The sequence below is a fragment of the Medicago sativa genome, chromosome 6, assembly GCF_051527215.1.
Source record: "Medicago sativa cultivar Bolivia chromosome 6, Bolivia_mono, whole genome shotgun sequence".
NCBI lineage: Eukaryota > Viridiplantae > Streptophyta > Magnoliopsida > Fabales > Fabaceae > Medicago > Medicago sativa.
The window spans coordinates 74,165,958-74,238,046 of record NC_140754.1 but is presented as its reverse complement, the minus strand read 5'-3'; the positions used below and the strand labels follow the sequence as shown (position 1 = coordinate 74,238,046).

At 32.9% G+C, this 72,089-nt stretch overlaps 3 long non-coding RNA genes across 4 annotated transcripts; 2 read left to right on the top strand and 1 right to left on the bottom strand.

Annotated features, from left to right (window-relative positions):
* Nucleotides 1-22,326: 22,326 nt before the first annotated feature.
* Nucleotides 22,327-26,023, bottom strand: LOC146916794 (uncharacterized). Its single transcript, XR_015014040.1, has 2 exons — nt 25,850-26,023; nt 22,327-22,680 (listed from the first exon to the last, which is right to left on the bottom strand). It is a non-coding gene; the product is annotated as an uncharacterized LOC146916794 (long non-coding RNA).
* A 988-nt stretch (nt 26,024-27,011) lies between these two features.
* Nucleotides 27,012-35,688, top strand: LOC146916793 (uncharacterized). 2 transcript variants are annotated; one of them, XR_015015280.1, is made up of 7 exons: nt 27,012-27,333; nt 27,743-27,826; nt 27,912-28,114; nt 29,256-33,565; nt 33,975-34,058; nt 34,144-34,346; nt 35,488-35,688. It is a non-coding gene; the product is annotated as an uncharacterized LOC146916793 (long non-coding RNA). The 2 variants fall into 2 exon arrangements; XR_015015279.1 differs by lacking the exon at nt 27,012-27,333 and having other exon boundaries at nt 27,342-27,826.
* A 772-nt stretch (nt 35,689-36,460) lies between these two features.
* Nucleotides 36,461-37,961, top strand: LOC146916792 (uncharacterized). The gene is made up of 2 exons (XR_015015281.1): nt 36,461-36,557; nt 37,761-37,961. It is a non-coding gene; the product is annotated as an uncharacterized LOC146916792 (long non-coding RNA).
* Nucleotides 37,962-72,089: the final 34,128 nt, after the last annotated feature.

The following is a 72,089-nucleotide window of genomic DNA, read 5'->3' as shown; positions in this document are numbered from 1 at the left end:
TTGACACGTTTGGATAGTCCAGGATCCATGATCCATTGGACCTGGGCCTGTTTTCTGCGCAGAGTGTCCTCCAGTTCTTCTTTTTGCTATTTCATGCGTGATTCTTGCTACTTGCACCTCTTTCAACTCATTTTTTTTTAAAAAGGACATCAAAAATTTCTTGAGTGCTTTAATGAGTTTCTTGATACTTTTAGGAGTGTTTTACATGTTAAGATGGGTGAAATTTTATATGTGATGTGTCTTGTAGATAGTTTGTCCTCTTATTCAATTCTTGCAAGTTTTTGCCATGTTTTGGTGTGATTTCTTCATCCAATTGATGCATATGGTTATTGTGTGATCTTGTGATGTGTTGGTAACTAATTTGCATCTTTGCATCTACTGTGTGTGAATAGAAATGGCCAATTTCTTGTCTTGCAAGTAATGTGGGGGGTTTTCTTATGAAAATAAGGTATATAATGTGCTTAAAGTGTGCTATAAGGCTTGGCATGGCATTGCTTCATAACTTTTGTGTTAGGACTGAATTGAAATACTTGGTGGAGTGTCAAAATGAGAGGATTTTAGGTCACGTGTTTGCCTAGTTATTGTGATGAACTTTTAGGTATATGTAGATACTTGATTTGTTAGGTTTTGTGTCATTGTGGTAAGTGTTATTTTGCTTGCTTATGGTTACTATCCTATTATGCCTCATCTTCACTAACACTTTCATTTCATGTTTCATTCATCCACAAGCATTCCCATTTCATTCCACTTCCCATCTCTTTCTTCACTTTAATTTCTTGCACTTTAAATTTCAATTTCATGCAAAGATTTAGAATGTAAAACTTAGGAAATTTTGTAATATTTTTTTCTTATGCAATTTTAATTTCTTGGCAAAGAGGCCATAGAATGTATCTAGGGTATGATGTAAAGGACAATGGACTCTAATAATGTACACCGACACAAGCACCGACACACGCACACACATCACTATATAGCTAGAATATGCATGTTTAGATGTATGTTTAGGATTGTATGTTTAGATGAATGCCTAGGACTTATACTTAGAAAAAACCCAATTTTCCAAACAAATGTGAACAACTTCACTCAAACCCTTTCCAAATAAACCTTGGGATCCAATATCCCATTGTATTTTCTTTTCCATTTTCTTAATCAAATTTCAATGAAAATAATCAAACTTTGACCTCTTTTGCAATTCACTAATCCAACCTCACTATTTCCTAATCTCATGCCCTTGAGGCCTCTTTCTATTCTTCCAAAATCCATTTTCAAACTTAAAATCAATCAACAAAAACAAAAAACATTTTTTGAGAGAGAACTACGGTGGATTTGATCCCTTAAACGGGTACGTAGGCAAGGAATCAAAATTCCTTCAATTCAAATAAAATAAAAATCCAAAAACATCCTTCTCCCTCCAATTCTTCACTTAGAATCCCTTTAGGTCTAACAACATCTTTCAAAATAGCATATAAAAATAGAGCGCGCGCGTAGAAATTAAAGACGGTTCCTATAGGTTACTATAGTCGTTATGGGTGCCTAACACCTTCCCGTAGCGAAAACAACTCCCGGACCTCGATTCTCAAGGGTTTTGCTTACTTTTTCCCTTCCCAAGAAAAAATAAGATATCACCGGTTTAAAAGGTTCAAACGTAATCAATGTTTGACACCCGAAAACCAAGATAAAACAGGGTGTTACACTTGGAAAGGACGGTTGTTATCTATTATGGGTAGAGTCCAACTGGTAAATGTTGTCATTAGTAGTATGCTTATATACTCTTTTCATGTTTACCAGTGGCCCTCTAGCCTTCTATAAGAGCTTGCTAAATGCATGAGAAATTTCATTTGGAGTGTTGACCTCGCTTAGCAGAAAATTTTCACAGTAGCTTGGAAGTTGGTTTGCAAACCTAGGGAGGAAGGAGGACTGGCGGTGAAGGATCCTTCCATGGTCAACAAAGCCGCTCTACTTCATCTTTCTTGGAAGTTACTAACTTCAAATGAACAATGGGCAATTCTTTGCAGGGAAAGATTTTTATGCAAAGGAAAACCTAAGGCCAACTATATCTCTTCATTTGTTTGGCATGGAATGAAGCATCACATAAACAACATTTATGAACAATCCACTTGGTCCGTTGGCAATGGTGAACAAATATACTTCTGGACGGACCGTTGGCTTGATAGGCCCATTGCTGAGCATTGGCAACTTCCTTCCCAAATTTTCTTGTTACTAGAGACCCTGACTTGGCTACTAAAATTCTTAAAATCACTCACATTTCTTAATTGGAATAGAGTGGTTGATGGTGAGCTGACCAACAAACTTGCTTACTCTCACATTGCTGGTAGTAGTCAGAAAGTTCCCTAGTTTAAGTTGATTTGGAATACTTTCATCTCTTGGAGACTTATTCATAATAAGCTGCCAACAGATGACAACTTGCGTAAGAGGGGCTGCATTGTTGTGTCTATTTGTTGTTTTTGCAGAAGCCAGGATGAGACATCTCAACACATTTTCTTTGAATGTCAAGTTACTGCTCAACTTTGGGATTGGTTACGGAAAGGCACGGACCAAAATATTGATGTGTCTAACGTCCTTAATCTCATTATGGGCAGAGTTGGTATAGGAAGCAAAATGGTTCAACAAGTGATGAATTCTGTTGTTCTACATACTATATGTAGTATCTGGCTTGAAAGAAATCAAAGATACTTTAACGATAAGCAGATTATAAAGGAGCTTTAACTTGGCTATTGTTAGGATTATAAAGTCTCTAAACTTTTTAAAGGAGCTTAAACTTGGCTATTGTTAAAGGAGCTTCGGCCATTGTTAAAGGAGCTTCGACCATGTCAGATCATAAAGTCTCTAAACTTTTTAATATTCCTCTTAAAGTCCAGAATATTGCTCCGGCTCGCGAGGTTATTTGGGTCCCTCAATCTTCCGGCGTAGTCAAGGTTAATTGTGATGGCTCCTCCATTGGAATTAATCCCTGTGGTGCTATTGGCTTTGTTATCAGGGACTATTCCTCCAACTTTCTGGGAGCTATGGCTAGTAATATTGGTCATGCAACTTCTCTCAAAGCTGAATTTTGTGCTTTTATGCTGGCCTTGGAGAAGGCCCAAGAGATGAATCTCTCCCAGCTCTGGATGGAAACTGACTCCGTGGCAGTGGTTACAGCCTTCCATAAGGACATTGGCATACCTTGGCATATGCTTGCTAGATGGTCCAATTGTATGCATTTCAGTAGATTGATCAATTGCTCTTGCACTCACACCCTTAGGGAAGGTAACATGGTGGCAGATGCTCTTGCCTAAAATGGGCAGAGCCTAGCATTGTTCTCCTCTCAGTGGTGGACCTCCCCTCCCACTTTTTTATCTCAATATCTTTTGAGAGATAGTCTAGGTTTATCCTTTTCTCGTATTAATATGAACTAATTGTATGTGGTTCCGGCAGCTCCGGGTTTTTTATATTTCAGAAGTCTTTATTCAAAAAACCAGGTCGAAATGTATGACTATATAGATTGATATTGAATGTAATGGAAAAAACAAAAGTTTTACGTAGAATTTGTATTGCAGAAACACATAATTTAATATTAGAATAAATATAGGTTTACCACCAAAGTGTTTAAAATGAGTTTATACAAAGTAACATTCATCACCCTACAAGTCGGTTTTTAATTACCAACTACGCCAAATTTAAAAACCTAATAAAATGAGGGAAAAATGGAAACCAACCAAGTTCCTCTACACGTTGCAATGAGCATGACTAGCTACAATTGCTCATTTTCTAGGATTCAATGATTCTGTTGTTGTTTTTCTATATCTTATTACAAAGAGCTTATTTGTTTTTCTAATTATCGATTTGCTATCTTCTATTTGATGTAATTGAGAGAAAATAGATTTGTTCTCTATTTCATGCGTTCTTTGTTTGTAAAAACAGATATCAGCTGGTCATAGCAGCTCCAAACGCAGAAAATGCCATTTAGTATCCTGACTATTATCTGGTAATAACTCTCCGTCAAGAGATGACTTCCAATTCGAATAAGTGGACATGACCACCAATCTGAATATACTAAATGCATTTGAATGGACTGAATAAATTCTGAGCATGATATCAGCCGTCCAACACCAAACCAAACCATCTAAACACATCATACCAAGCTCGCATTGCTAAATCACATGTACAAATAAATGGAAAGCCGTTTCCGATTTATTTACAAACAGAACACAAACTCCGGTCATATCCTGCAAAATGACTCCACGATGAGCTATATGACTTCTATCAATAGGATATGTTTGTTTTGCAGTTTCAATAACACGCTCTGATCCAAATTAATTAGTTGGGCCCTTCAAAACTGCTGCTAGTTAAATATATATTGTTGCATTTTGAAATTTAATTTTTAAATAAATTTGAAAAATAAAGATATATGTTTTTAGCATAGGGAAGGGATTCCAGTTTTTAAAAAGGCGTAGATGGAACTAGGCGAAGATTGTAGTGATGCATTCAAAATGGATGAGGTGAATTTAATCTAAATGAGTATTACTATTTGTTTATATATAATAATTTACAATTGCAACATAACTAGTGTATTATTTCATATATTTGATGAATGAAAATTTGTATTGTACTCTGCTTAAGAGCTTAGAAAACAACGTTAAATAAGATCAGATAGAATGACAGAGCAAACGTTAGTCCTAGCAGATGTTAAGATACTAAGATTAATATCCTCAACTAGAAAAGAAGGTGAATGTCTAAAATTTTAATTCTTAGAAAAGAAAACGAGGGCTAGAAGAAGCAAATGAACTACTATAATCTGATTGATTTTCATACGCCTTCAAGTATTAAAGATAAATGCTTGCTTAAGAAAAGGGCATTCAAGAAGTTCCACATTGATACACATGGATGGTATGACGAGGTTTATAAACTTCATATCACAATGTTATTGATAGGACGTTTAACGGTTATCAATTGCATTTGCTTATATATGCAAAAGTTATGGGTAACAAGTTATGGGTAACTATTGAACAACCTTTTTTTAGTCGAAATGTGTTTATTGTCGACTCAACCATACAGTCACAAGGAGGATGAACAATGTTAAGTATCGTCGTCAATCGACCGACTCAGATGGAAGCGTTCAATAATTCACCCAAATGAAGCTCAGGAACGGCGACGACTTGAGAACCATGTTCTTAATATTTGGTGAGTATAGTTTTAAAGACCGATCGATTTGGATGCTTAATAGTCAGATCTTTCAAAGATCTTCGAGAAAGTTTGATTTGGCCCAGGATCTATTGAAAAATCATGGCTTACATGGATAGACCAGATGAAGATATAAGTTTGGCCGGTCCGTAATCTTTTGTGTGTTTTATTATGTTTTTTTTGAAGGATGTGTGTTTTATTATGTTATTTTAAGTTGTTGAATTTATGTTTAACATATCTTCTTGTTGTTGTCTTGCATGGATATTGAGTGATCTTGTCCAATTTTCATCAGAAGCATTGTGTCATCTTTGAATACTCATTGCATGTGCTACGTACAAATGCATTAAATACCCATTTGCTTGTGCGTTCCACCATAAGATGCGTTTTTTCTCTAGAATTGATAGTTAGCTACAGTTCCAGCAACGACAATTAACTATTGTAAAGCGAATGAACAATAGTTAATTGTCGTTTGAGGTATTTTTATCGGTTTATTATGTTGAGAGCAAACCTGTGATGCCAAAAGAGCAATTTTATATTTCAATGGCCAACTTTTTTTAAACAAATCAAATATTTGCCTTTCCTTTCCATACTTTATATTACGAAAATTATTTGTAAAACATTCATCGATAAACAACTTGGAAAATTATCTTACTTCAAATCATCACACCATGTTTAACTTGGAAAATGATACTTGTCACGACTCACAAATCTACAATTTCTTTTCCATCAAAAGATATAAGCATGATTAATCACTATGGACACACATAAATATAAAAATGTTTATATTAACCCTGTCCAATTGTATGAACATATGGATGTTATCTCACAAAATTTGATTAGAATAGACACTTTATTTATAGATACAATATTTAAAGATATGAATTTGAAAACGTTGAAGGACTAACAGAAGAGAAGTTGTCTCCGCTATGTAGTACGCATAGTAGTAAAGTGAATTTGTAGAAAAATTACCACCTTCCAAAATGGATGTTACATAATAAACAACAGTTCCGTATAGTTGATTCCGATGCATGATCAACATCAAACCTTACTATCTAAACACATCATACCAAACTCGCATTTCAAAATCACAATGTACAAATAAATGGAAGGCAATTTCCGATTGATTCACACTGAACACAATCTCCGGTCATATCCTGCAAAATGACTACGTGATGAGCTAGATTACTTCTAATTGGAATCCTGTTATGCAACTGTTTCCACGAGAAACCTATCTCCTTAGAAGATAAAACCTATATTCGCAAGTTTACTAACTTCAAATCTTGAATGAAATTGACTTTAGAAATTTGGAGACTTGGAATTGAAAAGATATTTATAAAGTATACAACGTTTTCTATATATGAAGCTCATTATGAATTAACCAGTTAGTTAACGAACTATTAACAAACTCTAACTGCCTAACTGAACTATCACTCTTAATACAAGGTGAGGTTGCCACGTCCCCAAGAATAATGTTGAATGTAGTCTAACTACCTAACTGCAATATAGTTGTGTTAATTGTTTAAATAATGGATTTTAGATAGAAGGATGAGATAAATAATAAGGATTTGAATATGATCGATAATAAGTTGATTATAGCTTTTACTATTATCACACTACAAAATTCTTATACGTAATATCGTTTTTTCAAGGTTAGTTCACCTTTACTAACTTTTCATTCCCTAATCAAATAGAGGCAACACAATGCTTTCAAACATGGTCCATGGCTCAATATTTTTCTGCTCAAGAACATTACGGTGAGGTTTTGCAAACCTCGGTATTTGTTATGACTTGTCTTTATTTGTTATAATCTCTATTTACAGAACGAACCGTTTTCAAACAGATGATAATTTGTGTTACCTATGCATCTTGATTTTTAATGGCTGATCATATTGAGATACACCTTTGATGAACATTATTTGTCAATCATGGAACCAATCTCTATCTGGTTTTAGTTATTGTGATGTTGCATCTTGTGTGTTGAGAACTTTGATATTTAATTGATTAGTGATAACTATTTTGTGCTCTAAACTGTATTTTTTTATATCCATTGTTAAAAGGTTAGCATAACAAAATAAGACACTCAGGGGCGAATCCCTTCATATGAATGGGGTAGCATTGGCTACCCCGAAAGAAAAATAAACCTTGCATAATTAGTATAGTTTTGTATGTAGCTACCCCATTAATATATTACTTGGCCACTCCAAACAATTTTGTTGGTTTAATGGGAGATGATTTTTAAAAAATACTTTTAATCTATTTAGTTTAGTGTCAATTATATATAAATTTGACTTGTTTTTTTTTTTTTTGAGAGAATAAATTTGACTTGTTAAAATTTCATAGAGTACAACTTTTATAAATAATTAGTGTTAGATTTTATTTTCTTCGTTGTCGTTTCATTTAATATAAGTAAAAATTATTGTAAATTTATTTTACTTATTAATTAAGTTTAATATATTAAATTTTTTTAAAAAAATTATTTCTTCTTTATATTTGGCCCCCTCGTAAAAATTGTGCTAGCTTCGCCGCTGAAGACACTACTCTTTTTATTTTTATTCTAGAAAGAAATAGCTTATTGTGTGAAAATACTTCAGTTGCATATATGGAATTTCGATATGGAATACTCCTTTTCTTCTTTTATTGGTTCATTTGTTTTGATGTTAAGTATGCATGAAGACTTGTATTGTAGATGTCTGAACTCTCTTAAGATTGGATTCAACTGATTTTTAGGCAAGAAAAAAAACGTCTTATTATAAATTAAAAGAAAACCAATAGCACTAAAGAAAGTCCCACATTGATTAAAGCATATGGTTTCGTAGTGTTTATAAATTTTGAAATGCACACATCTGATCAAGTGAATGATTTATAAACATTCTTGAGAAAGATGTGAAGACTCTTTATAATCATATTAATCATATTATTATTTTTTTAATTATTAATAATATGATTAATAAAATTATAATTTTATTTTTTAATTATACTTTTATTTTTTAAAAGAATTTATATATTAATCATATTATTATTTTTTTAATTATTAATAATATGATTAATAAAATTATAATTTTATTTTTTAATTATACTTTTATTTTTTAAAAGAATTTATACATTTATAATTATAATTTTTATAATTATAATTTTATTTTTTAATTATACTTTTATTTTTTAAAAGAATTTATACATTTTAGTTTTGTATTAATCATATTATTATTATCATATTATTATTTTTTTAATTATTAATAATATGATTAATAAAATTATAATTTTATTTTTTAATTATACTTTTATTTTTTAAAAGAATTTATACATTTATAATTATAATTTTTATAATTATAATTTTATTTTTTAATTATACTTTTATTTTTTAAAAGAATTTATACATTTTAGTTTTGTATTTAATTAGTTTGTTTTAACCAATCCCATAAAAGACCTAATATTTCCTCTAAATATTTTTGGTTTTGGTGTAAAAAATTATAATATTTGTAATTGGCGTGTGATGGTGCGTTGGCACAAATGTTTGATTTTTTGCACTCATATCCGTAGCACTTGCACGCATATCCTCAGAGAAGGAAACCTTGTAGCAGATGCTTTGGCCAAAAATGGCCAAAGCCTTGCCATGTATTCCTCACAGTGGTGGGATGCCACACCTGATTTTGTTTCTGCTCTTATGTATAGAGATTCTTTAAGATTACCTGTCACAAGGTTAAACATGAACTAATTGATGTAAAAGGTTCAGGCTGCTCCTGACTATTCTTTCATTACATTTCATAGCTTTATCAAAAAAAATTATAATATTTGTAATCACATAAAAGTTTTACAAAATTGATTTTGTTATTTAATAACGATTTATATTAATTGAAAATTATTTCATTGTCACTTCTTCATTTGTTTTTTCTTTAATTAGTTTTTATAAAATTGAAATTTTATTTGAAATTTTCACGGTAATGAACATGGGCAAACCTAACAAGTAAGGTGTCATGTACTAAGCCTTAAGTGTTTAGTATTTTGGGGTAAAGAGTGAGTGAATTGGGGTTAGTTAGAACCTCTATATACCAGAGAGGATTAGGGTTTCTCCATGTGAGAGTTTGATGCACGAATTGACAAGTGCATTAAATCGTAACGAGTAATAAAATAATAAGTTATCGTCTCTACAAATATTCTCTTTCAACTTATAAATCGACGAAATTTATTTAACTAAAAGTAGTAAAAAACATTAATGGGTTGCATGTTTTGAATTGTCTTGCACAATGCGATATTATGTTTGTTTGAATTAGAGAAGATTAATAGCGATTAGAGTTTCCTAGAATCCCCTCGACCTTCTTTGTTAGAATTAGCTTGGTATAATTATTATTTATGACATAGCCTTGATAAACAAAAGTTCTGATATGACCCCGTGTTAAATATTATAGTATGTGGGGCAGGAAAAGGGCTATACTATTGACTTCAGCTAAATATGGGCTATACTCATATTCAATAAAAGAATTGAATTAGAAAATAAGCAATTTACTACCGTTTTTGTTTAGGCGAAGGCGAGATAGTCAAGAGAGTCAGTCGTATACCTTAACCTATGGATCATTTTAACTGCTAGTTGAAAAGCATTAGAAGTGTTCGGAATATATACAAATTAAATCGAGAAAATTGAATCATATTGTTATTAGTTTAAATGTATTGGGTCTCCGGATTGATTTCAAACCAGTAGCAATAGCTTCTTTGAAGTTGTGGTGTCGTCTATATCTTCCTTCATATTGTTATTAGTTTAAATGTTTGAGAAAGTAACACAAATCAACGACGCTAACTGCATTATACTTGTTTATGCATGCATGGAGCCATTTTGTCATGTGTACCTTGCTTTGTATTATTGATAGCTATTTTTTTTGGTTTGAGTTGATTGTATGAAATTAAATTGGGAAGATTGTTGTAAGTAGTACGAAATTTATAGTTTGTTAATTGTTAAATTAATGGATTTTAGATAGAAGGAAAAGAGAATTAACAAAATTTTTGAATATGATTGAAAATAACTTGATACTAATTGCCTGACTTATGCAAAAACTTTTGTTGTTATTACGGTTCAAAATTCTTGTCCGTAATAACTTATTCTGTCCGGAGATTTTTTTATTGATAGCTTTTACGTAGTTGTTGCAATTCCCTGACTTATGCAAAGAAATTGTTGAGTGGTTGGTTTGTTTGATGTTTCAGCTGGTTGTGTGAAAGTTCTTCAGCTGGTTTATTTGATATACTCTTTCTTCTTTGCTTTGCTCATTTGTTTTGATGTCAAATTATGTATGAAAAGGTGTATTGCACTCTGCTTGAGAGATTGAGAAACAAAATTAAATAATTATTACGCACTGTCCTTGCAGATGATGTTTTATAGAATTTATCATCAAAAAAGTGTGACATTGTTTATTTAATTGAAAGGGCTTTATTTTTTTCATACTATCATGAGGAATTGAAAATAAATTCTTAAAGCATATAATGTTTGTAGAATTTATCTCAGCTCTTCATAGTAGTTTTTGAGAATTTATCTCGTTAATTAATGTTACTCGTATGTTTTTTTATCGTATCTTTAATTAGTTTTTTTTTTCATACCTCATAATATAAAGAATTTATGCCATCTCATCATGGTAGTAAAATAATATATAAACTTACATATATGAGAAAAAATCATTTAAATCAAACACATGAAGGAAAAATACACAAGGTTAAAATCACACAAAAAGTATTTACGTTAAATAATATTAGAATAAGAAATTGAATATTATTGAAAACTATAATATTACTAAGATGTATAGATGCATTGTATTGTAGGGTAAAATTTAAGATGAAGTAATCATTCATATCTAGAAATATTTATATCATATTTGTAAATTTAAAAAAACATGTTAATATTGTTTTCTCCTTCCAAAATCAATTCTGCATCATTCACCGATCGAAATCATTCGTCGATTTTGAAGCCGAGCTTCTTTACTAGAGCATCTTACAAAAGAAGAAACGTACTTTTGGAGGGTACTCAATGTTTTCAAACCTTCGTCAGAAGTTGGACCTCCTCCTCATGACACCTTCCCTACATTTCGAAATCAATTGATAAGACTGTGTACTTCAAACTAACTAAGTAGACTCCATTACTTCCAAGAACAAAAACCCCTCATGGGAGAGACTATAACCATCCTACACCAACCTTGTATTATCCAATATCTCATGCTTATATGTACTATCCATCTCTATCTCATGCTTATGGTTTAGTTTGTTCTTGTTCTTGCTATCGCGATTCGGATTTCATCGCATTTGATTTACATTTCACGATTCAATTTTGGTTCTGCTATCCGATTTCGTTTTTCGTCTCGATCGTCTTTGATTTTCTATCGATCTGGTTATGCCTATGTCTGTATGTTTTTGAACGGTTGCTTCGCTTCGTTCTTGTTGTGATGATTTGATTTGGTTCTTGACACTTTGGATTACAACGCGGAGAGTCATCATCAATTTTTTGAAGCGTTCCTGACCAAAGATGCATTTGCAGAGTTCTGCTTGTTGGAGTCTTTGTAATGGAATGGATATGAAGGCATTTCAGATTTATCTTCTACATATTGTGTTGATATTGGTTAACTCTATGATTGGTGAGTCCAAACTTTGTGTTCTGAAGGTATGAATCCAACACATGTGTGAATTCTTTCGCTTTGGATATTGGTTTTGTGATGGCTCATTTACTTCTTGCTGCATTATTTGAAGTTCTGGTGTTACAGTGAGGTAGTAGTGTTCTGTTTGAGTAACCAAAAGTGATATTATTGCTGCCATATCAAGTAATGAATTTGGATGTGATTGAGAAAACTTGTTAGTGCTTGTTGTTGGGTAACTTGTTTGCTGCTTGGTGACCAAGTTTCATGCATTAGTTGCTTGTTGGCGGTTTGTATTACATTGCTTTCTGTTTGTTGGTCCTGGATCGTTATTGTTGTCCATAACATTGGTCTCTATTTGGGTTCTGGAAATTGCAGAAGGTCTATTATGGTTTTTCCAATTTCTTTTTGTGTTGGACAGTCCCTTTGCATACTGGTTCGACCAAGTTGCATTTCCTTGGTTGCTACTGACTGGAGCATATAGGTTGCAGCCTTGCAGCTCATAAGCTTCCTCTACGATAGTGGTGAAGATTTTCATTGTTTTTAGCTCATTGAATTTATTTTGGAGCTAGTTCTTTTTTTGTAATTGTTGGAGCTGTTATTGGTTTGTCTCCAAACAATATTCTCATATGAAGATAGAAGGCATTTTTGTGTTGGAATTTTCTGATGGTTGTGTATGCTACTGCTCCAACATGACTCAAGATGAGATATAGGTTGCAGACTTTGCTTATGTTTGGTATTTGGTGAGACCTATGGTATAGATCAGTATGGTGGTATAGTGAATAGTAGCTGTTGTGAAGTGCACTTCTGTCTCTGTTAGCTTCAGCAGGTGCAATCATAGATTACATGACAATAAGCATGTGATTTATGAGTGGTGGCTTATTTGGTTTCTGCACCAAAGTCTCTTGATTGATTTGATTTCTTGATGTTGGTTAGCCTTTATTGGCTTGTTTTTGGGCTTCTGTCCATGATGGTTAAGCCTTGTTGTGCTTCTGTCATGGATGGTTAAGCGTTGTTGTGCTTCTGTCCAAGGATGGTTAAGCGTTGTTGTTGTGCTTCTGTCATGGATGGTTAAGCGTCGTTGTGCTTCTGTCCAAGGATGGTTAAGCGTCGTTGCTATTCTCTTGGCCGATGTATTCCCGGCATCTTTCTTTGTACTTTCATTTGCTTGATGTCTTTCATTGTATTTTCTCATTTCAAGTTGGAAGTGTTTTGAACACCTTCCAACTTGAGGGGGAGTATTAGAGATATATGTTAGTCATATAGTTACTAGTTAGTTAGTGCCTATAAATAGGCTTAAGGTGTCACATTGTAACCAACTTTATCATTTGTAATATTCATTTTTATCATCAATAGAAATAATCTTGAGTTTTCTCTCATTCCTTCCTTGGATATCATGTTTACTAACAATTACTACAAAATGCAAACAATCAAAGAGAAAAGGTATAATTTTCTTTAATCATTCTAACGTTTTTGGATATAAAGTATTCGCCGATTTTGAACAGTCACATAATTCATCATCTCAGCGCTAGAGTGCGTCAATCTAGCATAAATAGACAACTTTAGTTGCCTTTGGGAATGGTAATAGAGATTATATAATTTAGCAAAGAAAAGTGCTATGCCCAATACCAAAACCTTTATATCTAAAACACTCATAACTGTCGGCAACTAATATAAATAAAAGGTGGAGATGCTTAGCTCCTTATAAATAGAGAATTGTGACTTAACTTGAAGATTCGTTTCTATGGAAATCCTTGCAGATGCAATTTTATATAAAAGAAGAGCAAAGAAAGTCTCATATCGATCAAAACAACTAGTATGAGAAAATAGCAACTTGTTTGTTTTATGAATGGTGTTGGAATCCACGCTTTTGTCTTGGTATGTGATTTGGATGTCTGAGTTTTGATGTTCGGTACAGGTCTTTGCTGCTGGTTTTTTCTGTTTTTTTTCTCGGTTGCCCAGCAGTGTTTTCTGCCTTAATTTTGTGCTGCTGCTGGGGCTGTGTTGGGGCGGTTTGGTGGGTTTGCTGGTGGTGTGGATTGCTTCTGCTGTTGCAGGTCTGTTTGGTGTTGGTTGGCAGGTGGGTGCTGTGTTTTCTGCTGTGTTCGCTGTGTTGGTTTCAGCAGGTGCGGCCTTCTGGCAGCTGGTCTGCGTGCTTGCTGCAGTCCTTAGCTGCGGTTTTGATTCTTAGCAGTTTTTGTTTTGGCGCAGCTGTAGTCATGTTGGTTTTTGGTTGGTTTATCTTGGTTGTTAGGGTGGTTTTTTGGAAGTTGACGCAGGGGTGTGCTTGGTTTTCGTCTATGTACATCTTTGCGTCATTTTCCTTTGGGCTGGTCTTTTAGTTTTGGGTGGTTTTTAAAGGGGTTTTTGTTCGAGCCTGGTGATTGAATGGCAACCAATTTCCCCTTATTGTATTTTTTTCTCCACCTGAGCTTGTTAGTGCTTCTCGCACGGGCTCGTTGGTTAATAAATTTTGGCCGTTTCAAAAAAAACTAGTATGAGAAAATGGATATATCCATTTAATGGATGCTTATGTATAACTTTATTGAAATTACACATCTCTATATTGCTTTGTGGTTGTCTATGTTTTGGATGATGGTTTAAATAGGTATTTGTACTATAAAAAAAAGGCTATTACAAAACTATGAGTGGGCTATGAAGTACTAAAATAAACATCGGACATAATGCTAACATAACTACAAGAAATGTTGCATTTTGCCAGGGGCAGAAGCCCTGGCAAAATGCTAAAAGCCTTGGCAACTGGACGTTTGCCAGGAGTTTTGCCAGGAGCAGAATCACCAGCAAATCTGCTCATCGCAAATGAACCTGTCAGGGCTTTAGCTCCTTGCAAATGCGCTCCTGGCACAGGCCCTGGCTCAACCCCTGGCAAATTGTGTCTGCAGGATTACCGGCTTTTCTGACGCATTCTGGTCAATGCAAGCTTTTTACAGACAGTGTCAGCATCACATCAGTCATTTTTAATCCATGCCAGGAACTTTGCCAGGGGTTAACCCCTGGCAAAACGTTGTACGAATTTTATTAAAAAAAACGTTTTTAAATTGTTTAAAAAATCAAAATATTAAAATTTAATAATTAAAATAATTTTAAAAAATGTTTTAAAATTGTTTTTTAATTAGATAGATATTTCTTTTAGGGAATGATTATTAGACAGATAGTAGGCATTTTTATGGCCCAAGATTAATACAATACATTGATAAAAATTGATAAGAAACATATACATTCTCAACAATGAGATAATCTAGCCGTTCTCTTACACAACAATGAACTAGTTGCTAGCTTTATGACAATATGAAACTGAATTTACATTGTATACATGCAGTATAATTGTTCTAGAAAAATAACATGCATATATACCGAGTCAATTTACGCAACATCTCTGCAACAAATCTTAATGTATGTGCAAACAAAGAATTGAAGGAGTCTAAAGCATACATGTCCAACTTCACGTTTTATGATTTAAGCTCTCAAATGGGGAAAGTGACATTTGTATAAGAAAATGATAACTTAACAATGACAAATGATACTGATCATATATTAGTTAGAACCAAATCAAATTTACTATTTCTCAATATTACACTAGAACATGACTATTAGCTTCAGGACCATATCCCAGCTTGGCTACTGAAAAACAATCATAATCGATGGCAAGAGAACAATCATAATCTTTATTTTGCAGATATTACAAACATCAACCTAATGAGTAATGGCATGAGCACATATAGCCATGCATCTGATAAATAACAACAAGTAGTTGTTATCTTTTACTCAGGGTTGACTATCTTGTGGAGAAGTTTCATCCCAACAGCCTTTGAAATTAACAAAGTCAAGAAAAACATTTAGTCACTTGTGTGTGCTTGCATCTAAGCAAGCTGAAGGAACTACCATAATAATTACATTAAATATATACACTCACTTTTTCATATAAGGCTATGACATGATCAAGGTCACCTGCTTGAAGCATCACTTCACATAAGGGTTCACGAGTAGGTCTTCTCCCCAAAAGCTCAAACCTATAACCACTAGGATCTTCAATAAAAGCTGTTACTGTAGAACCATCTTTGACAGGCTCCGGTTCTCTCATAACCTTTCCCCCTTTTCCTTTACAAGATTTACCATCTTGGCAACCTGAAAAATCACAGTATAAGAGCACAATAAACTTAATTGGACAGTCTTTCCTTTTTCAATCACAGTCATATGGAACAATTATGACAAATATGAAAATGGCTTAGTATTTGTGGGCTTTCCTTCATGTACTACTAATGAATTTCAAGTTCATTATATTATAATGAATTTTAGAAGAAACACTAGTAAGTCTCAAAATAATCAACAAATTATACAAAATAATCTTGAGTATTAGATGTCCGTATCAGTCCAAGCTTGAGAAGTTAAAGATGTGAAGATACCTAAATCATTCCATTAAAGACAAAATGAATATCAAAGTATTCTAAGAATTCTACTACAAACTCTCTTAGAAATTAACAAATTTAAAATACAAGTTGCAAGTAATCAAGTATCCAACACAAGCATCCTAACCTGAACAAAAAATCTAGCTTCATAAAGAAGTGTCGTGTATTTTCTGTCAATTGCATCAATGCCATATATTAAAGAGAGTTAGAGATATGAAAAACACTAAGCTCTTACTCTTGAATATTACCCCTATGCCTTCTGACATTAAACCTCAATATGCTATATAATTCAAAAATGTTACTAGTGAAAAAATAACTACATCTTTTACAACTATTCTAGAAGAACCAGAGTGCAGTAAACCATAAACACTGCAGATAGATAAAGAAATAGCAGATAGATAAACAATGCAGTGAAAAAATAACTACATCTTTTACAACTATTCTTCTACAATAGATCCACAACAAAGTGATTTCAAGATAGAAAATGATTCATTTTCAGCCCCCAAAAACACACACACAAGAAAAATATAGCTCCATTATGAAATGTCAAGGGCAAGATAAATGAAGGAAAATTAAAAAGAAAGAAACCAAGGAAAACAATTATGTATGTCGTTGAGTCTTACTTGTATAGTAGCAAGTCTTCTCTTAAATCCTTTCCTCGGCGCTTTTTCAATTCATTTTTCCTTATGTAGTTTCCCATCTGAAGATAAACATATCACGTTTAAGAGTTTGAAAATTTAAGAGTTACAACTTTGCAGTTCTTCTAACAATACGATGATACTTGAATTTTCGTGACTCTGTTACTAACTACACCAAAGTTCCTCTCAACTCTGATGGTTCACGGATCCTTAGCTAAGTTCACAAATGACTAGACTAGCATCTAAATGTTCCAAGTGTTTGAAGAAAAGATATGAAACACAATTACCTATAACAAGTTTTGTTCTAAATTCACATTTCTCTACAATAGATGTATTTCTTCTGGAAGTGATAACACCAATAATGCATCAACCTGGAAAACAATTAATTTTGTTCTTCATAAACAATTGAGAGATAAAGAAGCAATATGCAATAGCCAATCCAGAACTTAATTTGAAACTACTATTTATTTCCTTTCTTTTGATCAATATTGTGTCCAAAGTAAAATTAAGTCAGAGACTATTTTCAAAGAAAAACATGACATGTCCTGTTTCAAAACAACAGCTATCAGATTACACTGATCTAACACTAAACCACACTCTTAGAAGACTCATTCAAGCTTGGTGTACATTCGAGAGACTATAGTTTCAACATTACATCACTATAAACCTTGATTTCTAACATAAAATGAGACCAAATAAGATTCTAACAACAACTAAGTCTAATATATCCATTGGGACTTTATTAAAAAGATCAAAACCATCATTTCAACAAAAATAACATGTCTAGTTTAGTGCCTTTCACCAAAATCCGAAAATGAATATTAAAAACTTCTAAAAATTAATTTGGATACAAAGTAGAAAGTGGAACTCACCAAGAGGAAGGAACAGAAATGAAATGGTTGCAGGTTTCATTTTCCAGCGCGGTGGACACGATTTCCGACACGGTTGCAGCGGTTTCCGGCACAGTGGTTGCCGTCGAAAGTTCTCTGATCCCAAAATAAATATAGGGGTTTAGTTGTAGACGTCATGGGGAAGAAGAAAATCATATTAGTTTTTCAAATGGAGATTTGTGGTGGTCGGAAAGTAAGAAACAAGGTGAAAATTGAGATTTTTAAATTTTATCAATCTAGAAAACAAATGGGTGCTTTTTGAAGAGTAAGAAGAGAGGGTCGTACTGGTGGTAATTTCGTCACCAATGGAGGTCGGAGCATAACGGCGGGTGGCCGTGAAGAAGAGTGACGGTGGGTGTTTTGGGAGAGGAGTTGGCTGGAGTTTGAACATACAGAGAGAAAGAGAGTTCCAAGGTCTGTTAAGTTACTAGAGAAAAATAAAAGGGAAAAGGGTAAAAAGTAAGTGGGCCCTTTCAATTTGCCAGGGGTTATGGTAGGTTGCTCCCGTCAAATGTAAACCAGGAGTAGTGTGGGCCCGATTTGCAATTTTCCAGGGGTCTCCCTGGCAAGACTCCTGGTAAATTTGCCAGGGGTTCATGCTCCTGGCATAATTCCCTGGCTAATCGCAACATTTCTTGTAGTGATAGATATATTCATAATAAGGTATTTTTTTTTAAGATGAATTAGTTTGACACAATAATAAGCGTCATCGTCCTGTCTGTGAAGGACACTGACAAGTGTCGGTGAGTAGGTCGTTGGAAACATCTGTTTCTATTTCAGTTGATGTTTGAAAAAGTCGTAGGACAGATGGAATTAAAGTAGCTAACTCGTATTACAGTGATAACTTATGTCTTATAAGTTATAATGTCTAACAGTAATAAACTTATTTGGTATGAAGGTTATTTGTCACAACAAAAGCAACGTATTATAAGAAAAAACATTTCAGTTTGAACATGTTTATACTCAAGATGTTGGACAAATGCTTGCAGAAATTTTCTTTTATGTTGATTCTTCTAGACCTTTTAAAGCGAAGAAAAGGGGAACTTAATAAAAGTCCAACATCGACAAAAATTATTGTATACCACAATTTTGGCTTTTAATAGCACAAGTTTAATAGCGCTTCTGGATGAATGCTATTGAAATTGCCACCCAGAGACCTGTTATAGCACTTTTTAGAAAGCGCTAAGAAAAACATGTTAAAAACTAGGTTAGATAGCGCTTTTCGGTAAACGCTATTATTTCGTTTCTCAAAGATAGCGTTTTTTATAAAATGCTATTGTTGGAGGGGTGTATAGATAGCACTTTTAGGAAACGCTATTGTTAGATGGGGGTACAGATAGCGTTTTTGAAAAACGCTATGGTTGGACTTAATAAAAAAAGGTAGATTTCTTTCAAAAAATAAAATAAAAGGTGGATGTTAATTTTTTTTATTTTCTCCCACGAAACAACCCACGACCTCCATTCTTCCTTCTCCCAAAACGGAAAACCTTCGCATCTTCCATCTCCCTCACGATCTTCTTCGGTGAAAACCTTCTCCCTCACGATCTGGTCTAGATCTCTCTTCATTTCGGTACTGTACGTGGTGGTGAAAACTCTTTGGTGGTGGTTTCGAACACTCTCTCTCGCTTCATTTCGGTACTGTGACTCAGGGGAAAAACCTTCGCCTCCTATTCTTTCTGGTTAGATCTCATCTTCATTATCTTCTTTTCGTTTTTTTTAATCGTTGTTTCGATGCTTTGTTGCATGTGTCTGCTGGTGTTGTTGTTGTTGTTGATTTTGTCATTGATGCTTTGTTGTTTTAGTTTTTGTTTTAAACACTATAAGCTGATTTTGAATGTGTGACTCAGGGGAAGTTATGTCCCAAATTTGAGTTGATTTTGGTGAATTTTTTTTATGATAAGCAACCTATTTGCAGCTTATAGCATAAGCAATAAGCTATTTTCAGAACACAAGCCAAAACGAATTCAAATTATCTTTGTATAATCTATAAGCTATTATGTAGAACTTGTGGAAATAAGCTGAAAACAACTTATGTACATGTCATTTGTTTATGTTTCTGTTGTTTTTATTGTTGATTTTGTCATCTATAATGAATGATTTATAAGCTGATTTTGAGTAAGTGCCTCAGGAAGTTATGTCCCACATTTGAGTTGATTTTGGTGAATTTTTTTTTATAATAAGCAACCTATTTTACAGCTTATTATAGCATAGTAAGCTATTTTCATAAAAATAACAAAGGAATTAATCAATGATAATTGATAAGCTATTTTCATAAAAATAACAAAGCCGTTAACTATTCTCACAAGGACAGTAAGTGAGGAGTAATATTTTCAATAGAATATTATGTAAATTGTCCGAGTGCGATTAGGCTAGTTGTTTCCCTGTGCAAACGAATCTGCATAACAGACATGTAAATTGTCCTCTTCATCGTCCTTTTTGTGAGCACGCCTGTCAGTGACATTTGTTTTTTGGTTGTAATCATGATCAACAAATCTGAACTGAAGGAAAATTATGGTTTGTTTTGCAGCATGTAGTCATGGCTAATTTAGTGTAAAGATAACCTTATATAAAAGTCACACCTTTTTAATAGATGAAATCAAACCATGAATAAATGTAGAAGCAAGAAAGTTAAACCTATATATTTGATTGTAAAGAAAATTAATAAGCATGCTCAAAATCAATGTGAAATTTGTACAAATTTGCAATGGTAAGTTAAACCTCATTTGATTTTCAGCTTTGGATTCAAACTGTGCTTGCAAAACAAGGTTGTTTTTTGGATTCAAACTCTGCTCAATTTAGGTATGTGTTCATCTGATTTGTGAGTTAGTTTGAATCGTATTAGGTGCGATTTTGCTGAGTTGAGAATATATTAAGTGATTTGTGAGTTAGTTTGAATCTATTATGTTCTTGCATTATGTTTTTAGATTCATGGTTTGATAAGTTCACTGTGTTGTCAATAAAGATATGAAATCCTTAGTTACCTAGCCTTTAGATGCTAATGAATCATGGTTTGATAGATTCACTATGTTTAAATGAGCTGAAACGCGGGGACACTCAGATATATGTTATTACTCGTTTACGCGTAATATAATCAGGTTATTTCACGAAGTCATGAATTTCAATTTGACTTGATATGATTTGTTTTAATGGAAATTAGTTTAGTGTTTTGTCCACTATGTTTGACTTCACGGTAAGTTTGACGAAACCATGGTAACATCATTATTTTATTGAAATTTCAAAGTTTATCTTTTGTAAAAATCATCACTACAATATTAAATTAGTTGTCAAAATCATCACTTCAAAGGTTTAATTATATATATATATATATATATATATATATATATATATATATATGTGTGTGTGTGTGTGGCATAAAGATTGTTTTGATAGTGCTTCACAGTTTCATATTTGTAAAACCTTTTTTTACTGCAAATCATTTTTATTTTGTAGTTTCCATATTTATGCTGTACTATCCAAGTCTGTGCTCAAATAACACGTGATTATAAATTTATAGTTTAAACTAAACTTTAGTCATTGGTAATTGAGATAAAATTTAAGTGCAATGTCTAGCACTCGTGAATCTACCAAAAAGCCAGTCACTTTTTGCTGATCATTAGATCACATTTTTTGATATTATTGGATCTATAATAAGCCTTCTTTTATTGAGAGATCAAAGGATTTACAAAATGGGTTGCTTAAGGTAAGGAACATTGGCATTGTTTTATTGGATCTATAATAAGCCTTCTTTTATTGTAGGTAGGTCATACTTGCTCGTTTGGTTGTCTTGTTATCACATATTTTTATATGGTATCTTATTTATGATTTGCTTATGGCTATAAAATATTGGTGAAATTAAATACAACTGGGTATGAATAAATAATAAAGAATCATTAATCCAATTAGAAGGCTTATATAGGTCTTTTATTTAGTCTTGTACATTTCCTAGTTTTACACATTAAGATATTCCTAACTATATATCTAGTGCGTGTGTCTTGGTCTCACTCATGATATTGAGTTTGGACTTTTTACTATTTGTGGTCCTTTATTTTCTTACTTATGTCAGCACATTTTGTATATCAATCAAATATATCCTTTTTAATTTTTTTTCCTTTACAATCTAAGGATATAAAAAGCAATAAAATGTAGTTCTTGTTTTAGCCATAATGAGAGCTGCATTTTGGAGGGTATAATGTTGAATCATAGCATTTGATTAAGACAATCACTACTACAGAAATTATTTTTTACATCAGTTGGAAACGACTTTTTACATCAGTTTGTAAGCGATGTAAACCGATATGATGTGGTAAGTCCACATCCTTTCACATCAGGTTGCGACTGATGTGAAATCTTGAATTTCTACATCAGGTCCGCTTGCACTGATGTAATAGACGCACTTTGAAATTTAACCCTGCAGTTTTCACATCAGTTATACGATGGGGACTGATGTTAAATATGTATATTTCACATCAGTTTTCAAAATCACTGAAGTGAAATAATTTTTTTTTCTAATTTTTTTTTAAATGGCTTATCAAATAAGCTTGACCCCTGATTTCTTTTTAATAGTAATAAAATGAAAACAAATTATGGATAATTTTAATGCAAAAAAAAAAGTTATATTATCTAATTGGATATTACATAATCAATCCTCAATATTCCAATCTATAAAAGAGGCATAAGCATACAATATAGCTAGAAATAATCCAATAAAACAATTTTAGGCAGAAATTTCAAACAAAAAAAAAATCCACAGCAGAATCATTATTGGATTTCCCCAACTATGTCCAGTTTTAGATTTGGAAACCCCAATACCTAAAGGAAGCATATAAATCATCACCCCAGGATATGTTCCTCTTTGTATACTGAGTACACCATTTGTTAAGGCACGTTCATAATAATCTGCGTATGAGACTTCTTTTGTCCATCTAAACAGGTGCCGCGAAACCTGAAATCATTATCTTGCAACATAAATACTTCAACAGAATAAACTAAGAATCATCTCTGAATATCAAGTAATGTATCACACTGACATAGGAACACATATTCAACAATAAATCATAAACATAATACCAATAAACTACCTTTTTTTCAAGTCCAATGAACTACCATATGATAATAAATTTAGCAGATGCGCATTTTTATAAACTTTGAATAATCTATCTTTATATGCTATTTTGGGGGGCTTATGATAATAAGCTGAAAACAACATATGTGCATATCATTATCATAAGATATTTCCATAAGTCTTACAAATACATACACAAGTGTTTAGTCATACAATGAGCCCAAAAAAGTTCTTCCATACAACCTATGTTAATGAAAAAACTTAGACATATCATTACCACACTTGAAATTTATTTCTACAACCCTCACTTGCATCTTTTCTATTTCCATTTCCTAACATCTTCCCCTTAAAATTCTTCACACACGCTATCACTAGCATTTTTTAATTAATTAGTATCATTATGTCCAAACCACAACTTGATTTGAATGTTCGATGTGCACCTTGTTTCCTCTTTGAGATCTCTCTTTAACTAGTCCCTTATCACATGTTCATGATAGGTCAGAGTTATGTTACAATTTAAGTTAATTACATAAATAATTACTCAAAAGAGTAGAGTTAAAATAGAAGTCTAGACACAGAGTAGTGTACAATTACTATGTTGATGTTAGTTATGATGTATATAAACAGATCAATTGTGATTTCAAGACAAACACTTGCAAAACCCTAATTGCATCTTTTACAATACGAAATGAAAGATAGAGGAAGAGTACCTCGATGCCATCATTCCTCTGTTTTCTCCGCTTCAAAGAAGCTTGACTTTGTAACTGGAGCTCGCGGACATAATTTAGTATTTCTGCAAAAAACCTTCTTTTTGTAGTCTCTATATGATTTTTCTCCACCTCTTCTAATCTTGACAGTCTTTCAGGATCTATATGAGATAGGCGGTACAGACTAATTCCATTCCATGCTCAGATATTGGAAAATCATGCATGTATCAGGAAAAAATAAACTAAATCACTGCACACCAAGTCGTGTATACTTAACTAGTATAAAATTATATTTCCTTGTTCCTACATAATTGTATGCATGTATGAATGGGTTTGCATGTGTCTATCTGCCTGTGTTTTTCAACCAGACATTTTTTTTTGTTTATTTGTAGAAAGAATTGATAAATAACACTCACATTGTGACAATGTTTATGATCCTAGATTTACAGTAAGATAATATCGAATTTTTCAAGCCAAAGTGTATAAAAAAAATATGTAGAAGTCTAAGATCAATTAAAGGAGTTGACCAATAAAGGGATACAAACTGATTGCAACAACGAAGCCTGAACATCTATAGATGTGAACCATAATCTATGATATATGTGCTATGAAAAGTAAGTTCAAACCCAAAAGTGGGGGGGGGGGGGGGAGGCAATTCTGGTTTAAAAATAGAAAATCACCTCAGAATCCCGTCTCTTCCTCAATTGATTATCAACATCCATGGCAAATGGATCTCCAACTCCATACAATGGACGGCGTAATCTCATCATGCCCCAATCAAATAATTTCCAATCAGGATATGCACATTCAACATTGAGCCAGTATTCAGAACTCACATCAGACCAAACCTTTGACTGCAACTCTGCTAACTGCCAGAAGAGAAGTCCTTGCCAACAAGGACATGTTTCTTGTCATTTCTCGGTTATAGTTTTAATAGAAATATAATAAGTGAAGGACAATTAAGTGACATGCTGTAAGGAATTTCAGCTATCAATTTGTGGAAAATAGATGACAACAATCACTGTCAAGCCTCTTCCCGCTACGTGGGATGGACTACAACAGGAAGTTACACGAGATTTAGAGTAGAAAAACATCAAGGTTAGATATGACTCACAGTACGCTAAACATTGAAGGTTCTAGAATAATATTTACCTTCAGTCCATAAAGTTCAAGCAGGCACTTTGTCTGCAGGTCCTCTCCCCTGCTTGAAGGCAATTCTGGTTTGAAACAGTAGCACAATTCTTCAGTAAAATTGTAAAGATTCTTATTAAAATATCACTTTCATTTAGTGGATACAGAAACAAGCAAATATACGTGAAATAAAGGTAAGTCCTTTTTACTAAAATTGTTGACCTTCAAGCTCATTTAACCGATGCCGAATCTGATTTTGATGACGGCTTTCCATTGCTTCCTCCAACTTGAAGTATTGTTTCATATGCTTAATATGTTCACCATGATTCCATTTATCCATTTAAGAAGCCGTATTGAGAAAAGGCATGACTGATTTCGTTACCACATCAAACCATTCCAAGCAAAAAGCAAACATGAAACAGTGTAATCCTCATCTACAGTCCTATAAAAATATTATTGACACACTCTAGAACTCAAAAGAATAAAAAATTAAAATCAACAAAACAAATTGCAATTCCATTCAATTCTATTAAAACCTTCTCAAATTTAATCCTACAACATTCAGCTTCTGAAGGAAATTCGTTAATGATGCACAATCCTCACACCCAAAATATTAAAAATTTTAATGCGAATTGTGAAGAAATAAAAAAGACCCATTAATTAAAAAGGAAAGGTACCTTGAATTTGGATTGTTTGAGAATAGGAGCATCACCGGTGGCTCTGAGATGAACAACCACTGTCACAAAAAGATGAAAACAAAATCAAATTGAGAAAGAGAAAAGAAAAGATTGAGTGATTGATTGATGAAGAAGAAGAAGAAGTAACCTTTACGAACAGAAGTGAGTAGGGCACAAATATATCAAGCTACGAAGTTCTACTACTAAGATGTAAAATTCAATACAATTATTGGTTAAGCTATGTACGAGTTTCTAAACCACCATGATCCATAACTAAATTGACATAATATATTCCAAAAACATAAGGCATGAATAAAAACTAAAAATGTAGCTCCAATATTTAAAGACACTCCTAAAATGAAGGCATTTCAAACCAACGGATTGTGAAGAACACCGTGTTAATTCTTGTTCCATTTCTACCTTGCAAGAATCTTTAAGTTCAACAAAAATATTGTACTTTGATTGTATGCAATTGAAGTCTGAGTTTGTGCTAAAGCGTGTGGCAACAACTAAAGAAAAACAATATATATTCACATTTTGGAATTAGCAGGTTACATCGACCAGCAACTGTCATTTTAGTGTTAGCCCCATGCCATAGAACAAGCGTAGTTGACAACCAGTTTTCCATCAAAGCCAAAATTCTGAAAAATCAAAGTGGCCCATAAGAGAAAATGAAAACATAAGGATATAATCAAAGATACTCTAGTATGATAAATTGATTATGTGAGATAAACTAAGATACACAATATAAAAAGGGACAATAATATGGACATCAGGCTTGTCACATATGGGATGGCTTAACGAGCATGACACATGCCTTACAAAACCAGCAAGTTTTCATGCTTGATGAGGGAAATTGGATAGACAAAAAGCAACCGTGGTTCAGTTCTACTACTGTTTCTGAAATTTAGGTTTCTTTCAAACTTACGAGACTATAACTATGAGCTCATACTAAAAGTAATCTGAAAATTGTAGAGTAAAATTGCTTAACATGTTGCGATTAAATGCACTTTAAGTAATAGTCAGATTTTACCATTTACATGAAATAAATCTGCTGGAGCATTGTGATAGGGACCTTGGTGTTATGGGTTGTCCAATTCCCCCATTAAGCAGTATGAAATGATTGGTGGAGTATTTAAGTGCCTTAGTTATTCCCCCCTGATATCTAGCTTTTAATGGAGGGTTCCTCAAGTGTTTGGATAATTATCAATTGGTATTATTGCTGGTTGCCGATAGCTCAAATAGGTAAAGCGCTGTAGTGTGCAACCACCGGGATGTCAGCTCTCAAGAGCGGTGCTATGATAGGAATTTGAGTATTATGGAGTGCCCAAGTCTCACATTGAGTAGTATGAGATGCTTTTAAGGGAGGGTTCATATGAGCTAATGGTTCCAGTAGTACTTCTATCTAGACACCTACTAACTACACATATTAATTGTCGCAGAGAAGCTCAACAACTACCATACGACTCTACCAATCCCCGCCTCAAAAAATAAAATGTCATAAACAATACTACAACATTGAAACAATAATTAACAAGAAGCAAAAGGCATCATAATATTCACTAACAAAGAAAGAAAAGCCAAGCAATTTTATGTTTTTACCAAACAAAGAGATAGCCACAAAAAGGCCAAAACCTACAATTTTTCCTCTATAGTTTTTACACAAGAAAGATAACAAGAAGGCCAAAACCTACAATCTTTCTTCTCCCAGCCGCCCCTCACCTCTCTTCATGCTTATCTCCCCTTTTCTTCAATTTCTTCATGTAATCAACACACAAATTACAAGCATGGGATCCTTAGACCACTTTGGTTAGCTTATAAGCACCAAAAATTTCTCTTCTCCATCTTAATCAAAACCTTCCCTCCATCTCTCTTTTGAGAAGTGTTCCAAAATCAAGCTTTTGGGAATTTGATTCTAATTTTGGACTTGGTGTGTACTCATGGTGGGTTATGAAGATGGTTAGGAGCAAGATACAAGAATAAAGGAGTTAGGGGTTTGATGCAAAAGTTGATACAAGGTGAGAATCATAAATTAAAACTTGAATTTGAATTGTTATAGATTGAATTGTTGATTAAGTTTAATGGGTATGTGAATTGTGTGAGAAAGTTTGAATTTCTATGATAAATTTTCATGGTATAGTAGCTTGGTTCATGAAATGAGATAATTAGAGAATTGTTGTTGAAGATCATTGTTGATGGTTTGTTGTTGATGTAAGAAAGATGAGTTGGTGATCAAAATGGTGTATTGTTGTTAAAGGTGATTGTACTTGAACCTTATGAAAATTGGGTAAAAATTCGTATGGCATATTGGTAGTATATTCATCATATCTCTTTCTGTGTAATCTGGAATTAAGTAATTGTTGAAGTTTCGGATTCTACACTTATTTCCCTTCAAATCGGATATAAATTTCGTGTGATTTGGATTAGTGACGAACTCAGAAAGTGCGTTTGAAGTTGTGAATTTCTGCTGGAAAATTGCTACGGGTTTTGGGACAGGGCTCCACTAAAATGGTAATAACTTTCTCTCTGTAACTTGGAATCAAGTGATTTTTAGTGCTGTGGATGGCTAACGAAATTTCCGACGTTTTGGTACCAGTTTCACGAATTTTGACCCATTATTGAAGTCTAGAGACTACTTTGAAGTATGGGGACTGATGTAGGACTTGTGCTGAACCAAAGATTAAGTTGTTGATGTTTAAGCTAGTGCAACTTTGGTTTTTCTTTGGAGAATTGAAATAAAGGCAGAAGTGAAGAGCAATGGCTGATGCTTATTTGTTCAAGGATTCAGAATAGGATGAGGTGAGTTCCTTTAGATAGAAAAACTTCCCTTTGGGTAGTTATATTATGCCACTAAAATGATGGTTTATGATATTGTGCTTAAAACATAATTAGTGACATTATGACTTAAATTAAATACATATGCTAGTGTATTCTAAAATATCTCTTATATTAATAAACATGCTTATGGTAGTGTAGGAATTGGAGGAAAGATTGTTAGACAAGTTTTAATGCATTTGTGAATAAATACATGATTTCGGCTAAAATTCCGGAAGTTGAGATTATTGGATTTTTATGACTTTAATTCAATTCTTAGATAATGTAAATGAAACTTTTAAGAACATGTTTTGGAATTCTCCAATTTATATCCTACCATAATGCCTATGTTTGAGAAAGCAAGAAAATGTTTAGAATAAATTAGCCATGGATATCAGTGATGAGTAGGTCACAAACCCGAGAAAATTTATTATGACATAGCTATGAGCATCCTATTATTATTTCAGGATAAAGACGGAATTACTACGTCTTTATTAACAGATTTAGAAATATTATTATAAGGAAATCAGTTAAGATAAAATGTCTCTCTAACTCCCCGTTAGTAATGGAGTTGAGGGTTATTTCAGTTATCAGAGATCAGTCAGTTTATAGTATTAAAACATGTTTAAGCCGTGGCTTTCGCTATCCCGCCAGTTGGATACGAAAGGTTCCCGCCAGTTGGAACGGGCACTATCCGTGAGGATGACCCCACGATAATCAGAGGAGTCCGGTATCCCCGTCAGTTGGGTTCCCGCCAGTTGGAAATTATTACCGGTCAGAGTGGAATAAATTCCCGGGTTACTCCACCTGGGTTTATTCCGTAAAATCAACTCATATAATATTGTTTGTTCAACGCTAACATTTCTAACATAATATGACAGACATTAAGATTATAATTATGGCTATGATTTTAGTATTAGTATCAGAATTATAATAGTATTTCAGACAGCGATCCTAGTTATCCCTCGATCGCTCAGTTATGCATGACACAACTGTATAAACCCAAAATGGGTTGAGTTTAGAGACAGATGGCAATCCTAGGTTCCCTGAGATTGCCTACAGCCTAGGATAGGTGGAACTCACTGAGACATCCTGTCTCATCCCAATCCCTTTTATTTTATTTCAGATACACAGGTGGTTCGCAAGCAGGGCAGTTCGTGATTAAGTAGCAAAAGAAGCTGGACAATTATGTTTACTTGTCATTGCATGTATGTTGTACACGTCAGTGGTATTATTTGAAATGTATAGACAAGTTGTTTTATAATATGTTCAGAAGAAATTTTTATTATTGTAATTTTAATGTATCCAATGCCAAGTTTAACGAGCATACTAGATATCCTAGGTAATTTCTAGTATGGGTGTTACAATTTGGTATCAGAGCAGGTCGATTCAGATCGTGCTTTGGGTGATTAGAATTCAATAAAACGTAGTGGGACCGTTGGGTTTCGGATATTTATTTTAAATGTCGTATCTAGCTGAGCCTGATCAACTCAACCTAGTATGTGACAGCTAGAACAAATGTCTGAGGGCTGAATAGGACCTAGGAGGAATGAAGCATGCAGAGAAGGAAAGTCAAGGTGTTAGGTTTTATAACGAATTTTGATAAGGAAGTATTCAACGACAAATGGTGGCTGGTAAACTGTGAAGTTGAAGGTTCTTCAAGGACATAAGGGAAATGTTAAGATTAAGATGGAGCACTCTGGTATTGTTGAACGACACTTTTATGTGGATACCGTAAAAGTAAGATATTCAGGGTGACTATGGGATGATTGCAACTTTGACAAGAGCCGCAATATAAGAAGCATAAGTAAGGTATAGAGGAAATGAGTATTTCTAAAGGCGTAACTAGAACTACGGGGTCAGAAGATGAACTTGATATGAAAAAATTATCCGACGAACAATGGAATTCATAAACTCTCAGTGGATGTAGAGTATGTAATAAGTGAATGACTCGAATGCCCGAAACAAGCCGAATTTTGATGTTTGAGTTGTTAAGTGAACTAATTAAGGAATAAGTAAATTATTTTGGAGCAGACAAGGAAATCCCCTCAATGCGAGCATTGAATGGGCAACGTAAGTCAGATAAACTATGTTGGATCAGTCGCACCTCCCGAAATCTAAAGTGCTAGATTTATGAATCAGTAAAGTGAAGATGCTATGCAACATAAGAGTCAAAAAGGATGAATAAATAGTAGTGGAAAGATCCTTATGGATTAGAGCACGATTTGGATGTTTTTTTTTTATTATTATTAGCAAGGAATGGCAGAAAAGTTAAGCTAATAAGAATTGTACACTAAGGAAATTGAATAAGACCCCTTGCATTTATCATGATATTAAATTGTTCTTCGAACTAAGAAATACAAGTATAACAGTAAGTGGAAAGAGATCTCGGTAATGGTCAGAGACAAGATGTAACTTTTAATCGAAACAAAAAAAAATGAAATGAAGACTGAATAAGAAGTTGCCAAAGTACAGTGAACTAATGGACGAATGATGTCAAGCTCTTTCAACAAAATGTTGAGGACAAGAATGTATTAACGCATGAATACAATAGGTTGATGTGTTAAGGATTAATCAAGATTTTTGAATTTGAAAATTATTTTAAGGTTCTGATACAGGAAAAAAATTGTTGCTAGTGTAAAAGAGTTAAGAACGAATTAAAGTATTGAGGAGTTAAACATTTTTATTTGATGATTTTTCTTATGCAAGTGTCTTGAAAACCAAAAGAATGATTTTGTTAATTAAATCGAATTTTGGGAGTCGAAGTTATTACAGAGGAGATCGTAAGTATAACTGTCATTACAGACAAGAACAAACTAAATGGAAATAAGCCTCGAATATTCAAGTATGTTTTAGTTCATAAATAACGTGAATGTGAGAATCATTCAAGGAACACTTTACGAGAACAAGTATGTAGTGCATGTTTAAAGAAGAAAAAAATTTGCAGTAATTGAAAATAACTCGTCAGTGATTATAAGTCGGTGCTCGAAATAGCAAGAAGTGTAGAGTTAGCCCCATGTTCATAACATGTAGTAATGAGATGGAGAAATTTACAGTATGGTTGGAGCAGTACGCCTAAGCGAAGTGAACTAATAAATCAGAGTAGCACAGCAAGATATTAATCAGCAAGAAGTAACATAATGTGCAAAAGTTTAAGACTTTGAATGAGATATTCATGGGAAATCTTAAGAGATGAATTAAACAATTTTCCAAACCGCATAATTCGCAGATATTAAAAGTTCAAGTAGTAAGAGTAGGATAAAGGTGTTCCTACCTTATTAAATATAAGAAATTGGAATCACCTATAGTATGTAACCCCGTTAATCGACGCGGTGATTTTGAAGAATGACTTAGAAGTATCAGATTAGTTAAAAAGGAGTCATGTATGAGGAAACGAATGTGAATGTTGTATCTTGAAGATTTTATTTTTATTTTGGTTTGAAATACTATCATGGAATATCAGGTATATTAACATGTATCTGAGGGAATAGATACTACTCAAAATATGAATGCAAATGCTTGAATGTAATTTTAGTTGTGAAGTTCAGGAATCTAAATTCCATATTTTTGAGGTAAAGAAAAGATTGATATCACACAAGTTAGAAAATTATGTGAGCTACGATATAGGACTATGCATATTCAGGTTATGAGTATGGAATTAAGAAAAAGATGATAAGACATTCCCTAGAGTAACAACTATAACAATATTGTTCAGGAATGAATTGTATATTTTGAACATATAAGCTCAAGAGAAGATCTATGATGACACTTTCTACTCATCCTAATATGATCAAGGTGTATGATCAAGGTGTATCGTGATTGATTTAAAATCTGGGATAGATGAAGCAAAATTGAATGACTACAAATATATGTTATGTATTAAGCTATCAGTTGTACTACCTCGTGTATTGTGTACTCGTCAGTCAGTGCATCATTCTCATATAAGATTTTTATATTTAATGTACTCGCCAGTTAGTACACTATGTATTTAAATCGGACTTATGGATTGTACTCGTCAGTTAGTACTTCCAACAGATGTTTGAGGTAGCACCATGTTGAGTTTATTCATATAAAACATAACAGATATTAGATGTAATACCTCCTATTTATATGTTGAATAATGCAGAAAGTTGGAACAATTCTAACATTTGTTGGAATAAATTTAACGTCAGATATTGTTATGAGTATGGACGATCTTATACAGAATATGGTATGATTATCATTATAAGACCTCGTTATTTGGGGCATAGTTCAGAAATAAAATTTTAATGGGACCAGACATAGCATGAAAGATCACTCAAAGGTCATATCCGTCCAAGACAAGATAAAAGTTGATGAAGTTGATAGAAGTGTTACTCTAGTAAACGTACGAGATTTTTCAAGAATTCAGTAAAGGTAAACAAGTAGGAGTAACCTAAGACAATTTATAAAGAGTATGTGGAACAAGGAATTTACTCGAAAGATATCAGATACATCGGTTAGCTTTACAATCCACTATGTTCGGAATGTGTATAATGTATTCCACAAACCACAGATAAGAAGGTTATTATCGAATCTTTTCGACATATGAGATTGGAAAACATGTCCTGAAATCGGTTTAACATATTAATTCAAGTTAGATGTTTCTGTGGCTAAGTAGACAGAAGACTTTATGTAACAAGGGAAACTGATAATTTAGTTGGATAAAGAGGATCATGGGTAACAGACGTATACGAAAGTCTAAGATCGAAAGTAAAGAGGAATTATTTGTACTTATTATCGGGTAAACTCTAAATTTTGAGGACGAAATTTCTTTAAGGGGAGTAGAGTGTAATACCCCGCATATAAAATTCAGTATCAATTATTTGATCTTTGTTTATTTAGAGAAGGGCAAAATGGTAATTTCGCATAAGACTTTCTGGACCGAATCAAATTATTCCAACGGATCACGGTGAATGTAATATTCCGCTTAAAACTTTCACGACATTTTATCGGATATTTTAGTTGAGGAAGAGTGTAGAAAAAGGTATTTTGGTCATTACAATCTAAGGGCTATTAAAGGATAACCATACAAAATTTCTTCATTTTCTCCACTCATTTCTCTTCCTACCAAAATCAGATTTTTTCCACCCTTCTCTCTCTTCTCCCAGCCGCCCCTCACCTCTCTTCATGCTTATCTCCCCTTTTCTTCAATTTCTTCATGTAATCAACACACAAATTACAAGCATGGGATCCTTAGACCACTTTGGTTAGCTTATAAGCACCAAAAATTTCCCTTCTCCATCTTAATCAAAACCTTCCCTCCATCTCTCTTTTGAGAAGTGTTCCAAAATCAAGCTTTTGGGAATTTGATTCTAATTTTGGACTTGGTGTGTACTCATGGTGGGTTATGAAGATGGTTAGGAGCAAGATACAAGAATAAAGGAGTTAGGGGTTTGATGCAAAAGTTGATACAAGGTGAGAATCTTAAATTCAAACTTGAATTTGAATTGTTATAGATTGAATTGTTGATTAAGTTTAATGGGTATGTGAATTGTGTGAGAAAGTTTGAATTTCTATGATAAATTTTCATGGTATAGTAGCTTGGTTCATGAAATGAGATAATTAGAGAATTGTTGTTGAAGATCATTGTTGATGGTTTGTTGTTGATGTAAGAAAGATGAGTTGGTGATCAAAATGGTGTATTGTTGTTAAAGGTGATTGTACTTGAACCTTATGAAAATTGGGTAAAAATTCGTATGGCATATTGGTAGTATATTCATCATATCTCTTTCTGTGTAATCTGGAATTAAGTAATTGTTGAAGTTTCGGATTCTACACTTATTTCCCTTCAAATCGGATATAAATTTCGTGTGATTTGGATTAGTGACGAACTCAGAAAGTGCGTTTGAAGTTGTGAATTTCTGCTGGAAAATTGCTACGGGTTTTGGGACAGGGCTCCACTAAAATGGTAATAACTTTCTCTCTGTAACTTGGAATCAAGTGATTTTTAGTGCTGTGGATGGCTAACGAAATTTCCGACGTTTTGGTACCAGTTTCACGAATTTTGACCCATTATTGAAGTCTAGAGACTACTTTGAAGTATGGGGACTGATGTAGGACTTGTGCTGAACCAAAGATTAAGTTGTTGATGTTTAAGCTAGTGCAACTTTGGTTTTTCTTTGGAGAATTGAAATAAAGGCAGAAGTGAAGAGCAATGGCTGATGCTTATTTGTTCAAGGATTCAGAATAGGATGAGGTGAGTTCCTTTAGATAGAAAAACTTCCCTTTGGGTAGTTATATTATGCCACTAAAATGATGGTTTATGATATTGTGCTTAAAACATAATTAGTGACATTATGACTTAAATTAAATACATATGCTAGTGTATTCTAAAATATCTCTTATATTAATAAACATGCTTATGGTAGTGTAGGAATTGGAGGAAAGATTGTTAGACAAGTTTTAATGCATTTGTGAATAAATACATGATTTCGGCTAAAATTCCGGAAGTTGAGATTATTGGATTTTTATGACTTTAATTCAATTCTTAGATAATGTAAATGAAACTTTTAAGAACATGTTTTGGAATTCTCCAATTTATATCCTACCATAATGCCTATGTTTGAGAAAGCAAGAAAATGTTTAGAATAAATTAGCCATGGATATCAGTGATGAGTAGGTCACAAACCCGAGAAAATTTATTATGACATAGCTATGAGCATCCTATTATTATTTCAGGATAAAGACGGAATTACTACGTCTTTATTAACAGATTTAGAAATATTATTATAAGGAAATCAGTTAAGATAAAATGTCTCTCTAACTCCCCGTTAGTAATGGAGTTGAGGGTTATTTCAGTTATCAGAGATCAGTCAGTTTATAGTATTAAAACATGTTTAAGCCGTGGCTTTCGCTATCCCGCCAGTTGGATACGAAAGGTTCCCGCCAGTTGGAACGGGCACTATCCGTGAGGATGACCCCACGATAATCAGAGGAGTCCGGTATCCCCGTCAGTTGGGTTCCCGCCAGTTGGAAATTATTACCGGTCAGAGTGGAATAAATTCCCGGGTTACTCCACCTGGGTTTATTCCGTAAAATCAACTCATATAATATTGTTTGTTCAACGCTAACATTTCTAACATAATATGACAGACATTAAGATTATAATTATGGCTATGATTTTAGTATTAGTATCAGAATTATAATAGTATTTCAGACAGCGATCCTAGTTATCCCTCGATCGCTCAGTTATGCATGACACAACTGTATAAACCCAAAATGGGTTGAGTTTAGAGACAGATGGCAATCCTAGGTTCCCTGAGATTGCCTACAGCCTAGGATAGGTGGAACTCACTGAGACATCCTGTCTCATCCCAATCCCTTTTATTTTATTTCAGATACACAGGTGGTTCGCAAGCAGGGCAGTTCGTGATTAAGTAGCAAAAGAAGCTGGACAATTATGTTTACTTGTCATTGCATGTATGTTGTACACGTCAGTGGTATTATTTGAAATGTATAGACAAGTTGTTTTATAATATGTTCAGAAGAAATTTTTATTATTGTAATTTTAATGTATCCAATGCCAAGTTTAACGAGCATACTAGATATCCTAGGTAATTTCTAGTATGGGTGTTACAATTTGGTATCAGAGCAGGTCGATTCAGATCGTGCTTTGGGTGATTAGAATTCAATAAAACGTAGTGGGACCGTTGGGTTTCGGATATTTATTTTAAATGTCGTATCTAGCTGAGCCTGATCAACTCAACCTAGTATGTGACAGCTAGAACAAATGTCTGAGGGCTGAATAGGACCTAGGAGGAATGAAGCATGCAGAGAAGGAAAGTCAAGGTGTTAGGTTTTATAACGAATTTTGATAAGGAAGTATTCAACGACAAATGGTGGCTGGTAAACTGTGAAGTTGAAGGTTCTTCAAGGACATAAGGGAAATGTTAAGATTAAGATGGAGCACTCTGGTATTGTTGAACGACACTTTTATGTGGATACCGTAAAAGTAAGATATTCAGGGTGACTATGGGATGATTGCAACTTTGACAAGAGCCGCAATATAAGAAGCATAAGTAAGGTATAGAGGAAATGAGTATTTCTAAAGGCGTAACTAGAACTACGGGGTCAGAAGATGAACTTGATATGAAAAAATTATCCGACGAACAATGGAATTCATAAACTCTCAGTGGATGTAGAGTATGTAATAAGTGAATGACTCGAATGCCCGAAACAAGCCGAATTTTGATGTTTGAGTTGTTAAGTGAACTAATTAAGGAATAAGTAAATTATTTTGGAGCAGACAAGGAAATCCCCTCAATGCGAGCATTGAATGGGCAACGTAAGTCAGATAAACTATGTTGGATCAGTGCAACTTTGGTTTTTCTTTGGAGAATTGAAATAAAGGCAGAAGTGAAGAGCAATGGCTGATGCTTATTTGTTCAAGGATTCAGAATAGGATGAGGTGAGTTCCTTTAGATAGAAAAACTTCCCTTTGGGTAGTTATATTATGCCACTAAAATGATGGTTTATGATATTGTGCATTAGAACATAATTAGTGACATTATGACTTAAATTAAATACATATGCTAGTGTATTCTAAAATAGCTCTTATATTAATAAACATGCTTATGGTAGTGTAGGAATTGGAGGAAAGATTGTTAGACAAGTTTTAATGCATTTGTGAATAAATACATGATTTCGGCTAAAATTCAGGAAGTTGAGATTATTGGATTTTTATGACTTTAATTCAATTCTTAGATAATGTAAATGAAACTTTTAAGAAAATGAATGGTCATTGTTCAGCTAAGGATTTAAATTCTCATTTCTCCGGATATGTAGCCGAACATGTTTTGGAATTCTCCAATTTATATCCTACCATAATGCCTATGTTTGAGAAAGCAAGAAAATGTTTAGAATAAATTAGCCATGGATATCAGTGATGAGTAGGTCACAAACCCGAGAAAATTTATTATGACATAGCTATGAGCATCCTATTATTATTTCAGGATAAAGACGGAATTACTACGTCTTTATTAACAGATTTAGAAATATTATTATAAGGAAATCAGTTAAGATAAAATGTCTCTCTAACTCCCCGCTAGTAGTGGAGTTGAGGGTTATTTCAGTTATCAGAGATCAGTCAGTTTATAGTATTAAAACATGTTTAAGCCGTGGCTTTCGCTATCCCTCCAGTTGGATACGAAAGGTTCCCGCCAGTTGGAACGAGCACTATCCGTGAGGATGACCCCACGATAATCAGAGGAGTCTGGTATCCCCGTCAGTTGGGTTCCCGCCAGTTGGAAATTATTACCGGTCAGAGTGGCATAAATTCCGGGGATACTCCACCTGGGTTTATTCCGTAAAATCAACTCAGATAATATTGTTTGTTCAACGCTAACATTTCTAACATAATATGACAGACATTAAGATTATAATTATGGCTATGATTTTAGTATTAGTATCAGAATTATAATAGTATTTCAGACAGCGATCCTAGTTATCCCTCGATCGCTCAGTTATGCATGACACAACTGTATAAACCCAAAATGGGTTGAGTTTAGAGACAGATGGCAATCCTAGGTTCCCTGAGATTGCCTACAGCCTAGGATAGGTGGAACTCACTGAGACATCCTGTCTCATCCCAATCCCTTTTATTTTATTTCAGATACACAGGTGGTTCGCAAGCAGGGCAGTTCGTGATGAAGTAGCAAAAGAAGCTGGACAATTATGTTTACTTGTCATTGCATGTATGTTGTACACGTCAGTGGTACTATTTGAAATGTATAGACAAGTTGTTTTATAATATGTTCAGAAGAAATTTTTATTATTGTAATTTTAATGTATCCAATGCCAAGTTTAACGAGCATACTAGATATCCTAGGTAATTTCTAGTATGGGTGTTACAATTTTGATTCAAGTTCTCCTTGTTGGTTTATTTTTATTCAAAATGAGTGTTAGTTTCTTTTTTATTCAAAATCAATGTTAGTTTCTTACTAAATAATGTCAACATTCTCCCTACTAAATAATGTGTTGCTTTTTCTTACTATTTTTCTGAACTTCACATTATTATGTTTAGATCGAACATCCAATTCAAACATACAAAAGTGCTCGTTCTGTTTTTAGAGGAACTATTTGAAGTTATATCAATGACCATTATTTGTAGTTCCTTTGTGTATTATAAAGAAAAGTTAAGCACAACTTACTGGTTTTTTTATTTATCCTTAACTTTGATAAATCTAAACTGAGTTCATGTTTTTATTTTTTTTGTTGGTTTACTTGTGCTTGTAGAATATCTCGTGCTTCTGATTTTTTCTGTCGATTCTGCACTGAGCATTTGCGTTGACTATCCTCACCTCTCTTGAATCAGGTTAGTTCACCCTGTCGTTTTTCTTAAGGTAGAGTGATAAAATCTTGGGCATATGTGCTGGAAATCGAACAATACATAATTAAAATTTCCTTCCATATGACATAGGAAATCATTTGCTAGAGGTAGCTTTAACCACTAGACGTTGGATCGCTTGTCACGAGTACCTTTGCAGTTGGGTTTTTTTTTGTTGGTTGCGACTATTTTTGCTATATGTGCACTGGCCGTACAATTTTTTTAGTTTTGTAAATTAGATGTTCTTCTCTAGGATTGATTAATATATGAGATTTATTTTGTAACCAAGTTTTTGATTAACATATTACTAGTGTTTATTTTTTTTATCAATGGATGCAATGAGATGTTTGATTGATTTGCTAATTTGCTGCAATTTTGAACTTTCAAATGCAGGATTTAAAAAAAAAAAAAACTTATAATAGCAGGCCTTTATTAGCGCTTTTCTGAAAGCGCTATCTTTTCTGAAAGCGCTAATAAAGATGGGATAGTTAAGATAGCGCTTTCTGGAAAACGCTAAGAAATATCTGTTTAAAAATAGCACAAAAATAAGGCTACGTTAGCACTTTTCTGAAAGCGCTATTGAAACACTGATATTTAATAGCGTTTAGAAAGCGCTATTACAGAGGTTCTGACCTATAATAGCGGGGGCTTTCTTAGCGCTTCAAAAGCGCTATTAAACGCTAAAATGAATGCTATTAAAGGGGGTATTTTGTAGTAGTGATGATAGACTGATAGTGTATATAAATATTAAAGCAACTCTCATTTCATCTATAGACCTTGAAGTGGTGTGAATGAGCTCTTGCTATATGCAAGGCTCGGGAAAGTGAAACAGGTTAATCTTTGCTTAATGCTTTATTTGCTGCATTTTTATATATATTTTTTGTATTTGCTTTCTGCTACATTTTTATATTTTCGTAAGAATCAATCAATATTCATGTAAATAAGTGTATACTATTCTCCAATTCCCTTTAATATGGGAGGTTTCTTTGTGAATATGATGATTGGTTACTTACTGCAGGAATCCATGTCCAACGAAGTAAGTAATGTGAATTTTGTTGCATGCTTAACTTCTTTGTTTAAGGATATTGTGTTAGCTATTGAAGAAAACAGTGAGATATTGAGCGGTTTATGTGGTGACTTGAGGATTGTATTGTATATACATTTTGTTACCTTCAAAAGGAATGTGATTTAAGGATGGTATTAGTACACTCAAGTTTTATATACTTGACAATGAAATTTGTCACAGTCAAAAGAATACATGAATTAAACTCTCAAGGATGGTGTTGTTGTGGATTTAACTTAGAGAACTTAATACATGCCTGCTTAATGCTCAGAGTGTCAATTCCCAAATCAATGTACTAACTTGTGTGAAACAGTCATTGTTTTTCATTACCTACTAGCAATTTGGTGAATTGCTTTTGAGGATTTTAGTTGATGTTTCAAATCAATGAAGATAAATTTCAATGAGGTGGTCCAATGGTTGTGGATTAATTTGGATTTTAGTTGTTGCTTAATTCATCTTTTAAGTTTCATCTTGACTGAAACTTAGACAAGCGAGAAATGGGGCACTAAAAATAATCCCACCTCGAGTGAAATAAATGGTATGATAGTATTTATATACTTTATTGTTCCTTATTAATTCAAGTTTGAGAATGATGATCTATGAATAAGTTGATCTTGTATTTAATGGTCAAAATTTACAAATTTTTTCACCTCCAACTTTCTTTTCTATTTTTAAAGGGTGAATTACGGTTTAGACCTCAACAATTTCGCCCCCCAACTTTTAAAATTTACCTTTTCTGTCTTCGAACTTTAGTTCATGCTGCAAAAGAGTGGGTCCCTTAATCTTGACTATGTCAACGCATACGTGGACATCTGCTTAAGTGACTTATACGTCAAATATATATTTTGTTATTTTTAAAATGTACAGATTATTTTTCATTTTATTTTTGCATTTTTTTAGGGGAGAGATAAAGATGCGTCTATGACTATTGCATGATTTGTAATGTTATAAAATGTGTTCCATATTTCCTTAGAAAACATAAAGTAATCTTATGTGATTTGTTAATTAACACCATGTCTTTATAATTTACAATCCAAGTGGAATTACTACAATTTCTTCACCTATTCAATGTCATGCTTGGTCAACATAATGTTTCACTTTCTTCTTGTTGACAATATGTGATTAATCTTGAATGGAGATAGTTGATTAGAACAAGACCTTACTCAATGCTAGAATCCTAACATGTAATAGTTTGTACAATTCAAAAACTATATGAATTTGAGGTATATTGTCTCAATTCATTTTATATATTCAATCACTTGGTTTGTGTATTTTCAAGTAAGTTCTTCAATAGGAACTTACATGATACCATTTTGTTACAAGTTCTAGGATTAAGCTTTTGGTTAATGCTTTCCGCTATCATTACTATTTGAATTTCTGTCATCTTGAAATGAATTTACATTTTCTGATTTTGTTTACATGATTGTGAATTTTTGCAGAACGTTTCAAAAAAGCAATAGTCGAAAGGCTGCTAATATTATGGCGGGTCTTCATTGGCCTGACACACATGATTCTCGAGGGCTACTTTATTTTCGCGCCGGAGTTTTTCAAAGATAATACTGGCTTCTACCTTGCTAAAGTTTGTAAGTTATTTTTATGTTATTTGACATTGAACACAAATACAACATTGTTAGAATTTGAAGTACCTTTTAAGGAATTAACAGATTAGGGTCTGTTTGGATTGTCTTCTTTAATCTTATTTATTGTCATAAGGATTTCTGTGACTGTTATGGAGTTTACGAAAACAGCCTATGGCTTATATGGAAACAGTTTGAATATATTTTATCTTTTGTTAAAGTAAAATCTTATGCATAAGCATTTGTGTAATTAGCGCTTAGTATTCTATTTTTCCAAACAGCTTCTGGCAATGTAAGTTCAACTCTTTACTTATTTTGATGATGGTCAATAATGAGTAACCACATTAGGTTGATATTGAACCGGTGTATGTATAGAACAATCAGTCTCATATTTGATTTTTAAATTAGCTAAAGCTTTCTCTCTCAGTTCAACCCATTTGATATGCCCTATGACTGCAAAAGTGCAAATAATCAATTGAATCATGAGTGATAATGATAATAGAGAAGTATTCCAAAGTATTTGAAATAGTAGAACAAAGATAGACTTTTGAGATTATGACTTTTTTGTATACATAGCTGGAAGCAAGTAGTACACTGTACACCTTTGGTGAAACCATTAAGGAAACTTGCCGATTCTATAAGCTAAGCATCCACAGTCACATAATTCATTATCTTGAAGAATTGGATAACCTCAGTTGCTTTTTATAAATCGTTGGAGCTTGCAGAGACATAACTGAGACAAATGAGTCTCGAGCAGAAATACCAATGGAGAATAGTGTCACATCTCTAACAGAACAATTTTTAATTGACTCGCCATTTAAAGGGTTGTAAAGGCATTCATCAATTTCCCTGTCATTGTCCTTATACTTAGATTCCTTATACCAGAAACCAAGAAATTGATAATAGAAAAGAGCCTTAACCATGCTATTGGAAGTTGTTTAAACTTAATACTTAATGTTAAACCAACCAACAAGCATGTTAACCCCTATGAATTTCTTTATACTGACCCTATGGATCAGGATAAAAGTAGGATGATGTGTATAGCAAACACATCAAAGATAGATATCAACAAATGGTTGAAACAAAAAATTTATGTTTCTCCAAAAATGTATCTAAAAGAGTCATAATCTCAATCATTACAAAGTTCACCAAGTGAAAACAATGCAGAGAGGGGGAAAAGCGGAATCGCAAAGCAAATATCATCAAATTAAACTAAAGAGAAGAAAATTGTAATTGTATAACATAACAATAGGATCCAAAATTAGTTAAAACGGGTAATAGTAGCATGAAGCTCAAAGAGCTTTGGCAGTTGGGGAAGATTCGACAATGTAATTTAGCACAATTCACCATTGACAATGACAACACTGACGAAGATACACAGACTTTGAGAGAAGAGTGTGAATCAGTTGAAATTTTTGAAGAGAAGAGATCGTCAGAGATATCCATTTTTCATTAAATGCTTCCTTACAATACAAATATAACTCATACAAAATACAACTCTAAATGAAATAACACTGATAACACAACAAATTATAAACTGTATTTAACATGAATTCTTTCGATGAAGTTATCCCTATGCGTTGTATAAGTCGACATCACTACTAGTTAGAAACACAAACAGCGAGATTACAAAATCTTCATATCTGAAACTCTCATAACCCCATGCTGGCAACTAATATTAGAAATAGTCCCACATCGACGGCAAGAAGTAGTATCTATTAATTATAATTTTCAAAGTGTCTTTTCATTTTGCATTGGTCAAGTGGTTATGTGAATTATTATATATATTGATTATTTCATATTTATTTAATTAATTCACATATTTCATTTGGTTAAAGTTTTGGCCAACATCCTTCACATCACATATCAATATTTTGAGCTTATTCTTTATAAGATCAAAACAATAATTTTTTCTAGTTTATTTTGATGAGCTACTTCATCTAGCTTATAACTTATAAATTTTTATCATTTCATATTTATTAGTTAATTCAACCACTCCTTTTCCCAATGACTGAAAGAAAAACAAAAATAATAATGGTACTACGCTATAAAACTAATAGGAATCAAAATTAACCATAAAGCCTTTTCTTTTTGGCCACTGAATCGATTAAAGTTATATCAACAACTTATAGTTAATTTTATTTTTATTTTGTTTTGCCTTTTTTGGAATCAGAGGGAACTCGATTTTGAAAAAAAAATGTTTAATTTGTTCCATTCTTTTCTTTTTTTTTGCTTTTCCTTTTTTCTGATTTTTTTTTTTTTTTAAGAATCAATAAATAATTCTATTGAGAAGTATAAACTATAAATTAGTTGCATCATTAGGTGTGCGGACAAACTAGCATACAATGGTAAAATACCTACAAAAATAATATGATAAAATTAAGGGTTAATAGTGTTTTACCCCCCGTAATATAGGTCATTTCAGGTTTTCCCCCGGTATATTTTTTTTAGATTCCGTCCTTATAATTTGAAGATTTTTGGTTTTGGACGTTCATGAATTTTGACTGTACAAAATCGATGATATGGTGGGGAGTCAACCGAAATTTGCTCAAATTAACAGGGAGTGAACTGAAATTTTCTTAAATTACAATTGGTAAACCGAAATTTGCTCAAATTACAGGAGGCAAAATTTGCATTGAAGATCCAAAACCAAAAAATCTTCAAATTACAAGACGAAATCTAAAAAAAAAAACTAATCTTTCTTAGACTATAATCTCTATTTTTGTCAAACAGTTGAATAATTTTTGCCATTGTAGGTTAGTATGCTAGAACGATATGAATATTATTAAGAATCTAGTAGAGAAGAGAAAATGATTCATTAACTTGTGAATGAAGGTACATCAAGTATATATACAAGTCTTATTGTACTGCATGAATGTAAATGTACTACCAGCTAAGCTATTGTACTACATTACTAATCTTTTGTACTGCATCATTATGTGACTTGTTCTGCAAGCAAGTGTCATCTTCATGCTTAGGATCCTTATTAACTTGATTGTGTAATAGCCCCCCACAAGATGGAGATTGGTAGATGTCTAACAATCCCAGCTTGGAAAGTAAAAGGTTAAAAGGCTGTGGAAATAAGGATTTTGTGAAAAAATCTGCCAACTGATCATGTGTAGTAACTGGTAGAAGCTTGAACAAACCAGCATGAAGTTTTTCCCTCACAATGTGGCAATCAATCTCAAGATGTTTGGTGCGTTCATGGAAAACAGGATTGGCTGCAATGTGTATAGCACTTTGGTTGTCACAATATAAGACAGGAAGTTGCACACATTCAATATGAAGATCTTTGAGCAAATATGTCAACCACTGAAGTTCACAGGTTGCAGATGCCATTGCTCTATACTCAGCCTCTGAAGAGGATCTTGACACAGTAGGCTGTTTCTTTGTTTTCCAAGAAATAAGAGATTGACCCAAAAAGAAACACTGGCCTGAGATGGACCTTCTGGTATCTTTGCATCCTGCCCAGTCTGCATCAGTATACCCTTGAATATGTAAACCTGAGGATCTGGGGAAGAAAAGGCCACGACCTGGAGAGCCTTTAAGGTATTTAAGAACTCTCAGAGCTGCATTATAATGGGTTTGTGTAGGTTTGCTGAGAAACTGACTAAGTTGCTGAGTGATGAAGGTGATGTCTGGTCTTGTTGTGTTCAAATAAATCAATCTTCCCACCAATCTCCTATAAGCAGAAATATCATTGTAAAGAGGAGAAGTATCATTATGTAACTTGATGGAAGGATCAGAGGGTGTACTGACTGGTTTGGAACCAAGTAAACCTGAGTCAGTTAACAAATCCAGACAATATTTTCTTTGACACAAAGAAATACCATTTTGAGAGTGAGCAACCTCTAGTCCCAAGAAATACTTCAATTTACCAAGATCCTTAATTTTGAAAGCTTGATTAAGAACATTCTTGATAGAACTGATCTCAGCAAGAGAATCACCAGCAAGGATGATATCATCAACATATACAAGGAGCACTGTGAAACTATCAAAAGCTTTCTTAGTAAACAAGGAAGCATCTGAAGTTGCCTGTTTGTAGCCATTGCTGATAAGAAGTCCAGTTAATTTTTCATACCATTTTCTACTGGCTTGCTTGAGTCCATAAAGGGATTTTGAAAGCTTACAAACTTGATTGGGTTTTGAAGTAGTGACACCTGGTGGTATAGTCATGTAAACATCTTCATGAAGATCTCCATGAAGAAAAGCATTGTTGACATCAAGTTGGTGCAAGAACCAGTGATTGATTGATGCCAAAGCTATAACCAATCTCACAGTTGTGACTTTGGCAACTGGGGAAAAGGTATCAAAATAGTCCAAGCCTTCAATTTGATTATATCCCTTGGCTACTAAACGTGCTTTGTATCTCTCAATAGAGCCATCAGCATTATGTTTCACTTTATAAACCCATCTGCACCCTATAGGTTTGACTGATGAAGGAAGATCCACAATTTTCCAGGTTCCAGTTTGATTAAGAGCAGCAAGTTCAGTCTGCATTGCTTGTTTCCAACAGTCATATTTGATGGCCTCAGCATAGGATTTGGGTTCAGTGTATGAAACAAGAGACATAGCAAAAATGGAATGAGAGTTAGATAAATGTGTATGAGAAATGAAGCTTGAAATAGGATACTTGCAATTACTGGTATTGGCAGAAGAAATATGAGGTGCAGTACAAATATAGTCATGTAAGTATGCAGGAGTAGTCTTATTTCTAGTGGAAATTCTAAGGGGAACAGGAATAGGTGGAGGTGATGAAGAAGGAGAGGATTTAGAATCAGTGGGAGAAGATGTAGAAGAAGTTGAAGATGGTGAAGATGGAGGGTGAATGTCATGAGCTGGTAAGGGTGGAGATGGAGAAGGAGGGTTTAAAGGAGTGACTGGCTCATCAAAAATTGATGCAGAAACTGGGGAATCAGAAACATATTGCCAGTTGGTGGTGGAAGAAGGAGAAGATGAAATGTAGGGTAAAATGGTTTCATAAAAAACAACATTCATTGAAACAAAAATTTCTCTGGAATCTAGATCATAAAGGACAGAACCTTTAAAACCTGACTTGTATCCCAAGAAAACACACTTTCTAGCTCTAGGTTGTAATTTTGTTCTATGAGCCTGAAGTGTAGAAGCATAACAAAGACAACCAAACACTTTAAAGAAATGAATGTCTGGTAAAGAATCATGGAGGACCTGATAAGGAGACTTATAATGAAGAATGGGAGTGGAGACTCTATTAATAAGGAAGACTGCATGTAAAACAGCATAACTCCAGAAAATATTAGGAAGTTTGGATTGAAAGAGTAAAGCTCTAGCAACATTGAGAATGTGCTGATGCTTTCTTTCAACTCTAGAGTTTTGTTCAGGAGTTTCAACACAGGCTCTTTGGTGGATGATGCCTTTTGAAGCATAAAAATCAGACAAAAGGAATTCAGGGCCATTATCTGACCTAATGAATTTAGGAGTGATATGATATTGAGTATCAATCAATTGAATGAAATTTTTGACAGCTATAGAAGCTTCAGCTTTGGTTTTGAGCAAAATAACCCATAAGAATCTACTGAAATCATCAACTATAGTAAGAAAATATTTGTGTCCATGAATGGAAGTTTGAGCCAAAGGCCCCCAAATATCAAAATGAAGTAATTCAAATTTAGATTTGGCAATAGAATGACTTGAGTTATAGGGTAATTTTCTTTGTTTGGCAAAGTGACAAATGTCACATGCAGCTTTATTATCAACAGAAATAGAGGGATACAATTGATGCATCTTGGCCAACCTTTGATTAGACAAGTGTCCTAATCTAAAGTGCCAGATTGCATTTGAAGGGATAGGGGAAACAACTACATTGGAACAAACAGAATTACAAGCAGTTTGGGAAAATTTATTGGAGAAACTTGTAGAAGAAGAAACAGAAACAGATGGCTCTTTATTACAAGAATCAGGATTCAACCTATAGAGACCATCACAAACACTACCCAAACCAATCATCCTCTGAGATTTCATGTCCTGTATCACACATTTATCAGGTAAGAAATTAACATGATAGGATAAAATATTGCAAAGCTTAGAGACAGAAATCAAATTGACTTTAAAATGTGGTGAATAAAGAACATCAGTGATGTGAAAATGAGGAGAGAAAACAGCAGTGCCAGCATAATGAACAATTATGGTAGTGCCATTAGGAAGAGTAACAAGCATAGGTTTGATTTTATGAAAGGAATGAAGCAAATGTAAAGAAGAACAAATATGTTCATTTGCTCCAGAATCAATAAGCCAATAATTAGATTGAACATGTAAAGAGCAAGAAATGACAGTGTTTATACCTGAGGTGAAGGAAGGAATGGAAGAAGTAATGTGGTTGGTGCTAGCAGGGTTAGGACTGGTTGTTTGAGGAACCAAAGATGACTGTTGAAGCAATGTAACCAGATGACCATACTGCTCCTGAGTCAAACCAGTCTGAGAAACCATAGAAGATCCTTCACCAACTGATTGAGAATCAGTTAAACCTTCAGAAGTTACAGCATTAGAAGAAGCATGAGTTTTATTGTTATTGGGAAAACCATGCTTCAAGTAACAGAAATCCACAGTATGATTGTTCCTGTGGCAAAAGGTGCAATATCTTGAATTATTCTTAGATTGAGGAAAACCAGAAGAGGATTTTCCACGAGCATTTGTCCTCCTTGCATCTGAAGCATTAACAAGAATGCTTGAATCTTCAGTAGAAGTTGAAGCAGAAGTAAGTGCAGTATTGTTGCTCTCTTCTTGAACAACCATGGAATAAACCTTGTTTATTGAAGGAAGAGGATCCATGAGAAGAACTTGAGTCTTCACAACTGAAAAAGTGTCATTCAATCCAGTAAGAAACTGCATCACTTGATCCTCAATGCGAAATTCTCTAGCAGCACGCATAGATTCACATCTACAAGGAAAAGGACAAGTGCAAACAGGCATGGGACGATGTGAATTGAGCTCCTCCCAAAGAGATTTCATCTCTGTGAAATAATCAAGGACAGATTTGGAACCTTGCTTCAAATTGTTAATGGCAGAACGAAGTGAAGCAATACGAACTCTATCAACCTTAGAGAATCGTTCCTGAAGCTCAATCCAAACATCAATGGCGTATTCATGAAAGACAATGGTTTGCGCAATTTGCGGAGAAACCGAATTCAAAATCCAAGAATGTATGAGATGATTACAACGCTCCCATGCACTACGATTCAAATCATCAAAAGGAGGAATAGGAATGGATCCGTCCACAAACGCAAGCTTGTTCTTTGCACCAAGTGCACGTTGCATAGAACGACTCCATGCGAGGTAGTTAGAACCGTTAAGAAGAGGAGTAACGGTAACTGAATTTGGTCCTTCGCTTGGATGAACGTAGAATGCAGAATCAGTATCAGCTTGTTGAACTACAATCGGAGCTCGACGAGGAGGCATAGTGCAAAAGAAATGCAGAAAAAGGATGAAAAAGAAGGAATACGGAGAACAGAGCAATGAAGAAGATGAAGCTCAAAATCACGAACAACGTGAATAACGAGAAAAGAAGGTTCTCAATGCAGAATTGAGATCAAAACAAGAAGAAAGAAGAAGAATTCGCAAAGAATCATGCGAAAAACAAAGAAAAGAAGAGGAAAAATGAAGCTTAAAGCTCAAGCTTCAATGGCGGAAGCTAGGGTTTGGATCGTAACAAACTCTCTCAAGAAGAGAGAGAAAGAAACTGATACCATATTAAGAATCTAGTAGAGAAGAGAAAATGATTCATTAACTTGTGAATGAAGGTACATCAAGTATATATACAAGTCTTATTGTACTGCATGAATGTAAATGTACTACCAGCTAAGCTATTGTACTACATTACTAATCTTTTGTACTGCATCATTATGTGACTTGTTCTGCAAGCAAGTGTCATCTTCATGCTTAGGATCCTTATTAACTTGATTGTGTAATAAATATCCATAGTGCAATGCCTCTATTTTCGTAATATTGTTTTCTAAGGTTGAATGGCTTATCATTTTGGGATGCACATTGAAGAACTTATATTCTGCTAATAATTTATGTTACCTATGCATGTTGATGTTTCAGTGATACACTGGAAGTTTATTACTGTTGGCATTGTCTTTGATCTGTAAAATAGTTAAATGGCTGCTTTAGAAAACTAGATTAAGTTACCGTAGCAGTTTATGTCTTCCCCAAGGTGAAATTAGAAAATTGAAACCTAATCAAATTAATATTACATGACAAAAACTATCAAAGTGAAGTGCAACATAACCAATAAGCAAAGTGTTGGTTGCCCAACTTCATCACATATTGAGTTGCAATGGTGTCAATTAGAGGGTAAGTTAAAATTGTGTGAGCCAAATATTATAAGTGATCACTATGATTGAACCATTAACTGAAATTTCATCTATTTGCTGCATTGCTATAACGGTCCAGGCATTGAGTTAGACTACATACCACTGGACAAGGAAAGAACCACTAAAAATAGTCCCACATCAACCAAAATGAGTAATTTGATATTGTTTATAAACTTCTAAGTGTCATACATTATTTGACTTGTGAATGACTTTAGTTAACTCAACTTGTGTTAACTAAAGCTTTTTTACAAGTTACAAGGTACAAGGTTTTTAATATTAAGCCAAATTTTTTTTTTCTAAATTTGTGCCTTTTATTTACCAGTGTATAATGCAAGATTTTTTTGAAGAATGTTTTAATGAAACATTATTTTCTTGATTTATTATATTATATTTGTAATCATATAAAAAATTCTTCAACTATGAATTTTTTTAAATAGTTTTTTCTAGTCATGGTTAAATATTAGAAAAATTAAACCTAGGATAATAGTCGAAATTTTTTTTCCTGAAATTTTTAAACACGAATAAGTCAAGATATAAATGAAAATTTTTTTTCCTGAAAGGATAAATACTAACGAAAATTTAGATCTAGAAATCTAATTTTTTATTTATTTTTTGTCTAAGAACTTTTTATAATATTCTAAACATACATGAGAAAAATCATTAGAAAAATGAAGTGAACTAGTTAAGTGCAGAGACTAAAACTGTTTATAGTGTAAGTTGAAGAAATTATTTAGAAAGACTATAAATGAAATGCTGAAATTTTATAAGGGTTGAAACATATCATAAATGATGAGATGATTGTCCAATGCAAGAATAAAAAGTGTAACAAAATCAATAATGAATTAGTCCAAGTGGTAAGAGTTTTGGCTCCCTTTAAACATGTGGTCATGTGTTTGTTTCGTGGCTCGTGTGTATGAGAGAGAAAAATCGATTGAAAGGAAAGAAAGTGGTTGAAATATATATATATATATATATATATATATATATATATATATATATATATATATATATATATCAAAGTATATGTATGAGAAATAATAAAATTGGTGTTTGACGAACCTGAAGAAGGAAAAATGTTAGATGAAAAGAAGGTTTGGGGTTTCTGCTTGTGCTCAAAATATGTAAATACGTGATTAACGAAAATTTATTTATTTATAGTTAACATTTGCATTAGAATATGCTGCTAAAAGATAACATAATAACTAATCAAACTTTTTTTTATCAAAAAAATAAAAAAAACTAATCGAACCTTTTTTTCCTCAAACATAAAAATTAATTGAATGATATAGTGCTAAAAGATTACTAATAACTAATTGAAGCTTCTTTTCCTAAAAACAAATAAACAAATTGAAGTCTTTTAATCATAAAATAAGATCGTATATGTAAACTTTGTTGAAAGTATTATGTGTAGTTTGTTGAGATATTTCTGCTATATAAAATATTAGAAATTATTATGTGTTAAAGAAAATATTGAGTGGATAAGATCAAAATGTTGTTGAGATATTTATATTGGTATTTAAAAATAGAAAAAATAATAAAAATATTGACAACGAATGTGGAAGTGACATGTGGCATAAAAAACCTTACTTTATATATATACTATCGATTGATTGATGTGTAGTTTGTTGAGATATTTCTACTACATAAAATATTAGAAATTCAATAAAAATAAAAATAAAAAATATTGAGTGCATAAGATCAAAAGTTTGTTGAGATATTTATGTTAAATAAAATATTGGTATATAAAAATAGAAAAAATAATAAAAATATTGGGAATGAATGTGGAAGTGACATGTGGCATAAAAAAACCTTACTTTATATATATACTATTGATTATAATTAGTGTATTGTAATTTTTGTTCAAATTTCTATCTTGGAGATATTCAAGATATATATTACTATTTTTTTTTTGGTGGTGGAAAAAAAATAGTAATATATATATATATATATATATATATATATATATATATATATATATATATATATATATATATATATATATATGGGATAGGATCAAATGACACCACAGTGTCAAATTAAATTTGACACCAAATCCTAACCATTTATACAACTTTAATCCAACGTCTTCAAATAAATCATTAATTACTCAAATGCTTGATCAAATGACCTAAACTTTAATTTTAGAAATAATTTATTCTTTCTTCTCTTGCTTAATTACTTACCAAAAATTTCTACCTACTAATTTTTGATGCATTCTTCATTTTTCTCCGTCGCTCTTTCATTTGTCTGAGTGGTAAATTTTCCCTGTTGTTGGGTTTAGTAGCTGCAATTCTTGTATCGAGTGTTTTAGCATCTGTGGTTTCTGATTTGGCTGTAGTTGTTCATTCATTATCACTGGTGCCATTTTAAAATAAATTTTCTTAGAGCTTTTATAAAAATCCCCCTTGCCCTTTTTAAATTAAATTATTTGGGCTCTTTTATAAAAACGTAATAGGAATGAAGAAATACGCATGATAATCCTCTAAAAAATTAAGGATGATAAGGATCACACTGAATAGTGTAAGGGAGCCCTAATAATAAGAGTTACCATCGGAGAACTTTTGGTATGTAATTAACAAATTAACCAAGAGTGGAAAGAATAAATTATTTCTAAAACTAAAAGTTGGGTTATTTGATCAAGCATGTGAGCATTTAATAAATTGAAGAGAGACGTTGGATTAAAGTTGTATAAATGGCTAGGATTTGGTGTCAAATTTGATTTGACACCGTGGTGTCATTTGATCATATCCCTATATATATATATTACTATTTAACATAATAGTGAAAACACTAAGTCCAAAAAAGAAATAGAGAAAACACTTGTCTTCTGGATAGTATAATACACTTAAAGTGCTAGCTCAAGGGTGAGAGATTTGCCAAGCATGAGATCCTGAATTTGAAAACAATGTTACAGATTTATAGCCAGAGACGGATGCAAAGGCCGAGGGGCAGCCATGGGAATGAAACTAATAATGTAATGCAATGGAAAACTATTGATTCCAAGGTGAAATTAGAAATCTGAATAAGTTACCGTAGCAGTTCATGTAATCCTCAAGGTAGAGTAGCTATGATTCCAATGTGCTTTAGAAAATTGCAACCTAATCAAATCAAGGATCACATGACAAAACTATCAAAGTGCAACATAACCAATATGGCAAAGTCAATGGCAGCCCAACTTCATCACATATCGAGCAAAGATAAAATTGTGCTAGCTAAATATTATTACTGATCATTAGCAGAGGTGGGGTGGCCCTGATCACGGGTGGGTGGGATGGCCGTGACACCGTTTTTTTAGGAGCACTAAAATTATTATTTATACTCAGTACTTAATATTATGTACATTATTATTTTTACTTAGTAGTTAGTACGGTATACATTTTATTTACCTCGCTTTAATCAGCCCTATTTAAAATATATTTTGGCTAAAATATGGTTTTAGTCCCTACAAATATGCATCGTTTTGGTTTTAGTCCCTGTAAAAAAAATTTAGTTTTTGGTCCCTGCAAAATATTTTGTTTTTGAAAATAGTCTCCGACCCTACTTTTGTGATGATTTGCATACGTGACACATGATGGCTGAACCTATTTTTTAGTTTTTGGTCCCTGCAAAATATTTTGTTTTTTAAAAAGCTCCCTGCAAAATATTTTGCTTTAAAAAATAGTCCCTCTAGGGACTATTTTAAAAAACAAAAATTTTTGCAGGGACCAAAAACTAAATTTTTTTTTTTACTGGGACTAAAACCATATTTTAGACATATATTTTTTGAAAACTTTGATTATCTTTTGTAACAAAAAATTCAAGACGAAAGACATTTAAATAATTAAAAGGACACGACTTTATTAATTCACCCAGATCATAAAAAGTCTTACATCGACCATGATCACTAGTATTTGAACTATTAGCTGAAATTTCGGTCTTCCACAAAAAGACCATACCATTAATCTTTTTTTGCCTATTTGCTGCATTGTTATATCGGTCCCAGGCAGAGCCTTAGGCATAAGTACCACTAAGCAAGAATAGAGCGACTAAAATTAGTCTCACGTCGACCAAAAAGTGTAGCATTATATTTTTTATAAACTTCAAAGGGTCTTACATAATGATATTTGGGAATGACCAATGTAAACATGATAATTAAGCATCGTAAATAAACTTGACATCCTTAAATTGATCTGTTGCAATGATATCATATCATGAAGATACAAACACTTTTCACGTATCAATTTGGGTGAGCTTAGTAGAAAGGTATCGCGGACCAACTCTGGATTGTTGGAAGGTTTACTTGTTTTCACATAGAAGCATATGATTGTCTTAATTGTTCCAACATATAATTCTCAAATTAGTTAGAAATACTAGAAAGCAACATTTTTTTAGCAAACACATTTAGACCTTCCTTCATTACTACAAAATGCAAACATTCATAGGGAAAATGTATAAGTTTCTTTATTCAACGAGATTCAAGTCGCCTGGAAAAAATATAACGTGGATGTAGTGCTTATAGATAATTACCTTTAGCAAGAATATTTATACATCAATTGACAAAAATTAGCAGGCACTACAAAGCATTTGAATAGTAGAACAAATAATTTTAAATTTATGACATTTTTGTATACAAATTATTTTCCGATTCTATAAGCATCCACAGTCACATAATTCATTATCTCACCGCTAGTGTGCCTATCAGAATTGAAAAACCTTAGTTGCCTTTGTGAATTGTGATAGATATTCTCTTATTTTTATAATGGCGGACCAATAAAAAACCTTCATTTATGAAACTCCCATACCCTCAGCAACTAATAAAAAGAAATGGGGCAAAGTCCCACATCGACGGAAAGAAGTAGTAGCATATTGTTTAAAATCCTCGACGATGCGTTTAAAATTTGGCTTGATGAAGAGGTTGTACGACATAGTAATTGTTTAATTGATTGTTGTTTCATATAACCTATTGTTGTTTGTTGTTTCATATAACCTCGTTCATTTATTAACCTATTGTTGTTGTTGTTTCATATAACCTCGTTCATTTATTAGCTTTTGTGTTTCATATAGCTAGCTTTTGTTAAACTACTTTTTTTTTATGTTTACATTGTTTTTTTTTTTTGACAAGTATGTCTAAATTGTTAATCATCAATTTATGTTAGAATCTATGTTTAGCCCAAATTCATTCACATGATCAGCGTTTTATGATTTTAATTAATCAATTTTTTTGATAATTATCAATTTTTTAACTTGAAATCAAATATAATAATTTATGAGTCTTCTATTGTGTCACGAGATTCCTTGCACCATTGTAATTATGCATTCACACCTTCGTGACATCAGTAGATGCTTGGTCAAGATCAGACCGTGCAAAAAACTACAAATTTTAATTTGTTTTATAATTAAAAAAATGCTTGAATATAGATTGTTTGATCTTGATCAATCGACCACTAATGTCATGAATGCGTGAGTTCAGAGAATCCCTAATTGCAAGGGATTTGAATCTTGTAGTCGAAAGGATATTAAAAACTTGGCCGCAGCAGTCCATATTGTTCATGTACTATTTAGAGACAGTAGTTTGAGCATATGATGAAGACACGAGCCATCAATACATAAAAGGTACAATATAAAGTCATATTCACCTCACTGTCATCTTCCAAATGCATTTATTGGTAAAATCATTTGGATTATTGTCAATTTTGGATGTTGTCTTGCAGATTAAAACTACTACCATAGCTATGTCTGTTGGCATTGTCAAGCAATTAGAGTTCAATCTTCTTGAGATATCTATGTGACAGTGGACAAGATAGGTATATTAAGTTTATCTAAGGTACTCATATTGAGTTCAATCTTATTTTGCATAAAAATAGACAGATGCAAAGACAAACCTCTTAATGTGAACCTCATAGGGGTAACTAAAAGTATTACTAAGGGGAACTCATAATTGGGAATAAGATACAAACCTCACAAGAAAGTAAGAGCAACATAGTAATAAAGAAATTACAAACAACAGAAAAAACAGAATTACTTCCAATTGCCAAAAAAACCAAACCCTGGCCATAACAAAAGCCAGAATATGTTACCTCCTAAAACAACAACAGCCTGACAAGAGATACAAACGAAACAAAGAAACACAGCAGAGTACCACAAAACACACAAACGGCTGGAGCAAAACAGCAGCAGGTAAAGACTCAGCTAACCTGCGATCTTCCAGGCCCTATCCGCATTGTTCCATAAAGCACGAAGCCATGGCAGTAGCAGATTGCATAGCAGAAACTACTCCAACAAACGAAACGCATCAGATACTTCTCAACGTTCTACAAAAAGAAAGTCTCATCGCCTTCACATACAGACGGGTCCCTCGACCATTCATAAAATAAACATGGAGGAATTTTCAATCTATTCATAAAACTTTAATATCATCCACTACTTCCTTAAGATCCATAACATCGTTTGCTAAAATTTTATCGTTTATCGCCTTCCATATAGCCCATAATATTGTGTTCCTAATCAACCAAATTCATTTCATTGAATTTTCACCACGGACTGTCCCACTAATGCATTCGAATAAAGTGACGAATTTCTAAGGCATGACCAACACGAAACTTAACCATCTAAACATATCATACCAAACTCGCTTTGCAAAATGACATGTACAAATAAATGGAAGGTCGTTTCCAATTGATTCACAAACAGAACACAGTCTCCGCTCATTATACCCAAATGACTCCAAAATGAGCTACGGTACTTCTAGTTGGAAATCTCCACACAAGAAGTAAAATGAAATAACAGATAATTCACTATCAAATATTCTAGTTGGAAATCTCCACACAAAAAGTAAAATTTAGAAGGATAAAGTTAATCATTACTTGCGACACAGCTAACAGTTGAACAATAAAGTTGGATTTTCCAAATCAATATATTTGTTGTGTTTCTAGGCATAAACGACGAACAGGATTAATGATCTTTTGGTGGGTTTGAGAAGGATAAGTTATCGAATGAAAATTTATTTTGATAATGATCAAGGAAGAATGCTAAAATACTTTTGTTCATAACGTGATGCTCAAATTGATCATGCTATTTGAAAATAAGTAAAATAAGCTGATGGAGTTAAGACATAACTTTTAGGATAATGATTTGAATTCTACCATTCAAACTTTGTCCAATATATGATCATCGAGTCTAAGATACTTTTGTGAAAACATAGAAATTTGTAGATTTTTTCTTGATACATTTTTGCGTAAATATAAGCAATTAACATAATTAATGATACGCATTCTATAAAATTGGCATAAATTTAAGAGTTCAAATTCTAAGAGTAATTGGATAAATGCTTGCTTACAATATGATTTTGATCTGCTCCTGTATTATTGGTTTATGTTTCTTCTTATGAAGCGTAAAGAAGTAAGAAAAGGGGAACTAAAAATAGTCCCACATCGAATGAAAAAAGTAGTAGACAATGTCTATATACTCCCAAGTGCTCTAATATCATAGGATGATTAATGGGTTGTTTTTGAATGTTGTTGACTTGAATCCTAAATAAAAAAATCATACATTCAACATACATTCAAAAATAACAAAAATAACACTTATAACACTTTAGTGATAACACTTATAATAACACTTTAGTGGTTGTTTCATATCATAACACTTTAGTGGTTGTTTCATATCAATGCAATGTCTTCTCGGTCCAAAATATGCAGATTTTGGATCATACATTCAAAAATAACTCATGAGTATCCTTTTTTTGTGGATGATTAATGGGTTGTTTTTGAATGTTGTTGACTTGAATCCTTAATAAAAAAATCATACATTCAAAAATAACACTTTAGTGGTTGTTTGATATCAATGTCTTCTCGGTCAAGGTTAGACGGTACCAAAATATGCAGATTTTGGATCATACATTCATAAATAACTCATGAGTATCCTTTTTTTTTAATTAAAGTTTTAAACAATTCCGATTCCCTGTATTGATGGAATTATGCTCTCACACATTAGTGGTTGTTTGATATCAATATCTTCTCGATCAAGGTTAGACGGTACCAAAATATGCATATTTTGATTTTTTTTATAATTCAAAAAACAAGCTTGAATACAAATTGTTTGATCTTGATAAACGACTAACGATGTGATGAAAGCAATGAATTCCCAACTAAGGGATCCAAATCTTTTAGTCGTGTAGAAAGCGTCCTGGAGTATGAGGTTTTGTGAACAAATCAGCTTGACTGGTCAAGAGTGTCAATGGATATAAAATGAAGTTAACCACGGAGAATATGTTGACAGATGAAGTGACAATTAATTTCAATATGTTTGCTTTTCTCATGTAAAACATCATTACGGGAAATTGGAATTGAATTGCGATTGTCATAATATAGATCAATTGGTGACGATTATGATGTCTCTAAATAAGGAAGAAACTAACGAACCACAATATCTCCAAAGTAGTATCTGCAAGAGCTCGAGATTATTAATGAAAAGCGAATGAAGTCACTCACACTTTAGCTCGATAGACCACTTTCTTAGCTAGTCCCCATACTTTAACATTGCATCTCTTTGTATTTCGACTTTAATTATTAATGAAAAGTTATAAGCTATTTTTCCTAAAAAAAAAAAAATCAATATGGTTGATCTCCATCCCACATAACAGAAATCTCCACCAACAAATCAAGAAATATAACAACCTGTGAATAAAAATAAAAATAAAAATAAAAATAAAATAAAAAAAACATCTAAAAATAGTAATGGGAAGTCTAAAATGGAAAGGTGTGAAATTTTAAAGGTGTCTTATTTGATTCTCTTTATACACCACCATAGCTTCTTCTTTTTAGTGGAGGTGTACAAGAAATATATGTTCTTCAAATTGATAACAAAACCAGCATGGAATACATAAAAAGTTTAGTCATTTTTTCAAGAGATGTGATGACATCCTGTCATTACGTAATTTTTAGGACTTAGTGTGACATTTTGATAGAGTTCTCATGCAATTTATACTGTTCTGGAGTGCAAAAAGCTGAAAAACTGAAGTTATGCCAGGCCAAATCGTGTTGCGCCATTCATTAAGCCGTGCTGCGATTTTGGAAAGGAAATTACAACATCTCTGTTTGAATGAAATCGCGGCACGCCAATTAACAAGGCGCGGCGCGATTTTGCTGGGTCAGGCCCAAAAACTTCTATAAATACTGCATTCAAACTGAAGAACAAGGGTTACGATTTTGGAGAGCAAAGTGCGATTTTGAGACATCGAAGACGGCTAGAAGGGCGATTTCTTCAACCTTTTACCAATTCATGTATGTTTTATTTCAATCATTCATTATGCTATTTGTAAACTCAATTATGAGTAGCTAAATCTCTTAGAGATTAGATCCGAGATGAATCTTTGTAACCCTAATTGACACATGTTGCTGTGAAACTCTATTTTGTTTATGAATTCAATTCTAGTTTATTCAATTCAATTGTTCTTAATACTTTTTATATCTTGATCACATATAACCTGATTTTTTGAGAACGAATGACCATTGACCATGGCTTTCGACTTAGACCTAATTGAATTGTTCTAATAAACAGGGTTAGTCTAGGAATAGATAATCGTTTGTTAGTGATAATAGGTTAACGTTCGGTAAAACCTTCAAGAATTATTAGACCACCCAAGGGATTGGGGGCTGTAGTTTAAGAAGAGGGTTTCTAATTCAAGGGATTGATTAGAGCTATTTTGTTAATCATCGTAAATTAGAAGAAGATTCATAACAAATAGGTGCGGTATACCAATTAGGGGAACTTAGAGGATTCGAAGGATCTGATCTCATCTCTCTCCATATATTCTTAATCAAATCTATTTTCTTTTATTTGATTTCATAAAATCTAACCAAATCTACTGCCTAGTGGCAAACCAAAATAAACTTTACACATCCTCTTTCTATAACGCAATTGAATTATTGAAGTTAAAAACAATCCTCATGGGATCGATATTTTTACTACTTCGATAGTAATTGGTACACTTGCCAAGCGTCTATCAAGATGAAATATGAATTTTTTGCTAAATAGTTGTAGCGGAAGGAAAGCTCCGATTTTGAATCCAATTTGATAGAAACCACTAAGTAGATAAAGTAGTGAACTAAACAGAAGAAGAATTTGAGAGAAAATAAGAGGAAGAAAGAAAGATGAAGAATTGATGGATTTGAACCAGGAAACTGTTGTAAGCTCTTTATGAACTCTTCATGTCATGCCTCACAAAATTATGTATTGTGTATTTTTATTTATTTAATTTATTTATAGACATTCACATGTTTCTTATTCAATATTTGTCAAAAATAAAAAATAAAAAAATTCTTATTCAATAACTTTCCTAAAATGATCTAATTATTGAAGAGTATAATATTTAATATAAGAGCTATCAAACTGTGGAAACAATAGCCGTAATTAACATAGTCAGATACATATCGAAAGTTGAAGAACTCAATTATTTTGCTCTACTATTGATCAAAAGAATAATTCAAAACCTCTAAAAGAAAACCTCCTCACCAGACACATATACAATTGGAGAAGCCTTACCACGTCACTGCCATTGCCTCCGTCCGCTATCAATGCTACAATCGGATCGATCAGTGTTATGTTGAAGATTTTTTTTTTGTAGTAACAAAATTGTAAAAGATCAATTTACTTATGTGAAATATGAATTAAACATCAATGTGATATTTTTTTTATATGTTCAAAGAACCATAATAGATATTCACCAACAATCCAGTCAATGCAGGTACGTCGTGCCCAATAAAAAACGCGCATACACACACACGGAAATGAGAGGAACACTTGTTTGGTCATAACCTCAAATGATTTTTATTTGGGCACCCAAATGACAAAAAGGTAAAAGAAGAAAGACTTAAAAGGTGTGTTATCTTAAATAATTAAATGTAAAGTATTATTATGTGTGTTTGTAGTTGTGACCATGCAAGTATTTCTCCAATGAACTCCTCTAATAATCACATCATCTGCTATCGGATCAAAAAATCAACGTTTATGTTAGAATTGGATTGAAGTACAATATACACCATGAAGTCGACTTATACAAAGTGAATTCTGCAATTAAACTTTTGAAACTATACATGAAAATTTGATTAGAATAGACACTTTATATACAGATATGATATTTAAAGATATGAATTTGAAAACGTTGAAGGACTAACAGTAGAGAAGTTTTCTCCACTATGTAGTAGGCATAGTAGTAAAGTGAATTTGCAGAAATATTATCGCCTTCCAAAATCGATGTTACATAATTAACAGCAGTTCCATATAGTTGATTCCGATGCATAATCAACACCAAACCTTACTATTAAACACATCATACCAAACTCGCATTTCAAAATCACATTGTACAAATAAATGGAAGGCAGTCTCCGATTGATTCACCAACAGAACACTATCTCCGGTCATATCCTGCAAATTGACTCCACGATGAGCTAGATTACTCCTAACTGGAATCCTGTTATGCAACAGTTTCCATGAGAAACCAATCACCATTGAAGATAAAACATAAATTTGCATGTTTACTAACTTAAAATCTTGAATGAAATTGACAGAAATTTGGTAACATGGAAATGAGAGAAAATTCTTAAAAGGAATCATATTGAAAAAGATATTTAAAATGTATACAATATTCTCTATATAATTGTACTACAAAAGTTCACCTTTACTAACATTCCCTAGTCACATAGATGCAACACAGTACTTTCAAACCTCAGTACATGGATCAATATGGATCAAGAGAAGATGATATCGCAACTTTTTGTCATTTGTGCCTATTCTTTTCCATAGTGTATTAATGCCAACTTTTTGTCTAATTTGTGCCTATTATTTTCCATGGTATATTAATGCAAGCTTGTTTTCTTAGTTTAATATTTTGTAATATCTGTAATCATATCAAATATTGTTCAGCTTTTGAATTTTTGAATAACTTTTTTATGTTTAAAACATTAAATTTTTTTTTTAAATTTATAATTTTTAACAAGGGATAAGATTAATATGAATTTTTTAAAAACTCCAAAAGGTCAAGATATAAGCAACGCAAATTTTTGTTCAAAAATAAAATAAAATAATAAGAAACAAAAATTTAGACCTAGAAATCTAATTTTTAATTCATTTTTTGTGTACCAACTTTTTAAAACATTCTAAACATGCATGAGAAAATCATTCAAAAATTTAAGTCAAGTAAAGCGTAGAGATTACAACTTATTAGAATATAATTTTGGAAGTACTAAAAGTTGAAGAATTTTTTTACTAAAACCGAAAATGAAATGTTAAAACTTTTGTAGGGATTCAAACAAAGTTAACTATACATTTAATTATCACTAGTGTATTATTATTTTACTTAATATTATTATTCTACATTAAATTATCCCTCGTGTTACTAAAGCTTTTCGGAGTAAGCTTCAGCAAAGTGGCGTAGGATTTATCTGCGAGTTATGTCATTCTTGAGTGATTTTTCAAGGTATAACGATCGATGAACACAACCCTGATAGCCCCGCCGCGCCTATCAGCTGTTGTTGCCGGTATAGAGTAGTTTGTTTAGCAAACGAATATCATGAAGCATTACAACAGAATATCAGAGAGGTGAACTCCATGCAAAGTTGTTCTTTATTGAACAGTGACAGATATTGCAACTGCTTTAAATAACTTGAATGTTAGTAATGAATATGTTCTCAAGTTGAAACTTGAAATTGAAGAACAGTGTACTTAGGTAGGTGGTATATTTTCCATTAGTACTTTCCACTTTTATATACTTGACAATGCAATTCATCAAAGTAAAAATGGTATTGTTGATGATTTCACTTGGAGAACTGGATAATTACTTGTTTAATGCTCATATTGTTTATAGTGTCAATTCTAAGGGGAAAACAATGTTTCTTTGGAACCAATAGAAACGGATATTGCTCATTGATTGTGACATGTTTGTCATTACTCTTTAGTTTCAACAATTGCTCTCCCTCCCCTTAAGATGATAGAAGGTTTGTAGGTGGACTTGAATTTTCTTTAAAAAAAGAATGTCACTTGAATATGAATTTGTTCTTTAAGATCCCCATTCAAAGAAAAAAGGTAAATTGATTTCTAGTTCCCTAGGGAAAAATAACTGTGCTTATAGATTACCTTTGACAAGAAGGTTTATCCATAATTGACACAAATTAGTAGGCACTAACTACAAAGTATTTGAATAGTAGAACAACGATAGACTTTTGAGATTATGACTGTATGGATACAAATTAGTTAGGAGAGACCTAACTTCAAATTGCACACCAAATTACATGAGGCGGAATATTTGTTAGACGATCTCCATCGATACCTTGTTAAACAAGAGTAGGTCAAAACCAAACACACCCTTCGTTTAACATTAATTTGTGAATGTTCCTTTATTGTTTGCTATAGATGCGGTTAATTGACACTGAACAAAGGAAAAGGTCACGCAGGAACTTTATCATGTCAAAAGTTCGGTTTTCCTGTTTTGTTGCTATGTTTTTATGTAAGTTTTTTGTATAGGCTTGTTTTTATTGAATTGTTGGCCTTGTAAAGTTTGTAAGCTGTTCAAAAAAAAAGTTTGTAATTTAGAAAAACATTCAAGTTTGAATGGAATAAGTGCATCATGTGTCACAAATAATTTGGGTGCCCTCTCAAGTCTGAAGTTTATAGTTGTGTTAAACTGTTAATTATTTATGTAAAAGATTTTGGATAGGAGAAGAGAAATATTAAGGATTTTGAATATGATTGGTAATAACTTCATATAAATTGACAAATTTATACAAAAGCTTTAATTATTATCACGCTACAAAATTCTTGTCCATTAAATTTCTTGGTGGGGATGTTTTTTATAGGGAATGACATGTGACAGGTCCTTAGTCTACTTTGACAATCCTAAAATGAAAATATCAGTATTTAACTTTGGTCATGTAACTTTATGTGGAAAAGAATGTGTATTTTTCAGTTATAGGCTTGGTGAATTTAACTTTGGTCCATGTCTCAATATTTTTCTGCTCTAGATCATTACTTTAAGGTTTTGCAATCTCAGTATTTGTTATATAACCTGTCTTTCTTTCTCTATAATCTCATTTTTGTCTCTCAAATAGTTGAATAATTTTTGTCTTTGTAGGTTGGTAAGAGAAAACATCTTGATCTTGTTTTTTCATAAATAAAATGTGTGTGCAACAAAATCGGTTATTTGATGCATGATGTGAGTAATGCTGACTGTTTCAGTGATACACTAGTAAAATGTTTGCTTAAGTTTGGAGTCTATGTACAGAAATACAGTAGTAGTATGCGTCATTCTCAAGGTGAAATTAAACTAGCAATGATTCCAATTTGCGGTATAAAATTGAAACTAACCAAATTAATATTACATGACAAAACTATCAAACTATCAAAGCCCAACTTGAACACGTATCAAGTTGCAATTCAGTGCATAACAGAGGGAAGATAATAGTTAGGCTTGGACATGTTAGAGGGAAGATAATATTTGAAATTTATGTCTTCCGCAAAAAGACCATACCACTAACCTTTTTTGACTATTTGCTGCATTGTTAAGCAATCACAGACATTGCATTAGGCATAGATTCCGCTGAGCAAGAAAAAAGCCACTATAAATAGTCCCACATTCTTTCAAAAATAAAAAATATAAAATAGTCCCACATCGACCAATAGATATAGTATGATATTGTTTATAAACTTCAAAGTTTCTTAAAAGCATAGAGATTTGAATGGTTAATGTAAATACAAAATAAATTAACTTAAAGCAAAGCAAATTAACTTAAAAGTTAAAAACTTAAACATAGAGATTTGAATGGTTAAACATAGAGATTTGAATGGTTAATGTAAATACAAAATAAATTAACTTAAAGCAAAGCAAATTAACTTAAAAGTTAAAAACTTAAAAGTTAAAAGTTAAAAGCATACATACCAATACAATTATTGGTTATTGTACATACCAATACAATTATTGATTGGTTATTGTACATACCAATACAATTATTGGTTATTGTCAATACAATTATTGGTTAAAAGTTAAAAGTTAAAAGCATACATACCAATACAATTATTGGTTATTGTCAATACAATTATTGGTTATTGGTGTTAATGGTTAGGTATTGGTTAAAAGTTAAAAGTTAAAAGCATACATACCAATACAATTATTGGTTATTGTCAATACAATTATTGGTTATTGGTGTTAATGGTTAGGTTAAATATATAGGTTACCAATGGTTAAATATATAGGTTATATTATATAGGTTATATATATACAAAAAAAATTAATATATATATACAAAAAAAATTATTTTTTATATTACAAAAACAAAAACAAATTCATTCAAATTTTTATAATACATCAAATACAACCACATATTTAACATCGCTATATAGGTTATATATATACAAAAAAAATTAATATATATATACAAAAAAAATTATTTTTTATATTACAAAAACAAAAACAAATTCATTCAAATTTTTATAATGCATCAAATACAACCACATATTTAACATCGCTATAAACGTAAAGGATGAACCTATTACCAAACTTTCATCCAAACTAGTAGCATATACTTGAAAATTGATAGAGCACATCAAATACCATCATATATTCAACATCGCTAAAAATGTAAATGATGAATATGCAAACAAACTCGCATCATCCAAATTTTTAATGTATAACGACAAAATGCCTAAACATAATATGATAAAATCAAAATGACCGGAATATTAATCTCTCTGAATCTTTAACGTTGACGCTCAAACAATTGATTGAATATGTAATTGATTGAAGTTGTTCTTTTAAAAGGAACCAGCAAACACCACAACAATACGGAAAATCGAACAAGATATCAGACTACACAACGCTGCACTCAGATGACGAACAACACGCAAAAAATGTAAGAAAAAATGGATTAAAATAGGTAGAAAAAGATGAAAAAGGTGATTTTGACTCAAAATTGAACCCAAACCACCCCCTCGAGGAAGAAAATGGAAGAGAGAACATAGAGAGAAACAAAGGTCAGCTTAATGGAGAGGGAGAACCGAGAGAGATTATTAGAAAATAGGATTGATTTCTTAACTTAATGTTATTACATTTGTAATCATATAAAATATACTTCAACTTTTTAATTTTTGAATAACTTTTCTGATTGTTAAAAAATATTATAAAAGTTTCTCAATATATAGAATTTTTTAACAAGAAAAAAAATTAAATATGAATTTTTTAAACATCGAAAGGTAAAGATATAAGTTACACAAATTTTTGTTATACCGTGGGTGTACCCTCACATGGGACAATTTGCTAATTATGAATTGTTCTCCCTCTTAAATTTCGCTTCAACACAAGAGCTGACTTAAAAGCATCGACCAATTGTGCACATAATTATTTGAAAATTGTTGTTCACACATTTCATAAGGCTGAAACACACATACAAAAGACGATAATGCCCCCTCGGCAGTTAACTGCCGATGGAACCATCGGCAGTTAACTACCGAGGAAATCAATTATGCAGACAGTGGGTTCTACATAATTCTACCAAGCCATTTTTTGGCCAGTTTTTACCTGTAATTAAACCAGAACATTTCCAAAGGCAATATAACTCATACAACATTTAAACTCTGGCATAAACAAGAAAAATACATTATATTTTACAATTGCCCATAGTTAAATCAAACCGACAGTTGGTTCAAAGTACACAAAAGTTTGAAATTCATCAAAACGTTACATAGTGTCCATAATTAAACAACACATTACATATCGTTAAATTAAATCTCTACTAACACTCTACGCAGTTGCATATGGAACAAACATACTTATATAATATATTATCTTCCACCATATTCCGAAACATAAATCCGACGTCGCTATCGTAGCGAATAAGCGATGGCATATAGCTTTCCGTTTTCCATGCGTATTCATAGAAGTAGAAAACGCCATGGTTAAGAGAGGAAAAACTTCACAAAGAAGAAAAGTTGTAATTGAATTTCATTATGAATTAGATTGGAAAAGATTACAGAGAATTATTTGATCAAAAGATGTTAAGAGTACAATAGTTGAGACTTATTTATAGAACTAACTCCTAACTAACTTGCTTGCTCTCCAAGCTATCTAGATAACTTGCACTCCAAGTTATCTTCTCACTTGTAACTAACTATTAACTAATCCTAATTAACATTCTAAATTCTATGAATCTTAACAGAAACTCTCAAATTGTTATGAATAAACAGGTTTGTGAATCATCATCTTGTCGACAAAGTAAAACGTTTAACCTACATTCCTTCCACAAGATAGGTGTGTCGAAATTCTTTCAATCTACACTGAACATGTTGCTTAAAATATCTTCGATGTCAAAAGTCTCAAACCAAAAAATAAATAAAAATCATTACGTTATCAAAGAATCATAGACTTACTTGTAACTTGCAACGTTCTCTAACATAAAGATAATAGTAGCAAATACTACTATTTAAGAGTCTCAAATCACAACAAAAAAATGTATAATATAAAAAATGCTAATAAATTTCTGCTCAGAATGTAAATGCTCAATTAGATCATGCTCATTTCAGCTACACCTTAGGAATCAAGACATCATTACGGGTATCAGAAATTTAGTTCACTCAAATTTCCTTGAAGAGTATACAACAAACAATTTTGTGCTGAATTTTATTTTATATACAAATACAAATTAGGGACCGTGAATGTTTAGCTACTAAACTCTCAGCTATGTAAAAAGCAAATTGTAATCAATTAGTCACATATTTCTTTTTTTTGAATCAGTAAAATTTATTAAGCAATACACGCACATAAACTGAAGAGTTCGACTTCTAAGAGGCACGAGATGAATGTTTGCTTACAATATGATTATGAGCTGCTGCTGAATTATTCTTTTATGTTTCTTTTTCTAAAGCTTAAATAAGCAAGAAAGGAGCACTAGAAATACTCCCACATGAACTTCAAAAAAGAGTATCATATCATATTGTTATATTATTTAACGTGTCTCTTAAGAGTATTAGTGGTTATTAAGTTTGTGGGAATGAAACATTGCTCAATGAACTTCTCATTCACACATTCATCACTACTTTTCTTTCAAAATTGATGCCTTGTTTATGTCAGAATATATGTTTAGCCCAATTTCTTTCACATGATCAGTCTTTTTATCCCAATGAAATTCTCAGTCACACAATCCATTTCATCACAACTTTTATGTCTAAATTGATGTGTTGTTTAGCACAACTGGATCTAGTTTACTGTCAAATTAGCAGAGGGATGAATTTAGCCAACATCATTTAAAATCAAGGTTTTATATTTATCCGGCCCCTACAATTTTAGGGGAAAATTCATAATTGATTCCATAATGTTCAATATGTTCATAAGTTAATGTTGACATGAAACCGGAACACAGATCCGCCTTTTAAAGAAATACATTAGTTATACTGATCTTACTAAACAGACACAAATCAAATATTATCATTTAACTTGCTTTTGATAAAAGATTAACTACTAGAGTTTGTTGTATGCAATAATTAAAAGCATTTATCGGCAATATTTCTTTTCAATTGCTACAACATCTCCATATGCATAATCAGCCAAGTCCTGAAGATACACAAAAAGGTGGATAATCAACAATACTGAGAATAAAGTTATTATTTTAAAAGAATTGGTACTCCATATGCATAAATAGAATGACAGAGTCGTGTAGCAACAGGTTGTGGATTACATTATAGACCTTGAAAATAATTGCACAATCAGTATCAATAATTATATGTATCTCCAAGATTAAATACACAAATGCACACATAATTAAAACATATCATCCTTTTGTCAAAAAAAAAAAAAAATCCTTAGCAAGTCATTCAAAAGAAAAGGGCACCTGAAATGAAAGAGTAGTGAAAAAGGATATGAGGAATACTGAACCAATGTAGATTAATTATTTTGATGAAGGTTGAACCGGTGTAGGTATAAAACCAGTCTCAAATAGTCCCACCTCGAGTGAAATAAATGGTATGATAGTACTTATATACTTCAATGTTCTAAATTAATTTGAATTTGAGAAGGATGATCCATGAATGAGTTGGTATTGTATTTATGCTTCTTGGTTCTTAAATTTTTTTGACCTCCAACTTTCTTTTCTATTTTAACTGTGAATTACGGTTTTAACCTCAATGATTTTGCCCCCAACTTTTAAAATAGATCTTTTTTTGTCTCCCAACTCAAGCTCATGCTGCAAAAGTGTGTGTCGCTTAATCTTGATTAAGTTAACGCATACGTCGAAATTTGCTTAAGTGACTTATAATTTTTTTTATTTCTAAAATGTACATAGTATTTTCCATTTTATATTTGAATTTTTTGAGGAGAGACAGAGATGTGTATATGATTATTGCATGATTTGTAATGTTATGAAGTGTGTTACGTACTTCATTATAAAATATAAAGTAGTCCTACGCGATTATTAACACTATGTCTTTATTATTTATAGTCCAAGTGGAAATACTTATAATTTCTGGACATATTCAATGTCCTGCTTAGTAAACATTAATGTTACACTTTATGTGTAACGCCCACTTTGATAGTGTCTAGAATAATCAAAAGTGCGTTAAAACTGATATTGGATACATTAATTTTACAATACAACTTTGTCATCAAGACACAAGTTCAACAACTTCAACAACCAAAGTCTTATGATACATTATTCTTCATAGAAGTTTGTCGTACAAGTCTAATTATACAACCACAATACTACATGTGCTAATAATTATACATATGCATCAACTACTTTAACACCAAGATGAAGTCCTTGCAAGCACGTTATTCCTGCACCTTTTCTTTACCTTTACTGTGGGAAACCTGAGAACCTGAACAAATAAGGAGAGGGATGAGACATAATGCCTCAGTGAGTTCTATCTAACCCTAGCTAGTGATAACCTTGGGGAAAGCCTATGGTTACCACGTGTCTACTTTACAACCTGACGGTTGATTATACGTGTGTGGGTTGCTTTCCTAGACGGTAGTGCATGCTAGACCCGTCGTAGGTTCAACTTATGTGTTATAGGCTCAATATCTCTAAGTATGACATCGCGGTTAAGGGGTAAATCTAAGACCGCTATTCCAAGATACTCTCTAAGCATCGAGGTCTTTGCATATGTCACATTACTAAGTCGTATGATTAGGGGAAAACCTAAGATCGTCATCGACAAAACTATCTTTAACTATTCTAGTCTGAAGCTTAAACGTATCTAACGTCATCTCATAGTCAACATTAATTGAATTAAGAGTTAGTGTTGAATAATAACAATATCTGAATTCATTTTATGGAAAGCCCCGGGGTGGAGTAAACCCGAGCGCAAACCCTATCTACCTGATGGAAACCTATCTAAGGTAAGCCAACGGAACTCCCTAAATGACGTGTGGGTCCCTTACGGCTAATCCCGTTTCACCTAATGGAAACCTCTTGAAACCAACCTAGTGTGATCACAAGAGACACGACACAGATATGTTGTTAAAACATTCTTAGTGAAAAGATATCTAATCGTACCACAATCTATCATTCATCGTCTAAATGATGATATTCTATTCTCGACAAACTATGTCGAGTCTCTATGTTTCTTCCCTTGATAAACTATTACTTTCCCATTCACATTCAAGTGATTCGTTCACAAGAAATCCTTAATGATTATGTTATGATTGCCATGATTTTTAATTCGAGAATCGTTACGTGTTAGATGCATTGCCTAGATGTCGTTTTGGGGTTATAAGGTTGTAAAACGATGAAAGAAATGCTTCGGAACTCACCACCGACCCGAGGAAGGGCCAACAGGCCAAAAGTAAGTTGGCCATTCCAGAGGGCTGCGCTAATAGCGCCCCTGGATCGTGGCTTTTCTGGGGAACTTAACAAATAAATAACATATTTCATGGCAAACTTAACAAATAATCATCATGAATTAGCTTTAAAGTTCATAAACACATCTAGCACAAATCATAGCTTACACACTAAGGAAGCTCAAACCAAAGGAAGGTTTTCTAACTAAGAACTCACCTTGCCCAAAAGAAATAAGATACAAGTGTTTCAAAGCTTAGACCAAACCCTAGGTAGACAAGAATCAAAAGAGGGAGCTTGCTTCTACAATCTTTAGGTGTTTTCCATCAAGAACTTCTTATCCCTTTCCATGATGCTCGCCTCAAGGAATTAACACAAAGAGTGGATGATTTTGAGGGAAGATTGGGACCGAAATTTTAGAGAGAAGGGAGAGAGAATTATTGTTGGAAACCTAGAGAGAGAAAGTTCAAATGAAAATGAATATTTTGGGACCTTTTGTCCTTAAATACCCCTAAAGCTCAAATTCCAATTACGCCCCTAAACTCAAACGCGCACTTTCTTTCATTAACTGATATTACTCGCAACATAAATGGATGGGGTATTACACTCTACCCCCCTTAAAAAAAAATTCGTCCTCGAAATTTAGAATTTACCTGAAAACAAATGCGGATACTGCTTCAACATTTCCGATTCTAGTTCCCACGTAGCTTCACCATCCGGTGAACCTTTCCATACTACCTTCACTATAGGAATCTCTTTGTTTCTGAGAGATTTGACATCACGATCTACTATCATGTCTGGTTCCGGCTGAAATGTCAAATCTGATTTCAACTCTATAGAATCCAATTCAACTGGTTGGAAAGGATCCGGTACTTCTTCAGTTGGGACACGTGAAACACATCATGTATACCTGACATAGCTGGAGGTAGAGCTAATTGATAAGCCACTGGTCCGATACACTTGAGTATCAAAAACGGTCCTACATACCTAGGACACAATTTCTTAATCTTGAAAGTACCCCTCAAGCCCAATTTGGGAGTAACTTTTAGGAATACATGATCACCTTCATTGAACTCTAAAGGTCTTCGTCGATTGTCCGCATAACTCTTTTGACGAGTTTGAGCTATCCTCATCTTTTCCTAAATTGATTTAATCTTCCAGGTTGTCTCTTGAATGATTTCTGGTCCAAGAATACTCTTATCTCCTACCTCATCCCAACATAAAGGAGTTCTACACTTCCTACCATACAAAGCTTCGTAAGGTGCCATCCCAATACTAGAGTGGTAGCTATTGTTGTAGGAAAACTCTATTAAAGGTAAGTGATGACTCCAACTTCCACCATCTTCCAATATGCAAGCGCGTAACATATCTTCTAAGGTCTGGATAGTTCTCTCTGTTTGACTATCAGTCTGTGGATGATGAGACGTACTCAGTTTCAAGCGAGTCCCTAAAGCCCTTTGGAAAGCCTTCCAGAAGTGTGAGGTGAAGATGGGATCTCTATCCGACACGATACTCACTGGAACACCGTGTAACTTAACTATTTCTGAAATGAACAATTCTGCATACTGAGAGGTTTTGTAGTTAGACTTAACCGATAAGAAATGAGCCGACTTGGTTAATCTATCCACGATTACCCAAATGGAGTCATGTCCCTTCTGAGTACGAGGTAAACCTCCCACAAAATCCATAGATATCTGCTCCCACTTCCATTGAGGAATTTCTAACGGTTGTAGCAAACCCGCTGGTCTCTGATGTTCAATCTTAACTTGTTGGCACACTAGGCATCTTGCTACAAAGTCAACAATATCTAATTTCATACCAGGCCACCAATA